The sequence below is a fragment of the Pristiophorus japonicus genome, chromosome 8, assembly GCF_044704955.1.
Source record: "Pristiophorus japonicus isolate sPriJap1 chromosome 8, sPriJap1.hap1, whole genome shotgun sequence".
Classification (NCBI taxonomy): Eukaryota; Metazoa; Chordata; class Chondrichthyes; family Pristiophoridae; genus Pristiophorus; species Pristiophorus japonicus.
The window spans coordinates 104,791,929-104,864,017 of NC_091984.1; the positions used below are offsets into that span (position 1 = coordinate 104,791,929).

The 72,089-nt window shown below is 42.6% G+C and overlaps 2 protein-coding genes across 6 annotated transcripts; one reads left to right on the forward strand and one right to left on the reverse strand.

The window, feature by feature from the left end:
* Positions 1-2,192: 2,192 nt before the first annotated feature.
* LOC139268136 (NADH-cytochrome b5 reductase-like) lies at positions 2,193-21,022 on the reverse strand. Of its 5 annotated transcripts, none has more exons than XM_070886166.1 (9): positions 20,893-21,022; positions 19,520-19,732; positions 19,258-19,321; positions 18,120-18,296; positions 13,272-13,429; positions 8,313-8,400; positions 7,960-8,064; positions 7,307-7,510; positions 2,193-6,117 (listed from the first exon to the last, which is right to left on the reverse strand). In XM_070886166.1, the coding sequence occupies exons 4-9, from the start codon at positions 18,291-18,293 to the stop codon at positions 5,914-5,916; spliced, it is 933 nt and encodes a 310-aa protein (XP_070742267.1). In that variant the 5' UTR covers positions 18,294-18,296; positions 19,258-19,321; positions 19,520-19,732; positions 20,893-21,022; the 3' UTR covers positions 2,193-5,913. The 5 variants fall into 5 exon arrangements, with proteins under 5 accessions (XP_070742267.1, XP_070742266.1, XP_070742265.1 ...); XM_070886165.1 differs by having other exon boundaries at positions 19,285-19,358; XM_070886164.1 differs by having other exon boundaries at positions 19,258-19,358.
* A 163-nt stretch (positions 21,023-21,185) lies between these two features.
* Positions 21,186-59,173, forward strand: mrpl37 (mitochondrial ribosomal protein L37). The gene is made up of 7 exons (XM_070887228.1): positions 21,186-21,615; positions 29,258-29,441; positions 38,443-38,558; positions 46,370-46,555; positions 46,998-47,152; positions 58,001-58,204; positions 58,822-59,173. The coding sequence occupies exons 1-7, from the start codon at positions 21,291-21,293 to the stop codon at positions 58,897-58,899; spliced, it is 1,248 nt and encodes a 415-aa protein (XP_070743329.1). The 5' UTR covers positions 21,186-21,290; the 3' UTR covers positions 58,900-59,173.
* The last annotated feature ends 12,916 nt before the right edge of the window (positions 59,174-72,089 follow it).

Here is a 72,089-nt window from a genome sequence, read left to right on the forward strand (position 1 = left end):
GCGAATCTGCAGCCTCTTTTACATCTCTCCCCATTTTTATTTTCATTGACTGCCTATTCGCTAACACCCATTTTACATTATCACAGAAAGTCAAATTTACCCCATATATCCTTTCCAGCAGCAGGCAATTAGGGGATCCTGACTTATTTTTCCCAACACATCCAACTGTTACCCTGGTTGAGAACAGCTAATTCAGTGCAGATTGATCCCATGACCTTCCTGGCCTGAATAATTAACTGAGCAATCCATTTGCCCACTAACTTTTGAATTCTTGTAACAGTGCTGGTTTCCTGCTCCATTTGATGAATATTTCCATGAATTACTCCAGTACATATGTCTGAGCTAAGAGATGATAATCACAAGTCGATTATGTATTAATGTTACGTACATATTAATTATACTGTTATTTTAAATTGATGTCATGTATCATTGCATCTTATAAGTGGAGCCCCATACTCAATCACATATTATTAAACAGGAGAAGGTAAGTGGAGAGGAATTTCTCTCAATATATAACAGTACCTGCCAGTTCACAATTTTGCTGGCTCCTATAGAGCTCTCGTAGCTGATACCACTTGAGTCGTTCCCTTTGGAGAGATGTGATGTTGAATGGAAAATAAAAAAAGAAAAAGAAACTTTAAGTAGCTTATCAAATGCTAAGGACAGCTTTTGAGTTGTTTGACATACACACCACACAATCGAACTTCTGGTTTAGCAAGAATATTGCTGTTTTAAAAGGAGCAATCTGCTTTCATTTAAGACACACAAAAAAAACAGCTTCCATTCCCCTACATTTTCTGATCCTGTCCCAGGACTCCATCTGATCCATATTCTCTACACTCTGCCAAATCATAAATCAACCAATTTCCTTTGAATGCTTCACTGGAGTCCATATTCAGTGGACAAAGGGGCAGTTTGTGCCACAAGCCAATGACTCAACAACTCCATTTATCTTGTGGAATTGTTTCCTGTGCAAGCAACATGTGCTGTTTAAAAGTTGCAAGTGTAACTTTAAAGCAGTTTGAATGTACACGGCAGAGTTGCTGAAATAGTTGCAACTTTATGTTAGGGTGGTGGACTTGACATTGGAGTAAAGTCTGTGCAGACCAACAACCCAAAAACTGTATTACTTATGTACAGGAGGAAAAATCAGAAGAATCCCTGAACAACAGTCTATGGGGCCGAAATTCAGCTCCCGAATAAGGCCCGTTACCTCCGGATTGCAACGTGCGGCGGAGTCGAGTGGCCGCCGATTTCTGGTCAAATGGCTACCACAAGCTAAATTCAGCTGTGTTTTTTTCTGGCGGTCCTCACTTTCGTCCCGCCACTGCCAAGCGGCCGTGAGTGCGTCATCAGTGCGCGCACCGCCGGGACACCCCACCTCCCTCGAAATTCAGCCCGAAAAATCTTATGCCCGTGACAGCTTTTTCTGTTGGTGCACCTTCCATTCCCTCTGTCAACCCTGGCAGTACGGCGGCCATTAAAGGCCCAATGCCGCGGCCACCATTTCATTTTTTTTGCCAGCCGACTTCCATGTCGGCCAGGCTATTGTGTCCCCTGGTTCGGCCAGGCCACCAACAGGCAGCCTGGCACCCCCTCTTGGTGGCCCAGTGGCCAATCCTAAATAATTGCCGATTCTCTCCCCTTTAAAGGAGGGAAGATTCGCGGTGACGCAGACACGCAAGGACGTCATCACCTCTCCGTTGCTAAGTGACAGTGGTGGAGAATCCATCCCGCCTCCACTTCCGCCCCTCACCAGCACTTACCGCCGCACTTCTGCCCCCATTATGACTGACTTCCTGGCCACTTAAAAAAAAACGACAAAGAGCTGAATTTCGCGAAAGAGGCGACCTCATCCAAAACGGCGATAAAAACTCTTTGAAAAAGGTAGGTGCGCCAGGTTTCCGGCGGGGCTGAATTTCGGCCCCTATATCCCTTAACTGTCAGGCCACAGCAACATTGGCGGAGTTACCTGGGGCAGAGGGGGAACTACTCAATTGTGAATGTGGCCATTTTACACAAAAGTAGCGTTTTACAACTAAAATAACCACCTACAAAAAATATAATTTAATGGCTGTAGTTGGAATACAATAATTGAGTTCACACATACACACATCAAAAGGAGATAAATTAAAAATGGTAAAATATGGTGGCAAAAACTCATATTGGATTAAGAGTAGTTTTGAGGTCACATTTTTTATTGTCTGCTTGTTGTTACAAGGTACCCATATGGTCTTCAAAACCAAATGATCATTTTCCTTCTGCCAAGACACAGTTGCTGATTGAGATGTACCCAGCAAACAAACTGTCAGAAATAACTTATGATTCGGAGAATTGTTCACACTTAATCAAGGAAATCACTGAAAATATAAAAAGTATCGTGAAGAAACTCACACCTCCTCGATATAAATTAATTTGCAATGCAACAACGGGAGGAAAGTGAGTGAGGATATGCTGGTCGCAAGCCGCTGCCTGTGGGATCAATACACTGATGATTTTGTCTCATTCACTTATCACTGTTTTCGCTTATCTATTATGAGCAATTCAAATTAATTTAACCTATTTCAAAACCAAATATTGTTTAAATTCACCAAATTAAATTTTTATGTGTGCGTTTGAAACAAATAGAGCGATTTGAAGAAATAGCAGTCAATAGTTTATTGGAATCCAGTTGGTCAATGCTTTTTCATTCATTTTTGGTTTTAAGAACGTTTATTTATCAAAATATATGGCAATGTGTTCATAATCATACATTAAAATATGGGGATTTCATGTATCTCAGATATGTAACTCAAGAGAGCAAGAACTTCCAAGAGTGACTTCTGTAAATATGATGATTTTGTTTGACTTGTGACAGGAAATGCTGGTGTGGAGTTGATCTGTGTGGAGTAAAATCTCTGCTTTAACCCCTGTTGTATGCTGAGTTTGCTGAACTCCATCAAAACAGAAGTTGGGATGCTACAATTAGCCACTGTGATTCTGTGCTAAGTAGGGGGACTACTCAAGTCACTTTTCCTGCTCTTGACTGCTATTACAGGGCTACCTATTATCCTAGCAAGAGGCAGCATTTTCAGGAGAGCTGAGAAAATTGGAACAAAAAGAAAAATAATTCATGATAAAGTCGACTGTATCATGGATTTTACATCTCCCATTTCAGATGGGGAGATATCTGCCCCTGATGGAATTCTTGAAAAACAAAACTCACCGAATAGATTGCATTCTATACAGCATTTTAGAAAATATACATCAGCAAAGATTTTTCTGAATGGATTTCATTTGATTTGATAAAATAATCTGTTTTGATCGTAGGTCTTGGATGTAAACGAGAACTGTAAAACATTGCACTTTATTCTGCGTGAATGGATTTTCTGCACATAAATTATTCACATTTGGAAAATGCACCATTAAAGTAGTGTAGGAAACCATCATTTTGTTTGTTTAGCTTTACTGTTAATCTGCAATAAACTAATGACTATGAACTACTGAGGTTTTATTAAAAGGAATTAATTCATATCAATCCTTTACATAATTTATTTAGCTACAGGGACTTGAGCTACACTCAACCTCAAAATCACTTGAACACAGCTTTCCCAGAAAGTGCCAGTAACAGGATGCATCCTCACATTAGTTTTTCAGTTAGTGATTTTCTTTGATGAAAGAAAGAACTTACATTTATAAAGCGCCTTTCATGACCTCCCACAGCCAATTAAGTACTATTTTTTTGTGTAGTCACTTTTGTAATATAGGAAATGCGGCAGCCAGTTTGCACACAGCAAGGCTCCAGAAATGCGATAATGACCAGATAATCTGTTTTAGTGATGCTGGTTGAGGGATAAATATTGGCCAGGACACCAGGAGAACTCCTCTGCTCTTCATCCATCTGAGAGGACAGACAGGACCTCAATTTAAGGTCTCATCCGAAAGACAGCACCTCCAACAGTGCATCATTCCCTCAGTACTGCACTGAAGTGTCAGGCTAAATTATGTGCTGAAGTCTTTGGAGAGGGACTTGAACCCATGACTTTCTGACTCAGAGGACCCAGGTAAAGGGTATATTCCTGTTATTGGCACTAATGGCAAAGGTCAAGATTTGGAAGTGGAGCTGAGTCCATGATCAGATCTTATTAAATGGCGGAGCAAGCTCGAGGAGCCAAATGGCCTACTCCTGCTCCTATTTCTTATGTTCTTATGAAGGAACAGGGAACTGCAGTGTGTTAGCACACTGATCTTTCACTTTGCTCGCTTTTGTGGTTTTACTCATGTTCAGTGGCAAAGACTGCTTCTGTAATGGATCCCTCATTCCCTACGAACAGCAGTGTATCTTTATGCACCTAATATCTGGTAGGAGGTGTGGACCCAGGCCAACAAGCATCCTCTATATTTTAAATCCTTGTGGCTGTTTGCCAGCCTCATGCAATTGAAAGAGATACATATTTTGATTCCCTTTGATTTGGTTAAACTTCAAAACAGGATAGAAATTATATCTCAGGGAACATACTGCCTTTTATTCGGAGGCCATTGAGATAGGAGCTGGAGACTGTGGGTGTAACAAAACCTCTTTCTAATGGACGTAAGGGGGTTTGTTATGTTATTCTGATTTAAGTTTCCTACTGGCATAATTGCACAGCATAAAGTGACCTTAAGTTGGCACAAGCTGGCTGAATCACTCAGAGGGCAAAAATGTCATTTAGATTTAAAACTGCAATTGCCACACTGGTGGCGTAGGGCACACTCCTCCGAAGCTGGGCTAAGATATATTGTTCTGGCGGCGTAGAGAACTTTACTCTGTATCTAACCCCTGACTCTGGGAGTGCTTGATGCAAACACTGAATGATAAAAAACAGAAGAATATCCTAATCTTCAGCAGTGACATCCTCATCTTGATTAGTTAAAATAATATATATTGAGCAAACTATGATTGAGAATTTTAGAGGAAGTTATAAAGTTTACAAATTTAGAAGTGTATTTCAATGAAATTCAGTATCTCTAAAAACAGCAGCAGATAAATCCCAAACCAATAACTGGAAACTAAAAGCTCCAGGCTTGTAGAGATTTGCCATTTCTCAGCATTGGAACAACTTGTTCTTGTTTCATGATCACATGCCACAACGACTCAAGCCCTTCTCCATAGAATTCATTCTCTCATGTCCTGTCTGTCATAACAACTACTGCTGCCTTCAGAGGTCTAGTGTGACAAATATCAGGAAACTGCGGTGAGCCAATGCAACAGTTTCAACTGCACAGCATCACAGCACCTCTATGGTACGAAAGAAGTGAACCTATTTCACTGCGTAAATGCATCGTCAGAGTTACACAGCCCACAGTTGACACTGGTTTGATCTCCGACCTATGCGGAGTTAGCTGATCTTAACCAGAGCAGTGGTGTGGGTGCTTCCAATAGCCTCAGATTGATTTAGGGGGATAAAAATGACAGGCCCGCATTCCTTCTTCAGATCACTATCCTGTAACTTCTGCTGGAAAGGAGTGGGCTTGATGATGAATAGCACATCAACATTTGCTGTCTCGGTTCACACATGAAAAATGGCAAATTGGCTGGGGTGACCGACACCTATGGAACCACATCCCGACATGAGTTGGTGGCCTCAGGAGAGGAGAACAGGGGAGAAAATTGGTGTGCGGTAAGGGGCAAGAACTGAATACCTGTAGACTTTGAAGAGGCTATAGCATAACCTTCACAAACCACTGGATCTTGGCTCTCACAGATTATGTTATCTGAATCCTTTGAATGTCCTGTAGCATTGATATTCGGTAATTAATAATTTCTAGATTCCAGCACTAATGAATTTTGTCACAGACAAGTCTTTGAAGTGGAGTCTTCCAAGATAACAGTAGTCTTTCTGTAGTTGTAGAAATGGTAGGTTTTACACCTGTAGATACCGAGCTTCTAATTGTTTAAAACATAAAACACAAATCTTCTGAGAAGCCTATGCGGTTGAGATAGTTGAGGACATCTTTGTTGAAAGTTATGGATCCACAAACCACAACGAATGGTTTCCGTCTGCATGAGTTTACAAAATCCTTCACCATATCTCCATTTACACGTCCACGGTAAGATTTTTCTCGATAACTCCAGGGAAGAGTTTCCAGGTCTTGCTCCTAAAATAATTTAGGTCATCAATAATTAATAGTAATGTAGGTGAAACTTGTGTTTAATAACTGGGTTATTTGTGGTGTTCTCATTACAGTGGCAGTTTTATTTCTCAGTCAGTAAGTTGGGTTTAATTGAACAAAATTCAGATAAATGGTATGGAAGTATATTGGTTCATATACATCACCCATTTGTTCAGTGAACTGAGTCACAAACCAGAAGCGAATTGGTGATATCTTTGTGTATGTTGACCTTTGTGAAACGAAGGAAGCTACCGTGGTTGACAGTCATTCATTGCCTCTTATTGAGAATGCTCTTTGTCAGTTGGACCAAAAAATTCTCTTAGTCTCTAATATTCCTGAATTAGAGATACTGGTACCACCAGTAAGTCTGCAACAAGTCTCTCTCTGTTCTCCTTTACTTATTTCCCTTTTCCCACTTCTGCTTTTTTCTATTTCTTACTTCACTTTTATTTCTATCCTCTACATTTATTTTGCTCTCTCCTTCACTTCTGTATTTTTCCCACTCCTTCACTTATTTCTCGTGTTCTCTCCTCCAATTTTGTTCCTATTTTTTCCTCTTCCTTCTTCTGCACTTGTTTCTCTCTATTCCCTGCTCTCCCCCACTCCGTTTCTCTTTCTATTCCACTCCTTTTTCACTTGTGTCTCTCTCTTCCTCTACTATTTCTTTCTCTCCCCTCTCTTCCTTCACTGTATTTATCTCAATCTCGCCTAGTTCACTTATTTCTCTCATTCTCCCACTCCTCATTCACTTCTGTTTCTCTCTCCCTACTTTACTTTTGTGTTTTTCTCTCTCTCTTGCTCCTCCTTCACTTGTTTCGCATTCTTCCCCTTTTCGCCTTCATAGCTGGTTCTTTCTCCCCACCCCTTCTTCTTATACAGTTCTGCTTCTCTTGGTTCTTTTCACTTTCTGTTGTGCTCCTTCCCTTTCTTGATCTGTTTTACTTTCTCTCCTGATTTCCCTGCAGAACCTCTGGTACTTTATGGGGAGGTGGTGGGAAGGGTGCAAGCATCGAACAAGTCTATAGAGCAAGAGCAAGTGAGCTTCTGCACTAATTGGACAGAAGAAGGGAGACTTTTACCCTTTGCATCCTTGGTTACAAACCCAGTGAAAAATGTGTGTTAATTTGTTGCTTCAGCCAGTCCTAATGTATTAATCTTCACTGTGTCATCTTACCTGGCTCAGAACAAACAACATTTTCACATTCCAGTAAGCAGCCAGTTCCTGAAGTCGAGGCTTCATGTAGATATCTTGGAAAGTCCGGAAGCAGCCCACCAGGGTAACAAATGTTTCATCCTCTTCATTTGCTATAATATATTGGAGCAGAGGCACCATTGGAGCTATACCAGTCCCTGAGGCAAACAGCAGCAGCTGCTCATTCTGCCAGATACAAAGCAAATGGTGTCAGCACACTGCCAACCCATGACCATTATATAAATAAACTGTAGAAATTTAGTACAATCCTTCTAATGTATTAGACTGTCGATGTTAAAAAGTGTCACTTCATTTTTAATGTAAGTGAAATCTTTCAGTCTCAGGTCAATGTTTGCAAACTAATAATCAGAGAGGCAATATTACTTTGATCCTTTGTAACAGTTCTATTTTGTATTGGGCCGAAACTAATTTGTCATAAGATTTTGTTAATTTCAATGACGTATTCTCTCACTAATGTTAACAAGTCTCACACAGACTGTTCAGGAGAGATAGGGCACAAAAATATTCATAGGGACTGTTTATTACTCTTTCTAATTGATCACTATAAATATTTGAATTATATCATTGTGAAATGCAGATTCTAATTTGCAAATTACTCTTACTGAGTGACTAACCTGATTCTGTTTGTATGAAAAGCCTCCAAAAGGGCCCCGCCAGCACACAGTATCCCACTCCTTCCAGGTCTTCACGTACTGAGACATTAATCCATCTTCATAGATCTATTATAGATAAAGTAGAAATTAAATATCTGCATTTATATAACGCCTTATCACATTGTCAAGACAGCTCAAACTGCTACACACAATGAATTACTTTTGGAGTGTTATCATGTGTTACGTATTAAACATGTTACGTTTTAAAATAGGACAATCACACTGTAGAATTATGTGTTGCCACAATAATTGCTCAATTAAATACAGTAACAGAAGTGTAACATCTTGATTACATCACTGCAATGACACAGTACCTTTATCAGAACTTCAAAGTAACCTTCTGCATCCACAGGACTCACTGGAGTATACGCTCTCTGAACTTCCAGACCGCTCACAATTCCCCTTTCAATTAAACAGACAGCTTGGAGTTATATCATGATCCTTGCTTGATAATCAGATTTATGTTCAATTAAATAATCAGAGAAATTCCATCACAAATTTACATCATTTTGTCCAACGCACCTGCACTAGCTCATTAACTGGAGCTATCTATTCTATACCTATTCCCCATATCTTTTTATGTTCTTTCTCAAATAATTATCAAATTTCCTTTTTAAGTGATGTTACAGCCATACTCACTTGTCTTCCCCCAGTCTCCCCCTTGAATTGCTCTACTCCTGTTTCAGTGCAAGCCAATGAAATTTTCAAGATTTCAAAGTCAAAATTTTATCCTCCCAGTCTCGCTTCTCACTTTTAGTTATCCTAGGACTATGGATCTGACTCTCTGTGGAGCTGTTCCCTTTATTGCCTTTTTGCTCCCCTGGCTCTTGTATGTAGATATCCACACCCGACGCAAATTTGCCCTCACCTCCAGACCCTGGATCTTCCTTGCACAAATGCTCCAGATGCCTTCACACCACACTCTGTAGTCTATAGGTGACTGACTTCTGCCATTTGCATTACTACTTTGAATGCTCCTTGACTTGGCTGGCTTTATTCCAGTTGTTGCTGACTCTGATTCCTTTTCTTTGCCAGGACCTTCTCACCACTGGGCTAGGTCTGATCCAACTGCGCCATCCTCTGTTCTTGCTGATCATCTTGTCCAGTGTCTTCTCAAAAGGTTAACATCCCCTCCCTCCACCTTGACGCCACTGTAGAAACAACAATACTTCCGCTCTCTGCATTTCCCTCCAGAATGTTCACTTGCTCATGGTGAATGATACCCTGAATTGGCAAAAACATGATTCCTTCCTCCTTACAGAAGCCTCCCTGCTTGGCTACAATTTCCAACACCTGCTCTGCCCAAACCATCATGGCAGTGCCATGACTCTCATTTTCAAGTCATACAGTGGCATCTCCCTACTTCTCTGGTTTTTCCTCCCTCTTCCATTACTCACAGCTGATTCAAAATCCTCATCATTTACTGCCCCTAAGCCCAACATTACCAAAGATATCCTGTGTTTTCTCTTCGCTTAGCTTCTGCACTGAGCAAGACTTCAGCCTTGCTGATTTCAACCATCAACTTATCTCTCCTAGTTCCCATTCTTTCCAATTCATCTCTCAATCGATAAACTCACCAGGCCATATCCTTGCTCATCTCTTGACCTCACAATCTCTCATGGCCCTCTTGTTTCAATCTTTGATAAGACTAGCTCTGACCAATTCCTTGTATCCCTTACCCCCTATCCTCCTCCAATTCCACTACTTTTACCATTTGTACGTGGAAGAAAGTCTCCTCTAGGTCGAACATCACAACACTGCCAGTGAAGCTGGGGTTGCCATCAGTCCATTAAAAGAGTCCATTAACATATTCTCAAAACTCTACAAATCAATTTAATTTGGACCAAACTAGTTCCAAATACCCCTCTATTTGAACACTTTCCATTTATAATTTGATTAAAATATTTTATGTAACTCTTCCTATTATAGACATTCCTGAGAACCAGTTTCCCATAATATATTTTAGCTTAATTATATCAGTGGATAGGTTAATAATAATACGTTAATAATTTGTTAGAAAAAGGTGTAGTGCCAGAGGACTGGCAGATAGCTAACATAATACTTATATTTAAGAAGGAGGATAGAACATGACCAGGGAATTATAGACCAATCAGCTTAACATCGGTGGTAGGAAAAATAATGGAATCCCTACTAAAGGAGAAAATAGAAGAACATCTAGAAACCAAAAATAAATAGTCAGCATGGATTTCAACAGGGAAAGTCTTGCTTGACCAACCACATTGAATTTTTTGAAGAGGTAACAGAGAGTAGACAATGATAATGCAGTAGATGTAATTTATCTAGATTTTTAAAAGGCCTTCGATAAGGTACCCCATAATAGACTGATGAACAAGGTCAGAGAATGCATAGTCAGGGGACAAGTAGCAGAATGGATAGCTAGCTGGCTTCAAGACAGAAAGCAGAGAGTCACAGTGGCAGAAGGTGGGTAGTGGTGTTCCACAAGGATTTGTGCTGGGACCACTGTTGTTCACAATTTATATTACCGATTTAGACGTTGGAATCCCAAACACAATTTCTAAATTTGTGGATGACACCAAATTGGTGGTGGGGGATAGTCAATACTGAGGACTGCAATAAATTACAGATAATATTAATAAACTTGCAGAATGGGCATATAATTGGCAAATAAAGTTCAACACAGATAAATGTGAGGTATTACATTTTGGGAGGAAGAATAGGGAGGTCACTTATTACTTGGAGGGTGCAAGTCTGGGTAGGCTAGAGGAACAAAGGGATTTCGGAGTACAAATAACCAAATTTCGAAAAGTTGCGACACAGGTTAGCAAAGCCATAAAAAAGCAAACCAAGCACTAAGGTTTATTTCTAGAGGTATAGAATTGAAAAGTAAGAAAGTTATGCTGAACCTGTATCGAACTTTAGTTAGACCACACTTCGAGTACTGCCTACAGTTCTGGTTGCCATATTATAAAAAGGATATAGAGGCACTAGAGAGGGTGCAGAGAAGATTTACAAGGATGATACCAACAGTGTGAGGGTATACATATTAGAAAAGGATGAACAGGCGGAGTCTATTTTCTATTGAAAAAAAGAAAGCTAAGGGGTGACCTAATAGAGGTCTTTAAAATTCTGAAAGGTTTTGATAGAGTAGATACAGAGAGAATTTTTCCACTTGTGGGGAAGAGCATAACTAGAGGCCATCAATATAAAATAGTTATCAAGAAATCCAAATAAGCAATTCAGAAGGAACTTCTTTACCCAAAGAGTGGTGAGAATGTGGAACTCGCCACCACAGGGAGTGGTTGATGCGAATAGTATAGATGCATTTAAGGGGAGGCTAGACAAGCACATGAGGGAAAAGGGAATGGAACGTTATGCTGATAGAATTAGATGAGCAAAGAGAGGAGGAGGCTTGAGTGCAGCATAAACGCTGGCATGGACTGGTTGGGTCGAATGACCTGTTTCTGTGCCATCTAGCCTAGGTATACAGTGTATACTGATCCCAAACAAGGTGGAAGATAAATAGTCTGCATTAGAAAGCAGTAGCTAATAACTCCTGAGTGAAACACATTCACGGACTTCATTTCAACAAAATAACATAATGGGCCCAAGTTTTGGGCCGTGCCTAAAACGGCGCAGCCTGGACCTGGACGCCAGTTTTTCGCGCCACAAAGTGCGCCTAAAAAAAACTCACCTATTCTCCGGCTCCCTGCAGGTCCTCTGGAGCTGGGCGCGCGCAGCACGAGCTGTGGGGGGCGGAGCCAGGTCCCTGCACTGAAAACAGTGCCGGGACCTCTGCACATGCGCGCTACAATGGGCGCGCATGTGCAGTAGCTCCAGGCGGCCAAAACTGTGGGAAGGGCCCGAAGCACGCAGCCCCTAGCCCCGGCCAAATGGCCTCACTGGGGCTGTGTGGATAAGGCTCCTCCCAACCGACCGGACCCGACCCGACCCCCCCCCACCCCCGCCCCCCGGACCTCCGCGACTCTCCCCGCCCACCCGGGACTCCCCCCCCACCCCCCCCGAGACCCGATGCCACCTACTTGTAAATCCAGCCCGAAGTCTTGGGCCCAGCCGTTCAGCCTCCTTCTCTCCCTTCCTTCCTCCCTCCCCCCCTCCCTCCTTCCCTCCCTCCCTCCTCTCTCCTTCCCTCCCTCCCTCCTCTCTCCTTTCTTCCCTTCCTCCCTCCTCTCTCCTTCCCTCCCTTCCTCCCTCCTCTCTCCTTCCCTCCCTCTCTCCCATCCTCCCTCCCTCTCCTTCACTCCCTCTCTCCCGCCATCTCTCTCCTTCCCTCCCTCCCTCCTCTCTCCTTCCCTCCCTCCTCTCTCCTTCCCTCCTTCTCCCCCTCTCCCACCCTTCTCCTCCCCCCTTCTCCTCCTCCTCCCCCACCCCCATTCTCCCCCTCACCCCACCCCCCTTCTCCCCCTCACCCCACCCCCCTTCTCCCCTCCTCCCCCCCACCCCTTCCACCTTCTCCCCTCCACCCCCCCTTCTCCCCCTCCCCTCGCTGTCAGAAACACAAACACTGACAGACAGAGAGTGAGAGACACACACACAGACAGACAGAGAGATAAAGACACTGACAGTGACACACTGGGGGGGGCCGTCCCAGCACGCTGTTGGAGGACTCCCGGTGCTGCAGTCGGTAAGTAGAAAATGTTTTATTTATTGATTTTTTTTTTTAAATTTATTTTTTATTAATTTTTTTGATTGATTTATTGGTTGACTTATTGATGAATTTATCATTTATTATTGATGATGGCTCTTTATTTGTAAAACTGAAGTGTTTAATGTTTGTAAACTTCCCTTTAAACCCTCCCCCCCGCATTCCCTACGCCTAATTTGTAACCTACGCCTGATTTTCTAAAGTGTAGACAAGGTTTTTTCGAACGTACAAAAATCTTCACTTACTCCATTCTAAGTTGGTTTGGAGTAAGTTTTCACTGTCTAAACTTTGAAAACAGGCGTAAGTGGCCGGACACGCCCCCTTTTGAAAAAAAAATTCTGTTCCAAAGTGAAACTGTTCTAACTGACTAGAACTGGAGCAAACTAAATGCCGAGAATTCAAATTTCTAAGATACTCCATTCTAAACCAGTTGCTCCAAAAAAACAGGAGCAACTCAGGCCGAAACTTGGCCCCTATATTTCTAAAATAGTTTTCTCGTTACAGCTACCTTTTAGTCTACTGAATAGGTAACTCAGGTTCTAACTATCTGAGGAAGTTTTCAAGTCCACAGAGTTGATCTGAATAATTAACACCTTGAATATCTGTAAATACTCTCCAGATCTCTTACCTCGCTACTATGTGCTGTCCTACAGTCAACCCCAGATGGCAGCCACTGGGCAGCTGGAATCTATACAGGCAAGTGTCAGCTGTCTGCTGTTCCACGCACTCTATCTGAAAAGCACTCCATTTCTCAGCTCCGATTAACTGCAAGTCATTCTGCTTTGACTGAAACAAGACATGAAATAAGATATTTTCCAATTAATAACGACCAATGTCATTGAGTTTCTGTTTCATTTGGGTAGCTCTACATTAACACAAGGAAGATTGAGATGCAAAAGCCCACAGCTTTCTTTTGTGTTGGCATCAAGATGGATTTCAGATAGTTACCATAAATAGTGTTTAGATTTCACCTTCAGTCATTCCTCACTGTCCAAGAAAACTTTCTTTTACACTAAAAAATGGTCCTGACGAAAAGCGGTGTATTCTATTGATATATGATCCTTGAAGTTAAAGCAGAATGTTTATTTTTAAATAGTATGGCCGTAGAATTGCTTTCTGTACAACTGACAGTTCGTTATGATTGCTGTGAAGGATTAATAGGCATGAAAACAGTTTATTTTCAGTTGATCATCCCAAATACTAAAACTATTACATAAACTGGCCCTTGTCAAGAATCTGTGCTGCATACACGTCTTGAACTTGTCCCAAGGTCAGCGATACATGCACTGGACCCAACTTGTCCAGGGTACAACTATACACGAGTCCCTGACCTGTTCTAGGATCATTATTTCTTAACACTGGTCTCAGATCTGTCCAACAAGCAGTGCTGCATACGGCAGCCACTAACCTGTCCCCTAACCCCATAAACTGGTCCTTGACCGAACCTTCAGTGAATTCTGGCACATGTTGATTTTAAAATTCTAACTAACCTGACAGATCCACATTCTCCAGTTTGCATCCAGATCATTTCTTGTGAAATGCTGTTTCTGTTGCAGCACGACTAGGGTAATCAGCTGTTTCTCACGTTATCAAGGGAATGACTTATGTTCAAGTGATATTTACTGAAGTTATTAACTGTACTGAGACAACACAATATGCAACTTATTTTATTATAGTTCATGGCAGCGTGGGTGGCTCTGCTGCACAGGAGGGCAGGAAAAAGAGTGGGAGAGCTATAGTGATAGGGGATTCGATTGTAAGGGGAATAGATAGGCGTTCCTGTGGCTGCAACCAAGACTCCAGGATGGTATATTGCCTCCCTGGTGCAAGGGTCAAGGATGTCTCAGAGCGGGTGCAGGACATTCTGAAAAGGGAGGGTGAACAGCCAGTTGTCGTGGTGCATATAGGGACCAATGATATAGGTAAAAAACGGGATGAGGTCCTACAAGACGAATTTAGGGAGCTAGGAGCTAAATTAAAAAGTAGGACCTCAAAAGGAGTCATCTCAGGATTGCTACCAGTGCCAGGTGCTAGTCAGAGTAGGAATCGCAGGATAGCTCAGATGAATACGTGGCTTGAGGAGTAGTGCAGAAGGGAGGGATTCAAATTCCTGGGACATTGGAACCGGTTCTGGGGGAGGTGGGACCAGTACAAACCGGACGGTCTGCTCCCGGGCAGGACCGGAACCAATGTCCTAGGGGAATTGTTTGCTAGTGCTGCTAGGAAGGAGTTAAACTAATATGGCAGGGGGAGCGGAACCTATGCAGGGAGACAGAGGGAAATAAAATGGAGGCAGAAGCAAAAGATAGAAAGGAGAATGGTAAAAGTGGAGGGCAGAGAAATCCAAGGCAAAAAACAAAAAGGGCCACATTACAGTAAAATTCTAAAGGGGCAAAGTGTATTAAAAAGATAAGCCTGAAGGCTCTGTGCCTCAATGCAAGGAGTATTCGTAATAAGGTGGACGAATTAACTGCGCAGATAGCAGTTAACGGATACAGCAGTTATTATGGGCGACTTTACTCTACATATTGATTGGGCTAACCAAACTGGTAGCAATGCAGTGGAGGAGGATTTCCTAAAGTGTATTAGGGATGGTTTTCTACACCAATATGTCGAGGAACCAACTAGAGGGCTGGTCATCCTAGACTGGGTGATGTGTAATGAGAAGGGACTAATTGGCAATGTTGTTGTACGAGGCCCCTTGGGGAAGAGTGACCATAATATGGTAGAATTCTTTATTAAGACGGAGAATGACACAGTTAATTCAGAAACCAGGGTCCTTAAGGAAAGGTAACTTCGACGGTATGAGGCATGAATTGACTAGAATAGACTGGCAAATGATACTTAAAGGGTTGACGGTGGATAGGCAATGGCAAATATTTAAAGATCACATGGATGAACTTCAACAATTGTAAATCCCTGACTGGAGTAAAAATAAAACGGGGAAGGTGGCTCAACCGTGGCTAACAAGGAAAATTAAGGATAATGTTAAATCCAAGGAAGAGGCATATAAATTGGCCAGACAAAGCAGCAAACCTGAGGACTGGGAGTAATTTAGAATTCAGCAGAGGAGGACTAAGGGTTTAATTAAGAGGGGGAAAATAGAATACGAGAGGAAGTTTGCCGGGAACATAAAAACTGACTGCAAAAGCTTCTATAGATATGTGAAGAGAAAAAGATTAGTGAAGACAAACATAGGTCCCTTGCAGTCGGATTCAGGTGAATTTATAATAGGGAACAAAGAAATGGCAGACCAATTGAACAAATACTTTGGTTCTGTCTTCACGAAGGAAGACACAAATAACCTTCCGGATGTACTAGGGGACCGAGGGTCTAGTGAGAAGGAGGAACTGAAGGATATCCTTATTAGGCGGGAAATTGTGTTAGGGAAACTGATGGGATTGAAGGCCGATAAATCCCCGGGGCCTGATAGTCTGCATCCCAGAGTACTTAAGGAAGTGGCCCTAGAAATAGTGGATGCATTGGTGATCATTTTCAAACAGTCTATTGACTCTGGATCAATTCCCATGGACTGGAGTGTAGCTAATATAACACCACTTTTTAAAAAAGGAGGGAGAGAAAATGGGTTATTATAGACCGGTTAGCCTGACATCAGTAGTGGGGAAAATGTTGGAATCAATTATTAAGGATGAAATAGCAGCGCATTTGGAAAGCAGTGACAGGATTGGTCCAAGTCAGCATGGATTTATGAAAGGGAAATCATGCTTGATGAATCTTCTGGAATTTTTTGAGGATGTAACTAGCAGAGTGGACAAGGGAGAACCAGTGTATGTGGTGTATTTGGACTTTCAAAAGGCTTTTGACAAGGTCCCACACAAGAGATTGGTGTGAAAATAAAAGCACATGGTATTGGGGGTAATGTACTGACGTGGATAGAGAACTGGTTGGCAGACAGGAAGCAGAGAGTCGGGATAAACAGGTCCTTTTCGGAATGGCAGGCGGTGACTAGTGGAGTGCCGAAGGGCTCAGTGCTGGGACCCCAGCTCTTTCAATATACATTAATGATTTGGATGAAATAATTGAGTGTAACACCTCCAAGTTTGCAGATGACACTAAACTGGGTGGCGACGTGAGCCGTGAGGAGGACGCTAAGAGGCTGCAGGATGACTTAAGATAGGTTAGGTGAGTGGGAAAATGCATGGCAGATGCAGTATAATGTGGATAAAAGTGAGGTTATCCACTTTTGGGGCAAAAACACGAATACAGAATGGCGGCAGATTAGCAAAAGGGGAGGTGCAACAAGACCTGGGTGTCATGATTCATCAGTCATTGAAAGTTGGCATGCAGGTACAGCAGGCGGCGAAGAAGGCAAATGATATGTTGGTCTTCATAACTAGGGGATTTGAGTATAGGAGCAGGGAGGTCTTACTGCAGTTGTACAGGGCCTTGGTGAGACCTCACCTGGAATATTGTGTTCAGTTTTGGTCTCCTAATCTGAGGAAGGACATTCTTGCTATTGAGGGAGTGCAGCGAAGGTTCACCAGACTGATTCCAGGGATGGTCGGACTGACATATGAGGAGAGAGTGGATCAACTGGGCCTTCATACACTGGAGTTTAGAAGGATGAGAGGGGATCTCATAGAAACGTATAAGATTCTGATGGGACTGGACAGGTTAGATGCGGGAAGAATGTTCCCGATGCTGGGAAAGTCCAGAACCAGGGGACACAGTCTTTGGATAAGGGGTAGGCCATTTAGGACTGAGATGAGGAGAAACTTCTTCACTCAGCGTTGTTAACCTGTGGAATTCCCTGCCGCAGAGAGTTGTTGATGACAGTTCGTTAGATATATTCAAGAGGGAGTTAGATATGGCCCTGACGGCTAAAGGGATCAAGGGGTACGGAGAGAAAGCAGGAAAGGGGTACTGAGGGAATGATCAGCCATGATCTTATTGAATGGTGGTGCAGGCTTGAAGGGCTGAATGGCCTACTCCTGCACCTATTTTCTATGTTTCTATAAAGAGCGCAGTGATGTAAATCTTTTTGTGCCAATTTTCTCCCTTTCTCTCCTGAAGAAGCAAACTTGCAGTGGAGTACAGTTCCACAAATTCTTACTGCCCTCTGGTACCCGAGCAGGAATTCTTTGCGTGTGGACCTAGACAATTAGCAGCAGGTTACTCCACTACAGGCGTATCAGAATCAAACCTGATCCGGACCGCACCAGACACACACTCCAGTAGGGTTCACAGCATTGTAATCAGGAGCAAGAAATCTGGCTGAATTTTGTCCTCCCCAACCCAGCATCACTGAGGCCAACTATGGCATTCAACGGATGTTCTGCATAAGATCAGGTAGCTCAGTACTGATCGAGGACTTTCTGTTAGCTCAATACCACAATATGGTGCATTTATCCATTCATCTATCGGGGGTGGGGGTGGGAAACTTCACATTCGTCCTTAACACTAACTGTTTTTGATTTACCAGACAGCTCTGGATGGGTTTCCAGTCTACACTTACCTCATTCCTTTGACTTAGAAGACTTTGATCTCCTTTAGCTTTTGCCCGTTTCCATCGCTTGAGCTCCCGCTCATAAATATCGAACACACATGGTTTACACCCACTACCACAACATTGGGTGAGCAGAGGTTCTTGTGGTCGAAGAGAAAGCCATACATCCTCAGTTTCAGCCATCACCTGCAAAACACAATAGGAATCCCAAAAAATAACTGACACTATAGAGCATTTATCCGTCAATCATTACAGCACTAAGATTTCAATCTGCATTGTAGATCTTACAAGTTATATTCTGATTTATATTTTTAACTGCAAAGAATTTTGGAAGATAGTTTTCAAGTCATGTTTAGTTTATGGTCAAAGTAAACATTAATTTACATTATTAAATATATTTTTATATAATGCAGCCATTTATTAATAATTTTTAAAGAGTACAAAAATATTGTAATCATTAAGTAACCTCAATAAACTGAAGAAATTAGTCACTTCTGGACAATATTCATTTTCAAAGAAAGAATTACAGTGCTATGAAACCTAGCTCACTCAGAGTTCAAGAAATACAGGCCAAATTTACAGTGAATATTTAAAAAAAAAACTAACTACTGATGGAGATACATAACACATAAATTTTCTTTGCACATGTTCCAAATTATTGTACAGGTATCAATGAGGCACATAGAGCTGACACAAAAATTAAATGCAACCTATCTCATTTCAGCCTGGCATTATAAAACTTCTCATCAACTAATTGTCATTCTATGTATTTTTCTGACAAAAAATTGCTACTGTGTTTCTTCAGTGGTCCTCTCTGCTACTTTGTTTCAGTATATTTCATACCCCATTCATACTGAGCTAATCTCTCAGACTGTATTGGATCTGTTTCAAAATTCAGAACCTTTCGGTATTGGATCCATTTCATATAGAATCAGTCGGCATTCCATCTATTTAATAAATTCGGATCAATCATACAGCAATCTGTGTATTAGTGCTACTAAGGGCATCCAGTCAATAAATGATCTAATCCATAACTAACTTTCAGATACAAAATCATTGGCATGAAGCTTAAACTGCAGGAACATTCATTTGATATCTAGATATTCTATAGCATTATATAAAGTAGAATATCATTTAAAATACAAACCTGTTAAAATTGTAATAATGAGCTCACCTATTCACTTCAATCACTTTGACTATCATTTTTTGGACTGAAAACACAAGTGATGGGTATCAACATTGGGTAGGCTTAGGACAAAAAAAATTGAAATTAATATTCCTAAACAATAGCTTCTACTAAATAATTTTAAACAAGAACTATTACCAAATAACAGTTACTAAAAATGAAAATTGCCAATGTAATTTTTATTAACTTTCAGAGATCGATGTTATTCATTTGGGCAACTTACTTTATTCTGTAGGAAAATGGCTTATCAGTAGATTTTATAGTCGTCTCATTCTGTGACACTTTCAATTCCTTGTAGCCATTATCACTTGAACTGTCTACTGCTTGCCCAGTGAAGACAGGATTGGTTTCTGTATACACCTCCTACTAACAGCACAACTTAGATCAGGGATTTGTTGAGTGGGGAACTGAGGGAAGGAAGCTGCATGCTTGTGCTCTGTAAGACAATGTAATGTACAGAAACAAACCATGTCACCCAAGGCTATTCAGACATTTCTGCTCATGCTGCACTTGGTTCCAATATTTAATCAGTGGCATACAGTGCTACTCGTGGACCAAGCTGACACTTGGAATGAAAAATGATGATTAATCATTTCTCATTCCAAGTGTCAGCTTGGTCCACTAGTAGTACTCTTACCTCTGAGTTAGAGGGTTGTGAGTTCAAGCCCTACTACAGGACTTAAGCATGTAATGTAGGCTGACACACCAGTACAGTACTGAGTGGTGCATTGTCAGATGAGGTGCATTGTTCTTTAGATGAGATATTAAAAACTAGGTATGGTAGTGTAGTGGTTACACTGGATTATGCCAGAGGAATTGTGTTTAAATCCCACCATGAAAATTTGAATTCAGTTTTTTAAAATGTGGAAATAAAAAAGTCATCAGTAAAAATGATCATTGTGCTATACCCGACTGGTTCACTAATGTCATTTAGTGAAGGAAACCCGAGGTCCTTACCTGGTCTCACCTATATGTGACTCCAGTCCCACCAATGTTATTGACTATTAACTGCCCTCTGAAGTGGTCTAGCAAACCACTCAGTTGTATCAAACAGCTACAAAGAACTACAGTGGTTCAAGAAGGCAGCCCACCATCACCTTCTCAAGAGCAACTAGGAATGGGCAATAAATGCCAGTCTTGCCAGCAACGCCTACACCCCAATGATAAAAAATAGGACCTGCCTGTTCAGGTGGACCTAAAAGATCAAAGAAAAGGGGAGTTCCCCTGATATCTTGGTCAACATTTATTCCTCAAAAAAGAAATGAATCGGTCATTTATTTCATTCCTGTTTGTGGGACCTTGCCGTGCACAACTTGACAGCGGTGTTCCCCTACAAATAAGTGTCTACACTTCAAAAGTAGTTCACTAGCTGTGAAGTGCATGGGATGTCTTGAGAATTAAAAGATTCTATACAATGCAAATTCATTGTTCTTTCAATTTCTCCCTATGAAAATTACAATGCAAAAAAATCTAAGTCCCACAGACCGAAGCTGGTGCTCCAATGTGTTGCGTAAACTTTCAGCCTAAATATTATAGATACAAAGCCCAGGGGATGCCTAAAAGGAAATCATATTTTAAAGCAAGATAGGCGCTCACGAAGTTATCTGGTCTCAGCTGGCATGGCACTTGGAGTAGCACAGCTGATCTTAACAGCCTGGTCTAGGCAGGGGAAAGAATCTGCCAGTATCCTTGCACCTGATGTCAGTATCCATTGTACAGAGGGTGTGGGCTGAGGACCGGGTCAAGCATCCACCATCAGTAACTCACTTTTCACTCCGCCCAGTACATGTTCTCTCCTCTGATTGGCGGGATGTGACATTATTCTAAATCTGTATGGTCAGTTCCAATGTCAATCAACCCCTGCCCGACAATCGGGTTCATAGTTCAACGCCGCCATGCCTTTCGGGACCTTGTTGCCAGAGTAACGCGGCAAGGCCTAGTTTTTCTCCCGAAGCCTCGGATTAACCGACGGGTTTTAAAGAAAAATTCCCGCGATGTGGAGCGGGGCTTTGTGTGTTGGAGCAGCACACTTGATGCCGGTGTTGTCAGGCCGCCGTCTCCTCAGTGTCACTGCCGGTCTGTTCACCCGGGCCCAGCGGCCGAAGATAAAGTCGGAGCCCGTGGAGATCCCCGGCCTGGAGCCCATCACATACTGGGACAGGATGCACTACGTGCCGGGACTGACCGACCCCAAGTACCCGGTCTGGGACAGAGGCTGGAAAGACCCGTTCCACCACCGGGGGCCCAAGTATGAGGAGATGTCGCTGTATAAGGAGAAGCCGTGTTATACATTCCACCAGAGAACCAAGGTGTTGGAGGGTAAGGACTGCACTGGGCTAGACTGGCCATCGCCGGACACACGGGAAGCTGGCCCGTTCCACTGAGGTACAGACGCTTCCCGCTGTCATTCGTCAGGAGGGACCCAGCTTTACGATGCAGTATTGAGGGGAAAGGGGCCAGCGGGGAGATTGAATGTGCTAAAGTTGTTTTATCTGCAACTGTGCAAAGCATTGGAAATATTATTTGGGAATTAGAGGCATTAATTAGAATTGAATGCCAGAAAGACCGATGGCATCCTTTTCAGCACCCCTGGCATAAAGTTTGTTCCCTTTGCCACGGGTTACAGCCCCCTCCCTGGCCACTTGCTCAAGCTGAACCAGATCGTGCAAAATTGTGGCACCCTGTTTGACCTCGGCCTGAAATTTAAACTCCACCTCTCCACAACACGACCCACCTCAGACCCATTGCTGTGGACACCTTTATCCATGCTTTTGTCACCTCTAGCTCAATTTCTTTAACATCCTCTTACTGGCTACCCATCCGCCACTCTCATTACCCGCCAACATTTGCAAAACTCAGTATTCTGTTCTACACTAAATTCTGCTCGCCCATCACCTCTATCCTCCCTTGCTTATATTGACTGTCCAATTCACAGTTAATAGCGTAGATTCAGGCTTGGGCTGATAAGTGGCAAGTAACAATCGTGCCACACCAGTCCCAGGCAATGACTATCTCCAACAAACGAGAGTTTAGCCACCTCTCCTTGACACTCCACAACATTATTATTACCGAATCCCCCACCATCTTCATCCTGGGGGTCACCATTGACCAGAAACTTAACAGGACCAGCCACATAAATACTGTGGCAATGAGAGTGGGTCAGAGGCTGCCCCTTGCAGTCAGAATCAGGTGAATTTATAATGGGGAACAAAGAAATGGCAGACCAATTGAACAAATATTTTGGTTCTGTCTTCACTAAGGAAGACACAAATAACCTTCCGGAAATACTAGGGATCCGAGGGTCTCGCGAGAAGGAGGAACTGAAGGGAATCCTTATTAGTCAGGAAATTGTGTTTGGGAAGTTGATGGGATTGAAGGCTGATAGGCTGCATCCCAGAGTACTTAAGGAAGCAGCCTTAGAAATAGTGGATACATTGGTGATAATTTTCCAACATTCTATTGACTCTGGAACAGTTCCTATGGACTGGAGGATAGCTAATGTAACACCACTTTTTTAAAAAAGGAGGGAGAGAGAAAACAGGGAATTAGCCTGAAAGATGAAACAGCAGCGCATTTGGAAAATAGTGACAGGATCAGTCCAAGTCAGCATGGATTTATGAAAGGGAAAATCATGCTTGACAAATCTAGAATTTTTGAGTATGTAACTAGTAGAGTGGACAAGGGAGAACCAGTGGATGTGGTGTATTTGGACTTTCAAAAGGCTTTTGACAAGGTCCCACACGAGATTAGTGTGAAAAATTAAAGCACATGGTAATGGGGGTAATGTATTGATGTGGATAAAAAACTGGTTGGCAGATGGGAAGAGTCGGAATAAATGGGTCCTTTTCAGAATGGCGGGCAGTGACTAGTGGGGTGCCACAAGGTTCAGTGCTGGGACCCCAGCTATTTACAATATACATTAATGATTTAGACAAAGGAATTGAATGTAATATCTCCAAGTTTGCAGATGACACTAAGCTGGGTGGCGGTGTGAGCTGTGAGGAGGATGCTAAGAAGCTGCAGGGTGACTTGGACAGGTTGGGTGAGTGGGCAAATGCATGGCAGATGCAGTATAATGTGGATAAATGTGAGGTTATCCACTTTGGTGGCAAAAACACGAAGGCAGAATATTATCTGGCGGCAGATTAGGAAAAGGGGAGGTGCAACGAGACCTGGGTGTCATGGTACATCAGTCATTGAAAGTTGGCATGCAGGTACAGCAGGCGGTGAAGAAGGAAAATGACATGTTGGCCTTCATCGCTAGAGGATTTGAGTATAAGAGCAGGGAGGTCTTACTGCAGTTGTACAGGGCCTTGGTGAGGCCACACCTGGAATATTGTGTTCAGTTTTGGTCTCCTAATCTGAGGAAGGATGCTCTTGCTATTGAGGGAGTGCAGCGAGGGTTCACCAGACTGATTCCCGGGATGGCAGGACTGACATATGAGGAGAGACTGGATCGACTGGGCTTATATTCACTGGAGTTTAGAAGAATGAAAGGGGATCTCATAGAAACATACAAAATTCTGCCGGAATTGGACAGGTTAGATGCAGGAAGAATGTTCCTCTATGCTGGGGAAGTCCAGAACCAGGGGTCACAGTCTATGGATAAGGGGTAAGCCATTTAGGACCGAGATGAGGAGAAACTTCTTCACTCAGAGAGTTGTTAACCTGTGGAATTCTCATCCGCAGAGAGTTGTTGATGCCAGTTCGTTGAATATATTCAAAAGGGAGTTTGATATGCCCCTTACGGCTAAAGGGATCAAGGGGTATGGAGAGAAAGTTGGAAAGGGGTACTGAGGTTGAATGATCAGCCATGATCTTATTGACTGGTGGTGCAGGCTCAGGGCCGAATGGACTACTCCTGCACCTATTTTCTATGTTCTATGTGTTCTGCAGCGAATGTCTCACCTGACTCCCCAAAGCCTTTCCACCATCTACAAGGCACAAGTCAGGAGTCTGATTGAATACTCTCCACTTGCCTGGATGAGTGCAGCTCCAACACACAAGAAGCTTAACACTATTCAGGACAAAGTAGCCTGCTTGATTGGCATCCCATCCACCACCTTATACTTTCACTCCCTCCATCACCTGCACACTGTGACTGCAGTGTGTACCATCTACAAGATGTGCTGCAACTCCTCCCAAAACTTGCAACCTCTACCACCTAGAAGGACAAGGGCAGCAGGCACATGGGAACACCCACTACCTGCAAATTCCCCACCAAGTCTCTTACCATCCTGACTTGGAAATATATTACTGTTCCTTCATCGTCGCTGGGTCAACATCCTGGAACTCCCTCTGTAACAGCACCGTGGGAGTACTGTCACCACACGGACTGCAGCGGTTCAAGGTGGTGGCTCACTGTCACCTTCTCGAGGGCAATTAGGGATGGGCAATAAATACTGGCCTTGCCAGTGACGCCCACATCCCAGGAACGAAAAAAAAAAAGATGGGAGCAGATTGTTGTAAAGGGACATTGATAAATTAAGTGAGGTAGGCAAAACTGTGCCCGATGGAGATCAATATGCGAAAGTGTAAGGTCATCCACTTTGGAAGTACGAAAGATAGATCAGAATATTTTCTAAATGGCGAGAAGCTAGGAACTGTGGATGACCAGAGAGATTTAGGGATCAAAGTACAGAAATCACAAAGCTAGTGGCTTTTACAAAAATTAATTTAAAAGGCTATACACTAAAGAAGGAGAAAAAGATACAATCTCAGCAAATAAATCATCATGGAGCTTGGAAGAGTAGTAGATGGCAAGAGGGTGATATGTTAAAATGAGGAGACCGTGACATAGGAATGGGGCCTAGATAGGAGCTGCCGATGACGGCTATGCTGCCACCACACCAGGTAGGGGGTAGGATGAAATGCGTAGTTAGAATGTTCGCTGGAAAAGGGAGTGAGGCCATTGAGGATGCTGCTGAGTGGCATATAGGAATCAAGGTTAGGACAAGAATGTAATCTTAAGGACATTTGATTATAAGCTACACATTGTAATTAGTTTGTAAAACTGCATTTGCTGCATCTTTGGTTATTTAAAGATGCACGTTGAGAAAAGGACATGGATACATTAGAGAATATTCAGAGAAGAGCAACAAGGATGATCCCAGGAGTTGGAGTTCCAAGTTAGAGAGAGAGAGAGAGAGAGACTTACAGGGTTGAACTTGTTTTCACTGAAAGAAAAACAGACCTCTGATCCAGGAATGTAAAATGTACAGAGGTTATTTTAAGTTATACTGTGATTGTAGAGCTAGAAGGCACGAGTGCAAAATAAGCCTAAAGTGCAACTAGAGACTCGAAGAATATCCCAAGTTTAGAATGACAAAATCTGTACCTGTACTGCTGGATGTTTTCACATTTCAACTGGATGTAAATTTCATATTTCTAACAGCTTTATTGAAATTCGAGAGATAACAGTGGTTATTGACACAATTTGCATGTCAGTCAGTTCAAACAGTTCCTGAACTGTATCCAAATGTTAAACTATGGTGCTCTCACTTACTGAAAGACATCGCAGCTGGAGGGAAAATGAAATATTTGCCGGTAGGCAAAAGTCTGGTTGAAGACAAGGATTTTGAAACTGGAGAGATAGAAGGAGTCAGTTTCAGAGAATGGGGATGGAGTGACTGAAAGAATGATACCTAAATGAAGTGGAACAGGGAACAAAGGCCTCAATTTTGGCCAGGAGTTGCTTCGTTTTTTTTAAAGAGTAACTTGGTTTTTCTGGCATAACTTTAAAATTCCCATTTTTCACAATCAATTTGCATCAGTGTTACGATTTTTTTTAGTTCAGTTTTTTTTCCTCAAAAGAGGGAGTTACCAGCCACCTATGCCAGTTTTGCCCATTTAGGCAACTTTGGCCAGCTAATAGTTACTCCAAATCTACTTAGGCCAGCATATGTGGCCACTTCAGAAAACCCTTGCAAGAGTTAAAGAAATCTGTGCAGATAGGTACGTCGGAGGACATTCGGCCTGGGATAGGGGAGGGAAGCAGAGAGGACCTGCCTGTACCTAAACCACCAAACTTTGCAAACAAAAAGTAATAAGAATACAATAAGAAATAAAAAGTTGAAGTAAGTCCTACCTTCATCTTCAAACTCGGCCCGGGAAAGCAGCGGGCCAGCTGGTGAGGGAGGCCACAATGTCTGGGCATGGGGCGGGCAGGAGAACTGATAGTGCTTCTGCCTGGATGATTACTATCAGTTCTCCTGCCCGCCCCATGCCCAGGCCAAGTGGCTTCCCGGTGCGATCGATCTCTTAGAAATCGTACCGGGAGGCCACTCAGCCTAGGCTAGGGGTGAGGAGTGATTCCAGTGGCCGGCATCGGGTCCCACAGGGCTGCTGCAGCAAGACACGGAGATGCTGGGGGCAAGGAGCTACTGTGCGGACACTCCACTGCGCATGTGTAGACGTCCCGGCAGTTTTCGGCGCAGGACGCTGGCTCCACCCCCAACACGACTGGCGACGCTGCGTGACCACAGGGAAGAGGCCGTCAGCGGCCAAAGTGGGAAGGAAATTTTTCGCCGCACTTCTGAACAGAGAAAAGCGGCGCCACTCCGGTAAGTGCGCTGAAAAACGGGCTGGTCCAAAATTGAGGCCAAAGTGTGGGTATTTTTGGGGACATTTACCTGGATGGGATGCCAAATAGAATGAGAATCTAACTTTGGTATAAAGAGCTCGTCATTTGGGTAGAGTAAAGATGCAACAGACTGCCAAGGATCAGGTGAAGCATGAAACTGGAGAAAGGTGAATGATTGATTGGGAATGGATGAGGAAACTAAAATTACTTGCAAACTATCCCTAGAAGTATTTGGTTTTAGATATAAGCATATCCTGTGCTCAATAGGCACAATTTTTTGCACCATGCTCAGAAAATGTTAATGTATTTGTATGTAGTATGTGATTACCCTGTACTAGACTGCAAATATTATGTATTGCAGTAGGGATGCCCAGCCAGAATCTCCTGAACCACCTGCAGCTTGTGTCTAAATATGGTTATTGAAAGTCTTTGTAACTTGCTCTCCAGTTCCCTGATGTCTCCTGATATTGCTACTATATTTAAAATTAAAATTAACGATCAGGTGTATTTCTGCTTGGAGGAATCAAAACTGAGTGGAAACATCACTTAAGTAGACTTCACTATATATTCATTTCAGGAGTTCATGAGGCTCTAATTTCTCTTGTTCCTTCTGTATTTAATTGGAATAACATTATTGTAAATGTTATGTCCTTAGATGCTCTAACAATGACTCCACGAGGCAATGTGTTGTACTTGAACTGTAGTGACCTTAGTCCTTTATTAGTTAACTCCAGAGTGAGGATCGCACCTGGTGGCCTGCCTTTTATACTAGGCCAGGCACACCTGTACAGGTAACCTACAAGTCTCCCACTGCTGTGCCCTCTGGTGGCACACCTTGTGATAGTACCAACAGTGGCCATGTAGCATACATGACAGTAAATTGGGAAAATTTTGCTATCAAATACATTTTAGGATATTCATTTCATTCCAGACCTTGCTATGATTTTAAATTAACCACTTTTTCTCATTTCAATGTAGCGCTTCTACCATATTTGGTGGAATGCATGTTTTTCTCACTGAAGATGTGCCTTTTGAGCAAACTAGACATTTCTTGGGAGCATTCCCTTCTTTTTCTAGACATCACAATGATAATGTAGAGTATACTGCCACAGTGTAAAGTGTAATGATATGTTCTTTGTTTTAGTCTGCATAATAAATGATTAATTTACCTGATCACTTTGTGAGTTGTAATCTCAAATTACTGTGCGAAGGTTGACACAGGATGCTTCCGATATGAAGTGAGAAATGCTCTATCACAGTAATTGTATTTGTCACTGCCTACCAACATTTTCACAGATGAATCAAAAATAATTAATACATTTTTGTACTTTGCAGCAATATTTTCTGATTTACAGTAATTAAAGTAGGGGTTGCTGGATTAAGTGACATGAATGCAGTATTTACTGCATGTTCTTACAAATTAATTTCATATAATGCCCATTATCATGGTGCACTTTTGTAATTTAAACACCATTCTCGAGTAGGTTGATAAAACATTGCGACAACTAGTCATCTTGGGAAGGAAATTCATCTAATGAAATGTGGACGATTGCTTGTTTTCCCCTCGTTAATGACTTGCCAACAATCATGGGTACACATACTTTGAAAAGTTGAATTATTAAGAATATGACCTTGTTAAGCTTTTCATTACAGAAGAAAATAAGCATTCTCCTTTATTTCATAGAGTAATTTCAATATTGTAAGGTAGGTTAGTGTGAGCAGTGGAATCCTTCTCTGCTGGTTACTTACTCCCAGGGATACCCGTCACTTCTGACCACCTGCCCCAGTTGGAATAGCCAATGAAAAGAAATGCTGATGCACAATGTCCCATTGTTTAGGGCCAGAGAAGGGTGGTACTAATACCAGAATCCCAGCTACATAGGTCACACTATGATGGTGGTGGAAATGTTCTGGCAGGCTATGCTGTTTATCAGCACTGAAAGAAGCTGTCCAGTAGCAAGGAATTCCATCAAGGAAATCCCCACTCAAATTTGGGAGTAAAACAGCGGAACAATATTATATATAACTGCATGTATGTATCATTAAACATGTTGTATAGGACACACTCTTCCTGTCCACAAACCTTATATCCTGTTGTAAAAAGTTATGGTCATTTTATGCTACTGCAACTTTTACAATTGTAGTTGCAGGCTCAGGCCACTATGTGGCTCTGTAAGCAATTTTTTGAAGCCTCTTTCCAAACTCCATTGCCATTTTGTGTATAAAAAGAAATGTATTCATTATCTGACTGTGGGCAATGCCACAGGCAATTTACTGGTATCTATATAAATTTTAAAAATTGTGATGAGCTTACTGTTCTACTACAGTAGTGTTGCCTTTCTTTAAATTTGCACACACAGGATTTATTTTTGTTTCCAGGTGTTAAACAAGCTCTTTGGCTGACCAAGTCTAAACTGATAGAGGGTCTTCCTAAGCAGATATTAAGCATAGCTGAGGATCCTGCAAATCGCATTGAAGACCAGGACGAGCGCGTTAAGGCAGCTATCAGTCATGCTCGTTTTTGGACCACCACTGAAATTCGTCCCAAAAGAGATCGGTTTTGGTGAGCAGATGTGCTGCTGTTAAACTTGTTAAAGTTAGGATTTTATTTTGTCTGTACTGTTCTTGAAAACTGCTGCATGGTAAATGGCAAAAGGATTTAATCTAACGTGAAAAATGATAGAACACCTTCCTAAGGAAAATGAAGAGATATTTCTATAGTATTAGAAGATGGACCAGCCTGAGAACCTTACTTCATCTCGAGTTAGAACCTTCAAGAGGGAGAAAACTTGGAAAGCAAACCCAAAGTAATACTCACTGTAATATGTTTGCAGTGCAAATTAATTATAACCTGAATGGTTTGATGGAAGTTTGGGTCATTTGTATAGATCATGTAAATTAAGAGAGAAACTAGGAGTTAATTACGTTATAAAGCTTAATATTGCATTAGGAATTCTTCTGCAGTTTCAATATTCCACTCAAATACCTGCATTTAGCCCATTATCAGTCTCAAATTGTAATATTAAACTCTAACAAGATTAGTATCTGATTGGACAATTAGAGGTTGCCAAATTTGTAGCAATTGGTCTATCAATTAAGCATGTTTTTTAATTATGTATAATACAGATTGTGAAACCTGAGTTAATGCATGACTATAGGTTGCACTTGTATTTAAAAATGTTAATTCCTTTTTTATGGCTCCTCACGCTACACTCTACCTCAGCCAAGAGAAACACAGATGGCTGATTATGGTGCCTATGTTCTTTATCATGCTGCTCATGGGGAATTGAGCTGCTCTTCTATTGTTATTGTGCCACTGGCAATATCGCTAAACTAACCTTATTGGATTTTTAAGACCAATGGCCAGGAAGACCTTTCACTGTGTTCAAATTTGGCCCACCCCTTTTTTCGGCGCACTCACCAGAGATGTGCTGACTTTGTGGGCTGAAAATGGCGCCTACAAAAATCTCCCCTGATTCTGGCTGCTATGTTGCCTCTCCCGGGGCTTGGCACGGAGTGGCCAATTGATTGGGCGTTTGCACATGCGCAGTAGCTCCTGCCGATGATGATGCGTGCTGCAGCGTGGGACCCAATGCATCCTACCCCTATGCCGGGCCGCGTGGCCTGCCGCACAAGCCGGCCCGCTGCCTTCCCAGGCTAAGGCTGCAACAGACAGGTTGGTGCGGGGGGGGGAAGAAAGAGTTTTGAGTTTTGATCGCAGGGTGGGGGGGGGGGCGGTGATGACTGTGTAGCCAGTAATTTTAATGAGCTTACTCGAGACTTTCCTTAACTCTGTTGATAATACTTTCCTACATAAGATGATAAGAATTACGAGCAGGAGGTACTTCTATATTTTATTTGGATATTTTGGAAAAATTATGTAAATATATTTTGTCTCTTTACTATTATTTTTGTAGTTTAAGCTTCCATTGTATAGTAAATTAACTTTGCGAAGTTTGTCATATGATGTCCTGTATTGCTGTTTGATCCTATTCACATTCTTTAGTCAAGTCATTAGTACCTACCTGCGCTGATTTCTTAACTCTCCGCAAGGGTTTTCTGTGCGGCCACAAGTGGCCACATACGTTGGCCTAAGTTAGTTTGGAGTAACTATTAGCTGTCCAAAGTGGACTAAATGGCCAAAATGGGCATAGGTGGCTGGTAACGTCCCCTTTTTTAAAAAAAAAATTCTAACTAACTCATTTACACTGGCGCAAATTGGGGATTTTTTATGCTACTCCAGAAAAATCAAGTTGCTCCCCAAAAAACTGAGCAGCTCCTGGGCAATTCTGAGCCCACTATTTCTTACTGGATCTTCTGGACAGCTTCATTTTTTCAGTAACTGCACTGTACTAATGACATCATTGTGATCCTGGTAGTTACAACTCGACTTCAATATTTATACAAGGCACTTTCCTTTTGTGATATCATGGCCTTAGTTGTTGCTGACAACGACCATCTGTGCACATGCAAAATGCTGGAATCAACTTTTGCAGCCAATCTGCAGCGAGACCAGCTAGACTTTTCAGACAGAAAAGTGTGGTACAGGTATGTGGTTTGCTCACCCAAGGAAGAAAGAAAGACTTGGATTGATGTAGTGCCTTTCATGAACACCAGACGTCTCAAAGTGCTTTACAGCCAATTAAGTATATTTTTGAAGTGTAGTCACTGTTGTAATGTAGGAAGACCCAATAACAATTTAAAGCAGCCTATAGGCCAAGTCTGGTGCCTTGCTGATAGATGGTACACAGCACTGCTGCACATCTTGGCTTGGATCTTTATGTTGTTACATAAAGGCATCAGTAAAGTAATTCACCTATTGGAATTCAGACTGTTTTAAAACTGTGCTTCTGATCATTTCTTTTGAATCTTAAATTAATGGACTTCTCAGCAAACACTTGACTTTAAATCGGGAGGTTTTTGCAGCTCACTATGAAGTAGTAGCAGTACATTGCTGCTGATCTTTTTGTTGTTGTGGTTTATAGTGTCTCAATACTTACTCAAGATCAGATTATATGTTCTTAAAAGACACTGGGCCCGAACTTGGTGAAGGCCTCTGCCCGCCCAAGTTCCGCCCAAAGGGCCGCCGAGGTCCCTGGCAGTTCTTTGGGCGGGATTTTCATCACCCAGGTCCCTCGAAGGTCGGCGGGCAGCACATCTGCGATGTACACCGCCAATCTGGGCAGCAGTCGTTGGGAGCACTCATTCTCAGTGGCAAAGGTGCTTGTCACCCAAGTGCCGCCGGGCCCAGGGAAAGTCGAAGAACTAAAAATAAAAAGCATCAAAAACAAAAAAAAGCATCTGACGACTTTCGGGGGACCCCATCCAAAAAAGAAATAATTTAAATAAACTTCACTAACCTCTTTAACAGCAACTTCACACTTACCGTTGAGGACAGAGCTGCCTGCACTCAGCGGTCCATTGGCGTTCTGCCGCCGATTCCAGCTGACTCCCGCCCGCATGAATATGGCATCTCGGCGGGCGGGAGTGTACTTGCGTGCATCGGCCATCTGCTGACGTCGGCAGGCACTGCCCGGCGGCTCTCCCCTCCAGGCCATGACGAAAGTGGCACTGGGCAGTTCGAGATGAATGTCGGCGGCAGTTCTCCAATTTCAGCCCCTCTGATTCTTAATAGATTTTACAGATTAACAAATGTATAAAAAGGATTTGAAAATACTGGAAGGCCCATTAAAGCACACACTATCCACTAGGTCAGGGTGGCTTACCTTTCAGAATTTAAGAGTGAAACAAAAATTCTATCTGGCAAACAGCCATAAATATTCAGGCCCTTTTTACATTACAGCTTGGGTTCTAGAGAACAACCATAAAAGTGGGTCTTGCTGCTATCGACTCTATAGCTATTGGGTCATTCGTGTTCACAGATACCACACATCTATAGTCTGTGGCACTTCAATATAATGGCCCAGAATTTGTGGTTGTATTGGTGCGAAACTGTCAGCGCTTGCCGTCATCACTGTAAAATTGACAGCAACTTCTGGCTTACACACATGTGCAGTTAAATGCAGAAATCTGGGAGTTGCTGTCAGTGATACCTGTTCCTCCACAGAGTGTGCTATTGCAGTCTTCAGATGCTCAAACCAGAATCAGTGAATTGACGTGAACTTCAACTTTTTAAGCACTATTCTCGCTGTCCAACCATTGAAAATGTTAAGCCTTGTTGACTGAGATGTAACTAAGTTAATATCATAATTACTGATGAACAACGCTCTAGCCTGAAAAACTAATTTTATGTATGGAGTTTCATTCCCTCAGAAGAACATATAAAAATTCCATGATTTTTAAAATACATTTTTATTTTATTTTTTAAGCTTTGATATTTCAGCTTCTACCTTTTATGTCCCAATCTTTATTTCACTGTCTGTAAAATGATTAAAATATAATTAATTTTTCCCCAGTGAGTTGCGCCGTTTTTTTTGGCCCTAAATTTTAAAAATCCAAGTTTCCCCAAAGATTGTGCGCCAGAGCAACTCCGTTACGATGTTTTTCGGGGTTTTTTTGCGTCATAATAACCTGATGTCTGCGCCAGTTTTTCACATTTATGCAAGTTTGGCCAACTTACATTTCTCAGAGAACAGCGTATGTGACCACTCCCAAAAAACCTTCTGAGCACTTAAGAAAAACCAGCACACATCAAAAAATCGGCACAGAAAGACACCATTGTTTTGGAGGGAATCAAGAACACATTACGAATATGCATCGTGAAGCTTCATTTTTTCAAACTTAAAATGCAGAAAATGAAAGTTTAATGCAATTCTTTGGTTTGATTTTTTTTCCAAAGTGCCACGTCACCACCGAACATCTCCAAACCGAGCTCGAGGGTTGGAGCGTTGGCCGGCAGAATCGGTCCCTCGCCCGGTCACGCAGACTCGGCTTCAAAAGAAGCCCGGGTGGGGGTGTGTGGAAGCCAAACTGAACTGATGAGAACCCTTACACTATGCAGCAGCAACAAAAGAAGCTCGGGGGAGTGGGGTGTGGGTGGAAGCCGAACTGGAAGGATGAGAACCCTTACACTATGCCGCATCATCAAAAGAAGCCTTGGGGCGGGGGGTTGCCGAGCCCATGTCCAGGTAAGGGAATGATTCTGCCGGCCCTCGAGCCCGGTAAGGAGACATTCAATCGGTGGTGGGGTGGTACTTTGAAAAAAATCTAAAATTAAAGAATTGCATTAGACTTTGTTGCCCCAAATGTCCTCATTTGAATGCCTAGCTTCCCATGCTGAGCAAACCTATTGCGCATGCGCAGACCTGGGTGTGGTCCATAGGGCGTCGACGTTGGGGAGAGAGAACAAAGAAGCTTGTCCTGCTGTTTTGAGCTGCTTGCAAAGATACAATTTAATCATGGGGGCAATACTGACAATGCCATAACTCGTGCAAGCCTTCTGCATGATGATGATGCTGCGGAGGAAACGATTGATTCGACGTGAAGAACCTCAGAGCACGTAGGATGATGGGCAGGAGGCCTTACCTACATCGGGTGTATGGAGACAGGCATTCATACCTGCACCTGAGTGATGCAGACTGTGAGAAGGTTGTGTTTCCGCAAAGAAGTTGTAACTGAGATCTGAGTTAGTAAAAGCAGACCTGCAACCAAGAAGCATCAGGAGGACTGCTTTGTCAGTTGAAGTGAAGGTTACAGCTGCACTTTCATTCTATGCATCTGATTGTTCCACGCCACAACTGGGGATGTGTGCGCCATTTCTCAACATGCAACACATATCTGCATTCAGCAGGTGACTGCTGCACTATATGCCCGGAGGAGTGACTACATAAAGTTCCTCATGACCGCCCAGGCAATGTGTGAAAGGGCTGTGGGCTTCTCCAGGATTGCTGGCTTCCCAAAGGTACAGGGCTGCATTGATTGTACCCACATCACCTTGTGAGCACCTTTTTAGAGAATTCCAAAATGTACAGGAACAGAGAAGGCTTCCACTCCGTTAATGTGCAGCTCGTGTGTGATGATATGCATTGCATCATGTCAGTTGATGCTAGAAACCCAGGGAGCACCCATGATGCGTTCATCCTACGCAAGAGCTCTATATCTACCATGTTTCAGCAGCAACCAGAAGGCAGAGCTGGCTACTAGGAGACAAAGGATGTGGCCTCGCCACCTGGCTCATGACGCCCCTCCGCGTAATCCAGACGGAAGCTGACCGGGAATACAACATGTTGCACATTGCGACGCGCAGCATAAGAGAGGGGACCATTGGCATCTTGAAACACTGTTTCCGATGCCTGGACCATTCCGGAGACTACTTGCAATACTCCCCTGAGATTGTCGGTCAGTTCACTGTTGTGTGCTGGCATAACTTAGCCATTATGACACACCAGCAGCAGAAGATCCACCTGAGGTGAGAGTGGCTGATGATGAGGAAAAAGATGCAGATGATGACTAGGAGGAGGAGGAAGCCATGCACCTACCTGAACCCGGAGCACGACAGCTCGAGCCTTGCACCAGCAGCTCATCCGTGAATGCTTTGCTGCCTGAAGGTTCAGCAGTAACTATTCTGAATGGACCAGGTTTACTGTTTGGACCTGTTCCGTAATGTGTTGTGTTAATGGAACAAATAATGGAAATGATTGTTATAATTTAAAATATATTTTATTCAAAAGTTTAACACTTGTTTGTACTTAAGTTTAATAAAAATATTTTTGTATCAAACTTTAAAGTTTTCAGTTAAGATCACTTACAAACTTACAAAAAACTTTTAATTTGAGAACAGTTACAACAATAATAACAGCGGCAAAGAAAGGCTGCACCCAGCTGTCCTCCACCTTATTCTAAGACTGCCCACTGTGCTTGGTCTTGTTGACTCCACCCCTATCCACAGTTGGTGGTGCAGCATTTCTCGGGTTGGTACCTAGTTTATTCTTTTGAAGGGGGGTGGGGGGCAGGCGGTAAGGTTGAAAGCCCGGCTTGGGCCTCTTAAGAGGCTGGTCTGGGGATTGGAGTGGGAGTTGGCAATTGATTCTGGGCGTGTTCCCTTATTGCAGCAGCTAACGCCAACATTCCCTCCCTCATGTTCACCAACGGTGTATCAACTACCTATGACATTCCCCCTCTCACGTTCACCAACAGTGTTTCAACTCCTGCAACGTTCCCTCCTTCATGTTCCCGGATAGTGTTCCTATTTCTCCCGACAGTCCCGATACCTCATCACCCAGCCCACTGATGATATCCAGGAGTGATCGTGTAAGGTCAATGCACTCCACACTCATTGCCATCATCTGAACCACATCTGTTAGATCCTGCACCTCAGGAGAGCACTGTCGAGCTCTCCTTCCCCTCCTCACCCTGGGTGTGGCTCACTGCATCCCATGGAATCCCCAGTCTTGGACAGTGGGAAACCATGGAATGTCCCACCAATCCTCTTGCCACTCGTGAAAGGGGCTGGCACCTCAGTGGGCAGCAGCTGCACTTCCTCCAGAGTGAGTACAACAGTAGGGGTTTCATCTATTACCTCCCTCTTCCCCCATGCTCTTGGTCTGCAAGGTGGGATTGGAAGATGTTCTCCTCTTCAGGTATGTCCGCGTCTGAATCATCTTCTGCATCGGCTTCAGCCTTGTCAGGGTTGGCCTCAAGTTCTGCAAAATAGAACAGACACATGCTTGGCAGCAGAGGGGTCAGGGTGGCATGAATAGGCTCACACAGCGCAGGCAGCATTCTGATTTGAAGGACCACAATGAATGATAACACATTGCATCAACCGAAGCGTAGCTGACGAAGGCATCCCCATGAACCGAAGCATAGCTAGCCCACGTAGTACTTAGCATTTAGCTAAGCCAGACTGTGGAATTTGCAGGACTTGCCCTCTCCCTTGACTGAGGGCCCAGCTTGTGCAGTGGTGGTTGCTTTTCTCCAGGCAGGACTCATCAAAGCAGCGATCCTCTCTTCCAGATGTGTCAGTGGGTGCAGATTTGCCGGGCCTCCTCCTGTTCGAGTTCTTTCCCTTTTGTTGTGTGCCACCTTCCTCTGAAAATACAACTTTTTAAGAGAGGGTGCCATTCTGCTGGGTGGGGCATACAGATGGTCACATTTACAATTGCAATTCCAGTGAATAAATGAAAATATTACTTGCACTAACTACTTGGCCAAAGTCCTGCCACCACTTTTTGCACTGGCCTCCGGACCTTGGGGTGGTCACCATTGCACAGTAATCTTCTGCAAGTTGGTTCCAGCGTTTCTTCTTTTCTTTTGGTGAAACTTTTATATGACCTCTGCTGGTGTCCAGCTCGTGCCATCTGACCTCAATTACAGTGCCATCCCTTCGCTGCTGACTGCAAAATCTGGGCCATTATGTCTTAAGTTAAAATACTACTAGATACTGTACACTGACAGAAGTAGGGCTTTGTCTTGGTTCAACTTAGAACATTTCTGTTCAATCATTTCATGTAAATTGTAGTGAGGGCAAGATTCTGGGATTTTTAAATGGACAGCATGGCTGCTGCTTCTATCATGTTTTCTTTTGTTTTTGGTTAAGAGTCTAGGCAAACCAAATATATTTATGTCTTGCTTCTCCCATCCAAGTCATTCCCTTCTTAAAATGTACCTCTTTGACCAAGCTTTTAGTCCCTCAACTTAATATCTCCTCCTTTGGATCGGTGTCAGTTTTCATTTGATTATGCTCCAGTGAGGTGCCAAGGGATGGTTTAAAAGTTAAAGACATTGTATAACTGCAAGTTTTTGTGTTATAGAAGCATTATATTTATTCATTCTTTCTTTCTCATACTTTTATAAAAATCTTGTGTGCATGTCCTGTCAACAAAGATTATTTCCCTTTGTCATGATTTTTGGTAACTTCTATGTCAGCACTTACATTTATAATAGCGATTCTGTATATAAACAGGTGAATGTCACTGTGGAATGAGTCATACCCTTCCCCATTTTCATTTTGCTTGAAGATTGTGTATTATTTCCTTGTTTATTGGGAGTTTAAAATTCAATTTCATGTTTTCCCTAATAAATGGGGAACTCAGCACCCCCTTTTTAGGGGAAGCCTGCAACTGCCTGACTTGAGGCTGGGGTCTACCAGTCCTGTTTGCTTTCCTTTGTGGCATAGTGCAAAGATGTGCAATTGGAGACGCATGGAAAAGCAGTGAGTGGGCTACTTATGTTAACACAATATAATACAAGCCCCACGCATAAAGTGACACACCACGTACATAAAAAGAAACACAAAATTAACAAAGATCCTGTCCTCCTTTCTGTCTCATCTACCTCTTTCTGCCCTCTTCCTCCCCCCCGCCCCAGTCTCAATCTAGTTGCTAGTAGGTGTGAACCCACAGCACAACACTGTCCTTAAATTGGCACAATAATTGTTAAACTCACCAAGAGGTTATAAGGCTAACTTATGTACAAAGTACAACATTTCACATTGATGTAGTTTGGGATGCTGTTCTGAGTTTGGGACAAAGTGAGAGAAGCTTTAATTCTTCAGCTGACTGGATATACTTGATTTTGGAGTGTATACTGACACTGAATGACAAAATGGAGGGGAAGAGAGTGACAGTATTCTTGTTAAATTTTGTGGTGTTTTTACTTTGCAGCCCTGTGCTGATGCAGGACCTCTTACACTTGTGCAGGATCCTGCAGCCTCGATTTCCCACACTTGGAAACAGGATGCTGGCTGAAAATTACCGTGTGACAGCAATATGGGAGAGAGGTTAGTCAGTGGGCTGTTTAAGTAGCAATGTGTAAAAAATACCTTTGCTCGTGGACCAGAAGCAATCCTTTTGTAGGATGTATTCTCGCCCACTGAAAATGCAACATTCATCAGCTTCATTTCTAACAAAAAAAATAATCTGGTGTTGTCCTTTCATGGAAACTGCCGACAACATATAGTCTTAGAATCTTACAGCACAGAAGAAGGCTATTTGACCCATTGTGCTTGTGCTGGCTCTTTGAAAGAGCTGTTCAATTTAGCCCCATACCCCAACCTTTTCCCTATAACCCTAAAAATGTGTCTTTTTACAGGTGCATGTCCAATTGCCTTTTGAGAATTCCTATGGAATCTGCCTCATCCACCCTTTGAGGTCGTGCGTTCCACGTCTTAACAATCCTCTGTGAAAAGTTTCCTCCTCATTTCCCCTCTAGCTCTTTAGCCAATTATTTTAAATGTAGGACTTCTGGTTACTGACCTACTTGTCTGAGGAAACTTGCTCTATCAAGGCCCCCACATCAATTTGAATATCTCTATTAGGCCACCCTTTAACCTTCTTTGCTCGAGAACAATCCCAGCTTCTCCAATCTCTCCTCATAACTGAAGTTCCTCATCCCTGGTATCATCCTGGTAAATCTCCCTGTACCCTCTCCAAGGCCTTGACATCCTTCCTAAAGTGTGGTGCCCAGAATTGTGTACACTATTTCAGCTGAGGCCTAACCAGTGATTAGTGATATTTGCAAAGTATCCCATTTGCTTCTTAACCGCATTATCAACTTGCCACAAATACATTTGCCTATATCAAAATAGTAATTGTACTTCAAAAGTAGTATTACTGGGAAGCTCAGACATTTAAATAAATACAAGAATATTATATGAACTAATTTTCTCATGAGATTAATATGCTAATGTGTTCATGCTGCTTATAAATTATTTCTATTTTTAATGCTAAAAAAAGCAACGAATCTCTAAGGAAAAGGCTGCTTTGGGCTTTATGTTTATTCCTTTGCAGTGCTCACAGTATTTAATAAAAACAGTTAGATCAGGCAGTTAGGAAGCCTTTATTTTCCGCTCAGGGTTCCTGGTTATGATCAACATAAGTCATTAGTTAATGCAACAGAGGGTACCAGGAACAGCCACCTAATGATCAAATATTATCTTTTATATCTTTTTTGAAAAAACAAGGTTGAACCAGAAACTAACAACTAGATTTGAGTGTACCCTATGTATTAACCCTTTGAAGGTTCCAAAAGCAGTTTTTTTCCCATCAAAATAATTGGATGGGAATTGGATATATATTTCAAAATGAACATTTTGCAGAGCTATGGGGCAAGAACTAGGGAGCGGAACTAATAGGATAGTTCTTTGAGAGCCGGCACATGCATGATGGGCCACATGGCCGCCTTCTGTGCACTATGAATCTGTGTTTTTGTTTTAAACTTTGAGCAAGAAGCATTCAGTGTGTTTATTGGCCAAAAAATAAATAAATATAGGTGCCCTCCTATTAAATTAACTATGGAGCTGTCAATAAGGCTTTAAACTAAAAAGGGTGAAAAGGCAGGTGAGTGGAAATTTAGTAATCTAAAGAGAAAAGTCAAGGCAATCGAACAGTGTACTGAATTGAGTAAAGATAAGCAGTGTGTGACAGGGAGGGACATGGGGCTCAAATTTCCCCCTGTTATCTGCGCTGTTTTATTGGCCCAAATTAAAATATCCAAGTTTCCCCAAAGATTGTGCGCCAGCGTAACTCAGTTACGATTTTTTTAGGTTAGTTTTTTTTGCATCATGGGGGCGTAACCTGATTTCTGCGCCAATTTTTTACATTTATGCAAGTTTGGCCAATTTAAATATTTCCTAGGACGCCGTATGTGGCCACTCCCAAAAAACCTTCTGGGCACTTAAGAAAAACCGGCACACATTAAAAAATCGGCACAGAAAGATGCCATTGTTTTTATGCAAAGTTTTGGAGGGAGTCAAGAACACGATAAATATGCACCATGAAAATTTTTTCAAACGTAAAATTCAGAAAATGGAGATCTAATGCAGTTCTTTAATTTTGGATTTTTTTCAAAGCGCCACGCCACCACCGAATGTCTCCAAACCGGGCTCGAGGGTTGGAGCGTCAGCCGGCAGAATCAGTCCCTCGTCCGGATACAGGGGCTCGGCTTCAAAAGAATCTTTGGGGGAGGTGGAAGCTTTCACTTTTGTTGTGTGCCACCTTCCTCTGCAAAGATGAAAATATAACTTTTTAAGAGAGGGTGTTTTTCTGCTGGGTGGGACATATACAGATGGTCACATTTACAATTGCAATTCCATTGAATAAATGAAAATATTGCTTGCACTAACTACTTGACCAAGGTCCTGCCAATTCCTTTTGCACTGGCGTCGAGACTGCGGAGTGGTCTCCATTGCACAGTAATCGTCTACAAATTGATTCCAGCGTTTCTTCTTTTCTTTTGGTGAAACTTTTACGTGACCTCTGCTGGTGTCCAGCTCGTGCCATCTGGCCTCAGTTACAGTAACCAGTGCCTCCACTTCATCCTGTAAGAAATTCTTGATCCTTGAGCCACGTTGCATCTTGTATTGCAGCTCCGATTTTGCCAATCAGAATTAAAGATCTCACGCACAACTGGCTCTTTAAAAATAGCCGAACACTGCATGCGCGCCCATAGCAGTCATGTCAAAAACGTCCTTTTCTTTTCGCGCATGCGCAGAAGAGGAGGGCATTGTTTTTTCGACGCAGACAATAGGCTTCACCCCCGAACCTAAAGGCTGCGCAGCGCCAATTTCAAAAAATAGAAGGGGGAAACTTGCTAGTTGTTTTTTTTTTTTAAAAAGAGTAGTCGGGGCCCAAAAAACGGCATTGGGGAAAATTGAGCCCATAATGTTTAATGATTATAGTGCATGCATCAGTGAATAAGGTGAAAGCAGGGAATGTTGGTAAAAAGTTAAAACTAATGGCTCTTTACTTGAATGCACAAAGCATTCCTAACAAAGATGAATTAATGGCACAAAAGATAAATGGGTATGACATAATAGTTGTCTCCGAGATGTAGCTGCAAGGTGACCAAGAATGGACAAGGAGCTGGGGATGGGGTAGCCCTGATAAATGATGACATAAGGACAGTGGTGAGATAGTAGAATCCGTATGGGTGGAGATAAGAAATAACAAGGGGCAGAAAATAGTGGTGGGCGTAGTTTATAGGCCTCTAACAGTAGCTATACCATTGGGCAGGGTATTAATCAAGAAATAATAAGTACTTGTTACAATGCAATAATCATGGGAAACTTTAATTTTAATATAGACTGGGCAAATCAAATTGGCATGGGTAGTCCGCAGGATGAGTTCATGGAATGTATTCATGGCAGTTTCCTAGAACAATACATCATGGAACCAACCAGGAAACAGGCTATTTTAGATCTTGTTTTGTGTAATGAGACGGTTAATTAGTAATCTCATAGTAAAGGATCCTCTGGGGAAGAGTGATCATAATATAGTAGACTTTGACATTGAGTTTGAGTGACATTCTTAAGTCCGAAACTAGAGCCTTAAACATAAATAAAGTCAATTACATAGGTATATGGGGAAAGTTGGCTAAGATAGATTGGGAAATTAGATTAAAAGGCATGACTTTTGATAAGCAGTGGCAAACATTTAACAATTCTCAACAAATATATATTCCACTGAGAAAATTAATAGGAAAAGTGATCCATCCATGGCTAACTAAAGAAGTTAGGTATAGTATTAAATTAAGAGGGGCTTTTTGGGCTGGATTTTCGGGATTTGGGGTGAAAATTGTAGCGATACGTGAAAATTGCCGTTTTCGCTGCGTTGCCGATTTTAGGCCGAACTTTAAGCCTTTGGCGTCTGCACCATCGGTAAGGGAGGCGTTGCACAATCATTCGCGCCGCAAATAGTGATCCGCCAACTTTAGTGCGGGGTTGTTTGCGCTGTGAGAGGGGCCTTGGGAGGGGGGAGAAAATGATAACAACATTACCAAGACCCTTAGCTGAAAAATTTTTTTTAAATAAAAACTTTAACACCTTTTTTGCAGGTTTTCTAACTTACCGCTGCTGTCAGGGCTGCACAGCTGTTGCTATTCTGGGCGCAGCGTATGGGTGCCGAAACTTGGACGATAACGCAATCTGTGTCGTTACAGGTCCAGCGCACCTCTACCTGACAATACTTCCCATTGCCGCCGCAAACAAGGAGCCGAGGATCCCGTCCAGGTCAAATCGCGTCGCAAACCCCTCGAAAATCCAGCCCATAATGTTGTGAAGAATAGTAATAAGCCCAAAGATTGGGAGAGCTTTAGAAACCAGCAAAGGATGACCAAAAACTGATGATAAGGGAGAAAATATAATACAAGAGTAAATTACAAGAAATATAAAAACATTGTAAGAGCTTCTGCAAGTATGTAAAAAGGAAGAGAGTAGCAAAAGTAAGCATTGGTCCCTTAGAAACAGGAGAAATTATATTGGGGAACAAGGAAATGGCAGACACTATAAACAAATGTATGTGTGTTCACAGTAGAAGACACAAAAAGCATACCAAAAATAGCAGGGAACTAATGAGAGTGAGGAACTTAAAGTAATTATAAGCAGTAGGGAAAAAGTACTTGAGAAACTAATGGGACTAAAAGCCGACAAATCCCCTGGACCTGATGGCCTACATCCAGGGGTTCTAAGAAGTGGTTGCAGAGCTAGTGGATGCATTGGTTGTGATCTTCCAAAATGCCCTAGATTCTGGAACAGACCCAGTGTATTGGAAGGTAGCATCCAAGGTATCCCTGCAAAGGGATATAGGCAGGTGAAGTGACTGGGTAATAAGGTGGCAGATGGAGTATAATGTGGGAAAATGTGAGGTTATTCACTTTTGTAGGAAGAGTAGAAAAACAGAATAATTTTTAAATGGTGAGAAACTATTAAATGTTGATGATCAGAGAGATTTAGGTGTCCTAATACAGGAAAAACAGAATTAGCATGCAGGAACAGCAAGCAGTTAGTCTTTATTGCAAGGAGGTTGGAGTACAAGAGTAAGGAAGTTTTGCTACAATTGTACAGAACTTTGGCGAGACCACACCTGGAGTACTGTGCACAGTTTTCGTATCCTTATCGAAGGAAGGATATACTTCCTTGTATCAATGGGCCCAAGTTTTGCGTCTGATTTTTAGGAGCAACTGGTGGAGAACGGACTATCTTAGAAATCGCAATTCTCCACATTTTTTTTTCTGCAGTTCTAGTCAGGTAGAACAGTTCTACTTTGGAACAGAATTTTTTCTTCAAAAGGGGGCGTGTCCGGCCACTGACGCCTGATTTCAAAGTTTCCACAGTGAAAACGTACTCCAAACTAAGTTAGAATGGAGCAAGTGAAGATTTTTGTAGAACTGAAAAAACCTGTTCTACACATTAAAAAATCAGGCGCAGGTTACAAATTAGGCGTCCAGAACGAGGTGGGGGGAAGGGAACTCATTAAATTCTACAATAAATCTTATTTATACTTCTACAAATATTATACAAATAAATCCAACCTGAATAAACATTTATTAGCAAAGAAAAGATTAAATAAACCATCTTCCTACCTGTGTGAAAGTGCTTCAGGCATGGAGAATACTGCAGGCGTTCGTTCCCATGGGCGGGGGGGGGGGAAGAAGGAAACAGCCATTCGTTCCCGTGGAGGGGAGGGGGGGAATTAAACAGCCGTTTCGTTCCTATGGGGGAGGGGGGGGAGGAGACAGTGAGAAGGCTGCAAGTGCTGATGTGCTGATGGCAATGTGCTTTTATTAAAAAATGTTCAAAAATTAAACAGCTACAAAGAACTACAAAAATGGCCGAGTGCCAATGTTTTTTTCACACTGAGCATGCGCGAACGCTCCAACGCGCACGCGCAGCGTTGCTGGCAGGAAAAAAACTAATTTAAATAGTACCCGCCCCCTCCCACTTACAAAATCGGTGCGAGTGTAGGCTCCGCCCCCCTGGGCGCCGCACAATGCAGACAAGGAGCTGCAGAATGCTCCAGAATCGCGAGTTTTTTTTTAGGCGCAAGAAACGGGCGCCCAGCTCGGAGGGGCGCCCGTTTTTTATTGTGTGGAAACTTGGGGCCCTATATATCTAGTGCAACAAAGGTTCACTAGATTGATTCCTGCGGTGAGAGGGTTGTCTTCTATGAGGAGAGATTGAGCCTCTACTCTCTGGAGTTTAGAAGAATGAGAGGTGATCTCATTGAAACATACAAGGTTCTGAGGGGGTTGATAGATGCTGAGAGGTAGTTCCCCCTGGCTGGAGAGTCTGGAACTAGGGAACATAGTCTCTTTTAATACTGAGATGAGGGGGAATTTCTTCACTGAGGGCTGTGAATCTTTGGAATTCTCTACCCCATAGGGCTGTGGATGCTCATTTATTTAGTATATTCGAGGCTGATAAATAGATTTTTGGACTCTAGGGGAATCAAGGGATATGGGGATCGGGCAGGAAAGTGGGGTTGAGATCAAAGATCAGCCATGATCTTATTGAATGGTGGAGCAGGCTCGAGGGGCTGTATGGCCTTTTCTTGTTCCTAGTTCTTATGTTATATTCTCCTGCTAGCTCTGTTAACAAATGCACTTTCTAATGTGGAGTTGAACCTGTGCTGAGTTAGTGGATTCTAATCTGTGCCAGACAAGCATTTTATTGGCCACAACACACTTGAAAAACAACAAAGGTTCCTGTCATTCAGTAATTCTAACTGGAATTTAAAAGTAAATAGAGGAGAGAGAAAAGCTAGGTTCAGTTCTGGCAAAGGGTTTATAACCAAAATTATGATCTCTCCTCTCTTTTCAGGTGCTGATGGACCTGCTGTGCTTCCAACATTTTTCAGTGTTTCATGATTTGCAGTGTTTACTTGTTAATCTGGACATGTATTGGAAAATACGTGTGTGGATAATGGATATAAGGTTACGTTTGGTTGCAGTGTTTCTGACAAGTCAAATGACATATATATTAGGGCATAGACAGGTGGATCATTATACAAGGTGCCTAAAGATGACTATCACCCGTGAAGCTGTACTCAGAAAAGAGTCAGCACCCTCAGGAGATGGACTCTGGATGAGGGAAAATTATAGGGCCGCTGATTGGACAAGACTGTAGCCCAGGTCCTTTACATAAGAACATAAGAATTAGGAACAGGAGTAGGCCATCTAGCCCCTCGAGCCTGTTCTGCAATTCAACAAGATCATGGCTGATCTGGCCGTGGACTCAGCTCCACTTACCTGCCCGCTCCCCATAACCCTTAATTCCCTTATTGGTTAAAAATCTATCTATCTATCTGTGATTTGAATACATTCAATGAGCTAGCCTCAACTGCTTCCTTGGGCAGAGAATTCCACAGATTCACAACCCTCTGGGAGAAGAAATTCCTTCTCAACTCAGTTTTAAATTGGCTCCCCCGTATTTTGAGGCTGTGCCCCCTAGTTCTAGTCTCCCCGACCAGTGGAAACAACCTCTCTGCCTCTATCTTGTCTATCCCTTTCATTATTTTAAATGTTTCTATAAGATCACCCCTCATTCTTCTGAACTCCAACCATTAAAGACCCAGTCTACTCAATCTATCATCATAAGGTAACCCCCTCATCTCCGGAATCAGCCTAGTGAATCGTCTCTGTACCCCCTCCAAAGCTAGTATATCCTTCCTTAAGAAAGGTGACCAAAACTGCACGCAGTACTCCAGGTGCGGCCTCACCAATACCCTATACAGTTGCAGCAGGACCTCCCTGCTTTTGTACTCCATCCCTCTCGCAATGAATGAAGTTTAATGAATACTTTTATTTTCTTTGCAGAGTCTGATGTATTCCGGGTTTGTGGTTTGAATGGAATCCTCTTGAGTAGTAAGCAGCCTTTACCAACAGTAGCAGGAAAAGAAGAAATATTAAGCACTGAAAGCCAGGCCCTCCCGACCTTCTATCCCATCTCTCCTAATATTGATCTGCAGCAAACACATGTCTATGAAGAACGCAATGACACAGGTGGGTTTTTTGATTGGTTCTTTGGTACAAATCCTGTAGTGGGACTGGCAGGACTCAGTTTCTTATCCATGATTCACCAATCAATGGGGAAGGTGAGAAAAAAAGCAGTAGTCTTATCAGCACTGTACATGCAACTTGGCACCCATTTAGAGTTAAACTGGCGGAATCCTGTGCACACCTTGCTTGCTGTGCTGTTAATGAGGTGGTTAAAGGGCTGAAGGAAATAAATATCTCAAATGGTGTAGAAAAGGGATAAATATCATCTGAAAAATTATTTTGAAAATTCAGTTTAATGGAATGTTATGTGATGTGTATTTTAATTTTGGGACATCAAGCACCCCCAAATCAATGGGGTTTACCTGCAGTATTCTTTATGTAATTAGCAATTCTACTTTTATGATACTCTCACCCATTTACAAATTTCTTAATTATTTCTACACAGGTTTCCGTGATGGGTACCCTTTTCCTCATGCGCACACACTGTATATTACAGACTCCGCTGTTAACATGGCAAGGTTCAGACCAGAACCACTGAGGGCCAAGATGATCATGTTCACATTTGCAAATGCCCTTGCAAGGGCCAAGCTGCTATATGGTGTAAGTTTCGGTGTCTCTGATGTGCATCTGTTGAAGTTGAAATTCCACCTACACTTAATGGCCCAGAAATTCCTGCCTCCTGAGTCCGTACGGACCCGGGCAGGCATTGAAAAAGCCGGTTTTCAGCGCGCAATGCGCATGAGCTGAAAATCGGCTTTTCCAATTTGTCAAGTTTCTGGCTTGACAGATCTCCTGCATTTCGGGAGCGAGGACATTTGCATGGGCAAGATTGCGGTATTTACGCATATCTTGCCCGTGCAAATGTCCTCAAAACTCTTGCGCCTGATAAAAGCAGGCACATAGCATACTTTTACAGGCATAAGAGTTTAAAAACATACAAATATAAATAAATTAAAGTAAAAAAAACATTTTTAAAAACCCTGCCCAATAAGTTACATTTTTTAACCATAATTAAAACTTTAAAAAAAAATCTGCAGATTTTTATCTTTAAAAAAACATTTCTAAACTTTAATTTTTATTAGTGTATTTATGTGAGGTTATTTTAATGTTTTATGTAGTGTTTGTGTGTTTGGGGGTGTTTCTTGTTCATAGTAATAGGAATTTCAGATTTACAAAACTCCTATTACTATGAATGAGAAAATACTTACCCATGATTGGGTGTCCACACCTACGTGACTCCTGCGGACGTCCCAACGTGAACACGCTCCGTTGCGCAAGAAGAGGAGGCATCGAGTCCTGGATCTCGGGCGGGCATTCGACCAAAAGATAAGTGTGCATCTTTTCTCTTACTTTTAGTTGAACGCCCGCGGGAAGAAGAAACAGGAATTTCTGGGCCAATATGTTTGTGGTTAAATGTATTTGAATTTGGGAGTGCAATGGCACTCGGCTTTAGCTCAATAATGTTTAGTGGTATGGGAGTGAGAAAAATCAGAAGGGAAAGTCAAATAGTGGGAAGGAGATAGAGGAGCAGATGTGCAAAGAAATTACTGAGGTGCAAGAACCATAGAGTAGTAGTAATGGGAGATTTTAACTACCTCAATATTGAATGGGGCAGTGATTGTTAAGGGCAGAGACGGGGAGGAATTTCTGAAGTGTGCTCGGGAGAATTTTCTTGATCAGTATGTTTCCTACCCAATGAGGAAAGGGGCATTGCTGCATCTAGTCCTGGGGAATGAAGTGAGTCAAGTGAAGAATGTCACTGTCTGGGAGCATTTCTGGAATAGTTATCATAATATCGTAAGGTTTAGATTAATTATGGAGAAGGACAAGGAGCGATCTAGAATAAAAATACTTAACTGGAGGAGGGTTAATCTCAGTGACTTCAAGAGGGATCTGGCCTGGGTAAATTGGGCAGAAATGTAATGGAGCAATGGGCGGCCTTTAAAGAGGAGATGGTTCAGGTACAGTCTAAGTACATTCCCACAAGGGGGAAACCAAAAGTTCTCTGGATGACAAAGGAGTTAGAGTAGGATGAAGCAGAAAAAGGCGGTATATGATAGATATCAGCTTGATAATACAAGGGAGAATCAAGTTGAATATAAAAAATACAGAGAAATGAAAAAGGAATGTCTGGCAAAGAGACAGTAGAAGAATAGATTGGCAGCTAACATAAAAGTCAGTTGAAAGGTCTTCTATAGGTATACTAACAGTAAAAGGGTTATCATAGGAGTGGTGGGGCTGATTAGCAACCAAAATGGAGATCTATTGGTGGAGGCTGAATCATACAAATTTACAGCACAGGAGGCGGCCATTTGGCTCATCGTGTCTGCGCTGGCCAAAAAAGAGTTATCCAGCCTAATCCCACTTTCCAGCTCTTGGTTGGTAGCCTTGTAGGTCACAGCACTTCAAGTGCATATCCAAGTACTTTTAAAATATGATGAGTGTTTCTGTCTCTACCACCCTTTCAGGCAGTGAGTTCCAGACCCCACCACCCTCTGGGTGAAAACAATTTTCAACTGCCCTCTAATGCTTCTATCAATTACTTTAAAATTATGCCTCTTGGTTATTGACCTCTGAAGTACTAAATGAGTACTTTGCATCGGTGTGTACCAAGGACGAGGACTTTGCCAAACTTTGGTAAACGAGGAGGTTGCTAGGATACCGGATGAGATAAAAATAGATTAAAGAGGAGGTACTAGAAAGACTGGCATTACTTAAAGTGGATAAGTTACCTAGTCCGGGTGGGATGGGTCCTAGATTGCTGAGGGAAATAATGGTAGAAATTGCAGAGGTGCTGGCCAGATTCTTCCAATCCTCCTTAAATACAGGGGTGATGCCAAAGGACTGAAAGATTGCAAATGTTACACCCTTGTTCAAAAAATGGGAGAAGGATAAACCTGGCAATTACAGGCCAGTTAGTTTAATGTTGGTAATGAGGGGGAAGCTTTTAGAAACAATAACCTGGGAGAAAATGAACAGCCACTTGGGCGAGCATGGACTAATAAAGGAGAATCAGCATAGATTTGTTAGTGTTTGACTAACTTGATTGAGTTTTTTGATGAGGTAACAGAGAGGATGGATGAGGGCAGTCCAGTTAATGTGTATACGGACTTTCAAAAGGCATTTGATAAGTGCCACATATTAGGCTTGTTAGCAAAATTGAAGCCAGTCTGCGTTTGGCCTCCCGATTGTGGAAGAGATCACATCGTGAGCAGCGAATACAGTATGCTAAATTGCAAGAAATTCAAGTAAATCGCTGTTTCACCTGGAAGGAGTGTTTGGGGCCCTGGATAGTGGGGAGGGAGGAGGTAAAAGGGCAGGTGTTACATTTCCTGCGCTTGCCAGAGGGGAGGGGCTGATTGAGGAGTGGACCAGGGTGTCGCGGAGGGAGCGGTCCCTTAGGAATGCTGGGAGGGGAGGGGAAGACATGTTTGATGGTGGGATCACGCTGGAGGTGGTGGAAATGGTGGAGGATGATCTGTTGAATGTGGAGGTTGGTGGGATGAAAGGTGAGGACAAGGGGAACTCTATCGTGATTCTGAGAGGGAGGGGAAGGGTAAGAGCAGAAGTGCGGGAAATGGGACGGACACGGTCAAGGGCCATGTCAGCCGCAGTAGAGGGGAATCCTTGGTTGATGAAAAAGAAAGACATATTGGAAGCACTAGTGTGGAAGGTGGCATTGTCAGAACAGATGCAGCGAAGATGGAGAAACTGGGAGAATGGAATAGAGTCCTTACAGGAAGCGGGGTGGGAGACAGTGGGGCTTATAATAGATGTTTCTAGATAGCCGATCCCCAAAAATGGAGACCGAGAAGGTGAGATAGGGGAATATCACAGATGGATGATGTGAAGGTGAGGGAAGGATGGAAATTAGAAGCTGTAAGGCCGGATTTTTGGCAGGTTTGCGACCGGGTTCTCGCTGCGATTTGTCCCGCTGCGGTGAAAACCCGGTCGCAAAGCCAGGTCAGGATCCTCGGGTACCTGTTTGTGGCGGCGCTTCCAAGTACTGCCGGGGAGAGGCGTGCCGACGAGCAACGACTTGGATTGTGTTTGCGTCCGAGTTTTGGCTCTTTCCCAACCCGTACGCCATGCCCAGAATAGCTGTCGGTGCAGCCCTGCCTGCAGCAATTAGATAGTTACGGGTCTTGTAAATGTTTTTTGGAATCCCCCCCCCCCCCCCCTCCCCCGGACTAAAGTTGCCAAAACTCTCATTTTGCACCTCAAATGCTTGTGCAACATCTCCTTTACCACCCTGATACAGGCATAAAGGATGAAATTTCAGCTTAAAAACGGTAGTGCAGCGAAAATGGTAAGTTTCACGCCGAAAATCCGACCCAAATTGAAGAAATTTTCTAGTTCTGGGTGAGAGCAGAAAACGGCACCAATACAGTCATCAAAGTACCAGAAAGAGGGAGGGGACCTGAGTAGGTCCTGAACAAAGAATGTTCCACATATCCCACAAAAAGGCAGGCATAGCTAGGGCCTGTGCAAGTCGCCATATTTGGAGGAAGTGAGTGGAGTCAAAGGAGCAGTTGTTCAATGTGAGAATAAGTTCAGCCAGGTGGTGGCAGTGGATGGGGACTGGTTAGGCCTCTATTCAAGGAAGAAGCAGTGAGTTTGCCACGGTTCAATTCTAGGACCATTGCTGTTTTTGATGCACATTAATGACTTGGGGTTACAGGGCACAATTTTGAAATTTGCAGATGACACGAAACTTGGAAGTGTAGTAAACAGTGAGGAAGGTAAAAATGGACTTCAAGAGGACAATGACAGGCCTGTGGAAAGGGTGGACACGTGGCAGATGAAATGCAACACAGGAAAGTATACGGTAATACATTTTGGTAGGAAGAATAAGAGACGAGACAATACACGCTAAATTATACAATTTTAAATAGGTTGCAAGAGAGAGGAAGACCTGGGAGTGTTTGTTCAAAAATCTTTGAACACAATAACATAAGAAATAGGAGCAGGAGTAGGCCATTCAGCCCCTCGAGCCTGCTCCACCATTTAATAAGATCTTGGCTGATCTGATCTTAGGCTCATCTCCACTTCCCTGCCTGCTCCCCATAACCCTTTGCTCCCTTATCGTTCAAAAATCTGTCTATCTCCACCTTAAATATATTCAATGACCCAGTCTCCACAGCTCTCTGGGGCAGAGAATTCCACAGAATTTACAACCCTCATTTCAGTCTAAATGGGTGACCCCTTATTCCTAAACTATGCCCCCTAGTTCTAGATTTTCCCCACTAGTGGAGACATCCTCTCTGCATCTACCCTGTTGAGCCCCCACAGTATCTTATATGTTTCACTATCACCTCTCATTCTTCTAAACTCCAATGAATATAGGCTCAACCTTTCTTCATAAGTCAACCCCTTCATCTCAGGAATCAACCTAGTGAACCTTCTCTGAACTGCCTCCAATGCAAGTATATCCCCCCTCAAATAAGGAGACCAAAACTGTATGCAGTATTCTAGGTGTGGCCTCAATAATACCCTGTACAGTTGTAGCAGGACTACCCTGCTTTTATACTCTCTCCCCCTTGCAATAAAGGCCAACATTCCATTTGCCTTTCTGATTACTTGCTATATCTGCATGCTAACTTTTTGTGTTTTATGCACAAGGACTCCCTGGTCCCTCTGTATTGCAGCATTTTGTAATCTCCATTTAAATAATAATCTGCTTTTTTACTTTTCCTGCCAAAGTGGCTAACCTCACACTTTCCCACATTATACTCCATCTGCCAAATTTTTGCCCACTTAGCCTGTCTATATCATTTTGCAGATTATTTTGTGTCCTCCTCACAACTTGCTTTCCCACCCATTTTTCTATCATCAGCAAACTTGGCTACATTACACTCAGTCCCTTCATCCAAGTCATTAATATAGATTGTAAATAGTTGAGGCCTCAGCACCAATCCCGATGGCATCCCACTCGTTACAGTTTGCCAACCGGAAAATGACCCATTTATCCCGACCCTCTCTTTTCTGTTAGTTAGCCAATCCTCTATCCATGCTAATATATTACCCCCAACCCAGTGGGCTCTTACCTTGTGCAGTAACCTCTTATGTGGCACCTTATCGAATGTCTTCTGGAAATCCACTGGTTCCCCCTTATCCATCCTGCTTGTTACATTCTCAAAGAACTCCAGCAAATTTATCACAATGATTTCCCTTTCATAAAACCATGTTGACTCTGCTTGACTACATTATGCATTTCCAAATGTCCTGCTACTGCTTCCTTAATAATGGACTCCAGCATTTCCCAACGACAGATGTTAATCTTACTGGTCTATAGTTTTCTGCTTTCTGTCTCCCTTTTTTAAATAGGTGCGTTACATTTACAGTTTTCCAATTCGCTGGGACCTCTCCAGAATTCAGGGAATTTTGGTAGATTACAACCAATGCATCCATTATCTCTGCAGCCACTTATTTTAAGATTCTAGGTTGCAGGCTATCAGGTCCAAGGGACTTGTCCACCGTTATTTTACCGAGTACTTTTTCTTTAGTGATAGTGATTGTTTTAAGTTCCTCCCTCTGCATGGCCCCTTGATTATCCATTATTGGGATGTTTTTAGTGTCTTCTACTGTGAAGACCGATACAAAATATTTGTTCAAAATCTCTGCCATTTCCCTGTTCCCCATTATTAATTCCCCAGTTTCATCCTCTAAGGGACCAACATTTACTTTAGCTACTCGCTTCCTTTTTATATACCTGTAGAAGCTCTTACTATCTTACTTTATATTTTTTGCTAGTTTACTTTCATAATCTATCTTTTTTTAGTTGTCCTTTGCTGTTTTTTTTTTAAATTTCCCAATCCTCTGGTCTCCCACTAATCTTGCCAACTTTGTATACCTTTGTTTTCAATTTGATTCCATCCTTTACTTCCTTAGTTAGGCACAGATGGTTCTCCCTTTTAAAGTCTTTCCTTCTCACTGGAATATATTTTTGTTGAGAGTTATGAAATATCTCCTTAAATGTCTGCCACTGCTTATCAACCATTTCACACTTTAATCTATTTTCCTAGTCCACTTTAGCTAATTCTACCTTCATACCTTTTGTAATCGCCTTTATTTAAGATCAGGGCACTGGTTTGTGATCCAACTTTCTCACCCTCCAGCTGATTTTGAAATTCAACCATGCTACGATCACTCTTCCCTAGAGTGATCCTTTACTATGAGATCATTTATTAATCGTGTCTCATTACACTGTACCAGATCCAAGATAGCCTGATCCCTGGTTGGTACCGCAACGTACTGTTCAAGGAAACCATCCTGACCGGATACACACTATGAACTCTTCATCAATACTACCTTGGCCAATTTGATTTGTCCAATCAATATGAAAATTAAAGTCGCCCATGATTATTGCTGTCCCCTTCTTACAAGCCTCCATTATTTCTTGATTTATACTCTTAACCGTGTAGCTACTGTTAGGGGGCCTGTAGACAATGCCCACCAGTGACATCTTCCTCATTTTATTTCTTATCTCCACCCAAACTGATTCTACATCTTGATCTTCAGCACCAATATCATTTCTGACTACTGCACTGATCTCATCCTTAATTAACAGGGCTACCCCACCTCCTTTTCCTTTCTGTCTATCCTTCCGAATTGTCAGAAACCCCTGAATATTCAGTTCCTAGCCTTGGTCACCTTGCAACCACGTCTCTGTAATGGCCATCAGATCATACCCATTTATAATCTATTTGTGCCGTCAACTCATCTATCTATCTGAATACATGCAGCATTCAGAGAGCTTTTAATTTTGTCTTTTTACCATTTTGAAGGTGGCAGGATAGGTTAATAAAGCAATTAGTAAATAATATGGACCACATGGACTGCAGGAGTTCAAAAAGGCAGCTCACCACCACTTTCTCAAGGGCAGTTGGGGATGGGCAATAGAAAATAGACATAGAAACATAGAAAATAGGTGCAGGAGTAGGCCATTCGGCCCTTCTAGCCTGCACCGCCATTCAATGAGTTCATGGCTGAACATTCAACTTCAGTACCCCATTCCTGCTTTCTCGCCATACCCCTTGATCCCCCTAGCAGTAAGGACCTCATCTAACTCCTTTTTGAATATATTTAGTGAATTGGCCTCAACAACTTTCTGTGGTAGAGAATTCCACAGGTTCACCACTCTCTGGGTGAAGAAGTTCCTCCGCATCTCGGTCCTAAATGGCTTACCCCTTATCCTTAGACTGTGACCCCTGGTTCTGGACTTCCCCAACATTGGGAACATTCTTCCTGCATCTAACCTGTCTAACCCCGTCAGAATTTTATATGTTTCTATGAGGTCCCCTCTCATTCTTCTGAACTCCAGTGAATACAAGCCCAGTTGATCCAGTCTTTCTTGATAGGTCAGTCCCGCCATCCCGGGAATCAGTCTGGTGAACCTTCGCTGCACTCCCTCAATAGCAAGAATGTCCTTCCTCAGGTTAGGAGACCAAAACTGTACACAATACTCCAGGTGTGGCCTCACCAATGCCCTGTACAACTGTAGCAACACCTCCCTGCCCCTGTACTCAAATCCCCTTGCTATGAAGGCCAACATGCCATTTGCTTTCTTAACCGCCTGCTGCACCTGCATGCCAACCTTCAATGACTGATGTACCATGACACCCAGGTCTCTTTGCACCTCCCCTTTTCCTAATCTGTCACCATTCAGATAATAGTCTGTCTCTCTGTTTTTACCACCAAAGTGGATAACCTCACATTTATCCACATTATACTTCATCTGCCATGCATTTGCCCACTCACCTAACCTATCCAAGTCGCTCTGCAGCCTCACAGCATCCTCCTCGCAGCTCACACTGCCACCCAACTTAGTGTCATCCGCAAACTTGGAGATACTACACTCAATCCCCTCATCTAAATCATTAATGTACAGTGTAAACAGCTGGGGCCCCAGCACAGAACCCTGCGGTACCCCACTAGTCACTGCCTGCCATTCTGAAAAGTACCCATTTACTCCTACTCTTTGCTTCCTGTCTGACAACCAGTTCTCAATCCATGTCAGTACACTACCCCCAATCCCATGTGCTCTAACTTTGCACATCAATCTCTTGTGTGGGACCTTGTCGAACGCCTTCTGAAAGTCCAAATATACCACATCAACTGGTTCTCCCTTATCCACTCTACTGGAAACATCCTCAAAAAATTCCAGAAGATTTGTCAAGCATGATTTCCCTTTCACAAATCCATGCTGACTTGGACCTATCATGTCACCTCTTTCCAAATGCACTGCTATGACATCCTTAATAATTGATTCCATCATTTTACCCACTACCGATGTCAGGCTGACCGGTCTATAATTCCCTGTTTTCTCTCTCCCTCCTTTTTTAAAAAGTGGGGTTACATTGGCTACCCTCCACTCCATAGGAACTGATCCAGAGTCAATGGAATGTTGGAAAATGACTGTCAACGCATCCACTATTTCCAAGGCCACCTCCTTAAGTACTCTGGGATGCAGTCCATCAGGCCCTGGGGATTTATCGGCCTTCAATCCCATCAATTTCCCCAACACAATTTCCCGGCTAATAAGGATTTCCCTCAGTTCCTCCTCCTTACTAGACCCCCCGACCCCTTTTATAACCGGAAGGTTGTTCGTGTCCTCCTTCGTGAATACCGAACCAAAGTACTTGTTCAATTGGTCCGCCATTTCTTTGTTCCCCGTTATGACTTCCCCTGATTCTGACTGCAGGGGACCTACGTTTGTCTTTACTAACCTTTTTCTCTTTACATATCTATAGAAGGTTTTGCAATCCGTCTTAATGTTCCCTGCAAGCTTCTTCTCATACTCCATTTTCCCTGCCCTAATCAAACCCTTTGTCCTCCTCTGCTGAGTTCTAAATTTCTCCCAGTCCCCAGGTTCGCTGCTATTTCTGGCCAATTTGTATGCCACTTCCTTGGCTTTAATACTATCCCTGATTTCCCTTGATAGCCACGGTTGAGCCACCTTCCCTTTTTTATTTCTATGCCAGACAGGAATGTACAATTGTTGTAGTTCATCCATGCGGTCTCTAAATGTCTGCCATTGCCCATCCACAGTCAACCCCTTAAGTATCATTCGCCAATCCATCTCAGCCAATTCACGCCTCATACCTTCAAAGTTAGCCTTCTTTAAGTTCTGGACCATGGTCTCTGAATTAACTGTTTCATTCTCCATCCTAATGCAGAATTCCACCATATTATGGTCACTCTTCCCCAAGGGGCCTCGCACAACGAGATTGCTAATTAATCCTTTCTCATTACATAACACCCAGTCTAAGATGGCCTCCCCCCTAGTTGGTTCCTCGACATATTGGTCTAAAAAAAAATAAATGCTGGCCTTGTCAATGACGCCCATAATCCCAGGAATGAATAAAACAAACATTCTGGGCTGTATAAATAGAGGCATAGAGTACAAAAGACAGGAAGTTATGCTGAACTTATATAAAATATTAGTTCGGCCCCAGCTGGAGTTTTGTAACCAATTCTGGGTACCACACTTAGGAAGGGCGTGAAGGCTTTGGAGAGGCTACAGAAGAGATTTACTAGAATGGTTCCAGGGATGAGGGATTACAGTTACTTAGATAGACTGCAGAAGCTGGGGTTGTTCTCCTTAGAGCAGAGAAGGCTTAAAGGAGATTTGATAGATGGTTAAAATCATGAATGGATAAGATCAAATAAATAAAGATAAACCGTTTCCAATAGTTGGAAGCTCAATAACCAGAGGGCACAGATTTAAGGTGATTGGCAAAAGAACCAGAGGTGACACGAGGAAAAACTTTTTTATGCAACGAGTGGTTAGGATTTGGAATGCACTGCCTGATAGTGTGGTGGATATTGATTCAATAGTAGCCTTCAAGAGGGAATTGCATAAATACTTGAAGGAGCAAAGATTGCAGGGATATGGGGAAAGAGCAGGGGAATAGGACTAACTATTGCTCTTCAAAAGAGTCGTGCAGACTCGATGGGCCGAATGGCCTCCTTCAGCGCTATGATTCAGGCATTCCAGGCATCTGTTCGCAAATGATTGCAGGAAGCATGCTGCAACTTGTGAGCAAACTGTGGTGACAAACCCTTTACCTGTGGGTTGTTAAACCTGATGGATAAAGAGGAAAGCATTTACTCAAAGACCAGTTCCATGGGGGCAAAGAGAAAATTCTAATTTCCTAAAACCACAAACTATATCTATAACCTTACAGGGTTTTAATGTACTGGACAGCTAAAACATTATGTATAACTATATTCAATTGTTTATAGTGTTGTATTACAGGAAACCGGAGTCTAATGTCTGGCTTCTCTTTTCACATAATTGAATGTAGCTGAAATGATCTAGAATCTTGTCTATTGTTCTGATTGTTTCATCTGGAATATATGGAATAGAATAAAGCATTGTTTTGCAATAGCTGAGGAGAACAGATTTCAAGTGAACCTGATTATTTACTGTTTTCCATTTCACAGGAAGAGCCAAAGGTTTTGGACAATCCTGTTACAGTACAATGCATTGCCATGAATGGAAGGATGTTCCAATTCCTGGTGTTGCAGCTAAATACCACAGATCTACAATCAAATGATGGTGTGAAAAACCTAATTTGGCTGGATCAAGATCAGCTGCTGTACGACTATGCAAAGTGCCTCCCAATAATCAGAAAGAAAACGGTTCAGGTAAGTACAAGTTGAACTGTTGGGGAAGCGATACTTAAGAACATGCATCAGAAAAACATTTCACAGCGATTGCTATCAATGGTTTCCCACCTTGCACGCTGATGTCGGCAGCCTTCCATTACCTCGCCCAAGTGGATGTGTCTTCTTGAAGCTATTTGGTGAATGTCAACAGGCTAGTTCCTATGTGGAGGTATCGCATCCTGTCACACTTTACAACATGGCCCGCTGAACGGCAGTCCAGAGTAGGAACATTGGCTGATTTTTTTTTTTCCCTCACTCACTCTCCTCCTATCCCACTGGTGTAGAAACAAATATTGTCTCACCATCACAATGACCGAGTTCAGCCTACTCAACTGAGACCAAGGCTGAACTTGCTGTGCATTTAACTGAGCAATTTGATCAGTTTTAATGACCTAGTAAATGTGTACCTTGGCATAAAAAACTTTCTTCAAGACCAGCACCATATGTGAAAATGTTGTGCTGTAGATGAGTCCCACAGTAAATTAATTGGATTGTTTGAAAATATTGGATAAAGTATCTGAAGAAGAGTATTTATTTTTTTAAATACTTATAACTTACCTGCTTGTGTTCAGAGATTGATGGTTTCTTCTCCCTAGGTTCCTGCTGGGCTGTCTGGATATTGTCCAGAGACATTCAGTAAGTTCCTTGCCTTGTACCTGCACGGAGCTGTATAGAATCGCATGGACAAGTGTTAACTTTTACCATAAAGAACTGTTACTCACCTGGAAACGCCAGGGAAACAAAGGATCTTGGTTCGATACCAGAAAAAATATGGACTAAACTGATTTAAAGTACAAACAGTGTAGACATACACAATCAATGTTGATTCGAATTTTATGAAGACTGGAGTGGAGAGATAAGTATTATATTCAAAACTATCATTCAAGATGGAGATTTTTTGAATTATTTATTTGGATAATGCTACTTTATTAAATATTTTGTTCACAATCTGTAATGTTCATTTGTACCATTTAATGCTCAGTTTCAGCCCTACAAGCTCTGTACTACAGAAACAATGCACTAACTAAAACAAGTGCCAAGATTAATGTACTCCTTTTATACATTGCAAGTAAAAATCCATCTCTAATATTTTAAAGTTCAGTTGCTGAACAAACTATAACTTAGTTCAGGTTGTATAAAACTCAAGCCCTTCATATAATGTCATATCTCATCATAGGCAGTCCCTCGAAATCGAGGAGGACTTGCTTCCGCTTTAAAAGTGAGTTCTCAGGTGACTGCACAGTCCAGTACAGGAATTACAGTCTCTGTCACAGGTGGGACAGACAGTCATTGAAGGAAAACATAGAAACATAGAAAATAGGTGCAGGAGTAGGCCATTCAATGAGTTCATGGTGAACATGCAACTTCAGTACCCCATTCCTGCTTTCTCACCATACCCCTTAATCCCCCTAGTAGTAAGGACTACATCTAACTCCTTTTTGAATATATTTAGTGAATTGGCCTCAACAACTTTCTGTGGTGGAGAATTCCACAGGTTCACCACTCTGGGTGAAGAAGTTTCTCCTCATCTCGGTCCTAAATGGCTGACCCCTGGTTCTGGACTTCCCCAACATTGGGAACATTCTTCCTGCATCTAACCTGTCTAAAAGGGTGGGTGGGGAGTCTGGTTTGCCGCACGCTCCTTCCACTGCCTGCGCTTGCTTTCTGCATGCTCTCAGCAACGAAACTCGAGATGCTCAGCGCCCTCCCCCATGCTCTTCCTCTACTTAGGCCAGTCTTTGGCCAGGGACTCCCAGATGACGGTGGGAATGTTGCATTTTATCAAGGTCATATCTATAATAAAATTCATGTGTAGGCCATGTGCTCCATTGATTTGCCTTTTAATACTAAAGTTTTTACCTGAAGACCTCAACCTCTCCCAAAAGCCTATTGTACCTTTGCAGCAGCTCATGATCACTCTGCAGGGCAAACAATAACTGTTCCAAAGGTAGATGATGATGATGTAGAGCTATTGTGAGGCCAGGAGGGAGCAGAACATAACACAATGCTGAGTTGGCATCCAATCCAATAAGCCGTTGTAAGACCCAGTTGCACAGAGATTAGAAAAATTGGTGGAGTGTACTGTACAAATGGATGTCTTAACTAGTTTGATGGAAGGAAGTGGGCTCTGCACGGTGTTGCCTAATGGTATTTAAATTAAAACAGAAAATGCCAGAAATACTCAGCAGGTCAGGCAGCATTTGTGGAGAGATAGTTATTTCAGGTCGATGACTCTTTCTCCACAGATGCTGTCTGACCTGAGTATTTCTAGTATTTTCTGTTTTTATTTCAGATTCCAGCATCTGCAGTATTTTGCTTTGGTATTTAAATTAAGATGCTGTAGGCAAAAGCAAATGTCTTGGATAGCACCACCAGGAGCCACCAACCCACATTGGAATGCCCTTCAGAGGCTCAATAAGACTCTGGATTTCGAAGAGTATATATGTCGCAAACAAAGCGTCGTCGTGCTTTCATTCCATTGGGCTGAAAATGACCATGGAATATCTCTGATGCAAGATAGGTCTTTGAGTTATGACACATTGCTGATAACTTAGCAGGCTCCAAATTATCATAACTTTCTGGATTTCAATTGAGGAATTCGTAAGGCAGGTGGTGACTTTATACAAGATCATTGGGTTGCAGAGTAAGCAGCTATAGAAACTCCACATTTCTAACTGGTAGAATCACCATTTGATAAAGTGGTATGTGCAGATACTGTGGTTGGGAGGCTGCTGGCAATATATTTACATATTTTATGATGAGTTGTGCTACTTACTCTGCTGGTTATGAGGAGTGCCGGGTATCTGCCATCAGAACACACAACGATATTTGTCAGTTGTCTAATGACAAACTAGAGCCATCTTTATGGGGAAAGATAGGGTCCAGGATGATGTACCTAACAATGGAAGGTCAGAACCAAGTCTACTTCTGTTGGAATTGCAAGTCCAATACCTGAACCAGGCAGTACTCCAGGGTTCTGATCATCGACCAGCCAACCTGGAAGGTAGACCCCTCACTGGGGGTCAGGATTCCACCTACTTTGCTCTGCTGGAAAAACTAATCAGTAATCTTTTACTCAAAATCAGCTCTCTGGATTTAGTTAAATGGAGTCACCCTCTGGGGGAATTGTGTTTGTAATGTGTACTCAGCAGACTCTCAAATTCTACATGTATATTTCTAAGTAGCTTGATTTCAAAACTCAAAACAGGAGGCTAGATTTCTAAATCCATGCTGTCTCTACTACCTATTTATAAAAAAACTTAGCAAATTTACTAAATCTTGTCAAATTTATTAAATAACCACCAGAGTTAATCAGATCAATGATGTCCTAGAATTGAAGAATAAGGTTTGTTTTCCTTTCTCCACCCACTCTCTTCTCTTCCCCCCGCAAATGTCTCATCTTCCCCCTGAAGGCACTGACTCTGAGATATGGTTCCATGGGTGCTAGTAACCCTAGTACCCCAACCAAATGGCAATTCTTTGTTCTTACTGTGTAAGCTCAAACATAATCAATTGCTATGTTACCACCACTGCCCCATCTGAGGTCAACTAACCCAGCAGACCAGAGAATGAACATGGGTCATCCCTCGTCAGTGTAGCTTACCACATTTATCCAAGGGAACAGAAGAGGTGCTACATTATACTAATTCTGCTAAAGAGGGTTTTCAGACACAGAATAAAGTATTTTGCATCAGAATTTGAAGAGAGATTTATAGGAGAGGCACCATGTTAATCCAAAGTGAATAGTATAGAAATATTCCCAAGTTTGTCTTTGAGAACTAAAGCTACCTTGGTGCATGGTAACCGTTTCATCAAAGCTGCAAAGGAACTTTTGCAAGTCTTGCTGGTGCCATCTGATGTTTGCTGCAGGATACTACATGGTACAGTATGCAACCTGCGGCTTTATTCAGCTCCTTTCCTCTTGTCCCATTACACACTGTATTCTCTTCAGTTACTGTCACATTCTGCACCTTTATCCTCTCCAGGTATGGCTAACATCAATCACTTTGTACAGGAGAGAGAGTGAACTGCTGTGCATTTCCAGCATTTATTAACATCTGAAAAAAAGTTGGTTAATATTAATGTTCAGAAATGAATGGAAGTAAGAGTTTTAAATGTATATTATAGACATACAACAACTTTTAGTTACATAGTACCTTTAACGTAGTGAAACTTCCCAAGGCGCTTCACAGGAGTATTAAGAGATAAAAAATTTGACACCGAACCGCATAAGTAGAAATTAGCGCAGGTGACCAAAAGCTTGGTCAGAGGTATGTTTTAAGGAGTGTCTTGAAGGAAGAAAGAGGTTTAGGCAGGGAGTTCCAGAGCTTGGGGCCTAGTCAACAGAATGCACGGCCACCAATGGTTGAGCGATTATAATCAGGGATGCTCAAAAGGGAAGAATTAGAGGAGCGCAGACATCTGTGGGAGTTGTGGGGCTGGAGGAGATAGGGAGGGGCGAGGCCATGGAGGGATTTGAAAATAAGGATGAGAATTTTGAAATCTAGGCATTGCTTATCTGGAAGCCAATGTAGGCCAGCGAGCACAGGGGTGATGGGTGAGCAGCACTTCGCTGCCCGTGTCCTAACTTACACCAAGTTTTGGATCACTCTAGTTTACGTAGGATAGAATGTGGCAGGCCAACCAGGACTGTGTTGGAATAGTCAAGTCTAGAGGTAACAAAGGCATGGATGAGGGCTTCAGCTGCAATCGAGCTGAGGCAAGGGCGGAGACGAGCGATGTTACAGAGGTGGAAATAGGCGGTTTTAGTTACATATGTGGTCGAAATCTCATTTCAGGGTCAAATAGGTCACCAAGGTTGCAAACAGTCTGGTTCAGACTCGGACAGAAGTTGGGCAGAGGGATGGAGTCAGTGGCTAGGGAACGGAGTTTGGGCGGGGACCAAAAACAATGGCTTCGGTCTTCCCAATATTCAATTGGAGAAAATTTCTGCTCATCCAAAATTGGATGTTAGACAAGCAGTCTGACAATTTAGTGACCATGAGGGGTCGAGAGAAGTGGTCGTGAGGTAGAGCTGGGTGTCATCAGCGTACATGTGGAAACTGACGCTGTGTTTCCAGATGATGTCGCCAAGAGGCAATGCGTAGATGAGAAATAGGACAAGGCCCAGGATAGATCCTTGGGGGACACCAGAGGTAACGATGAGGGGATGGAAAGCGATGCCGTTGCAGGTGATTCTCTGGCTATGATTAGATAGATAAGAATGGACCCAGGCGAGTGCAGTCCCACCCAGCTGGACGATGGTGGAGAGGTGTTGGAGAAGGATGTTGTGGTCAATCATGTCAAAGGCTGCAGACAAGTCAAGAAGGACAAGGAGGGATAGTTTGCCTTTATCACAGTCACAAAGGATGTCATTTGTGACCTTGATGAGGGCCGTTTCGGTACTGTGGTAGGCGCGGAAACCGGATTGGAGGGATTCAAACATGGAATTATGGGAAAGATGGGCACGGATTTGCGAGAAGACAACACATTCAAGGACTTGAGGCGGTAGTTTGCAAGGACTGAGGGTCGAGAGTTGGTTTTTTGAGGAGGGGGTGATGATGGCAGATTTGAGGGAGAAGGGGACAGTACCTGAGGAGAGAGAACAGTCATCAATGTCCGCTAACATGGGAGCCAGAAAAGAAAGTTAGGTGGGCAGCAGTTTGGCAAGAGTAGGAAGTGGGTTTCATGGACAGGATGAGCTCAAAGGTCATGAGGGGAGATCGGCGAGAAACTGTAGAAAATTGGGAGGTCAGGGCTAGGACAGGGAGCTTCCTTATTGGAGGTTTGGCCCGGTGGGCTAGGGGAAGGAAGGGAAGAGGCAGAGCTGGCCAAATGGATGATCTCAATCTTCGAGACAAAGAAATCCATGATTTGCAGCAGAGAATAGAAGCTGGGGTTTATCTTTACATTTCAGAATGATTTTGGCAGACAAGAGCAGGACCCGATAGTGCTTTATATGGTCCAGCCAGATCTGGCGGTGAATGGCTAAACCAGTTGTCCACCATATCCGTTGAAGTCTGTGTCCCTTGGACTTAAGGGAGCGAAGATCAGGGGGAATGGCCAGGGTGAGAGAGAGTAATTGTCTTAACAGGGACTCGGGCATCAAAGGTGTTGGTGAGGGTGTGATTGAGCAGATTGATAGCTGCAGAAATGTCACGGTGAATGGAGGCCAAAGGCTGGACAGTTGGGAGTTGATAAGTGCAGTTGTAAGAGTCGGGAGAGAGCTTTTTGTCCGGGGGTGGACACAGGAGGTGGTAGAGTGGGGGGGAAGTGGGGAGGATGATATGGGTAGAATACAATACAAGGAAGTGGTCAGAGATGGCCATGTCTGCGATTGACACAATGGGAGTAGTGAGGCCACAGGAGATGGCAAGGTCGAGGGGCTGGCCATGAATATGGGTTGGGGAGTTTACATGGAGGGAGAGATTAAGGGAGGATAAGAGGCTAGTGAACTCCGAGGAGAGAGAGCATGATGAATTGAGATGGAGGTTGAAATCATGGAGGATGAAAAGTCGTTCGGTGCAGAGGGAGAAAAGTAGTGAAGAAATACATACACATATATATATATATATATATATATTATATAATATATATATATATAATTATAGAGAGAAAAAATAAAATGGGAGAAGGGACAAAGCCAATGGCAGGATATCGGTTGGAAAGTAAAAACAAAGAGATAAAGAGGAAGCATTGATGAGGTGATGTCAAGCTTGTTTTTAAAAACAATGATTCTAGGACGAAGGAAAGGGAGGGCCACCAGGAAAGAATAAGTTACAGTAGAATACTCTTGATTTCAACACAATAAAGTAGGAGAGTCAAAAACAGTGTAGCTGATGATCAAGATGGAACCAAAGTGTTGAGTTCACAGAATCAAATTTTCACTGTACTATCCCAGGACATGAAAGTCAAGAGGGTAGTAATTCAACATTGTTTTGGAGGATGAAAACGGTGAGAAGTTGGTGAATGCAGAGTAAACGTCATCAAAAAATGGATAGAGCTAGATGATGTGCTGAGAAAACTTTGATGTGAAGCATGAAGAGTAAGAGCGGGAGCAAAGCCTTGCAGAACTCAAGAGTTAAAGCAACAAGAGCTAAATGATAGGAATCTAATAGTCATGACTATAACTAGTGCTGGCTAGGCCATATGATGCTAATGAAGTGGATGGTGTCAGACTCATCAAATCACAGACAAGAACACTAGCTGCATGGTGAAAACAGTAGTGGTGATCTTTGATTACACCAGAACATTCAATGTGATGAGTAATTGAAAGTTATTCTCACAGTCTGAAGGGAAAGAGGAATCACTTGGAAATAAGGGAACATGAACATATTTCCAAGAATGAAAGGTGGACCAGCAGTAAGAGATGGCATAGCATAGGTCAATGATAAGTTCAGAAGCACAGATGTTGAAGATAATGGGGGTGAGGATACAATTAGGATTGGAGAGTTCCTAGAATTGAAAAAGCAGAGGATCTGATTGACTTGTCAGTGATAAAACAATATTTATCCTAATAGCAGAACAGAATGGAGCAATGCAGAGTTTTTTTTAAAATCAAGATTTGTTTTTCTTTCAAATACCAATTGAGTTAATTATTTCCTCACCACTTGGAGCAGAATAAATGCAGTTTTACTCCTCCGCTAACCTCTGCTTTGCTTGATCTGGGAGTGCATAAAGCTGCCATTGAATGCAAAGTGTTCCAGCACAGGCAACAATACACTGAATTCAAGACCATTGGGCCCAAGCTGAAATTGGAGCTTTGATTGGTGCCTAAAAATGTATTTGGCCTTCATTTCCAGAGATTCACCACGTCAGATGACTATCACCTGGAGCGCTCCATTTTTGGGAAATTGGCTGAAGGGAAGAGATATTAAAAAATTAACTGCAAAGTTCTGCCTTGTGGATGTCAAATTTTTTGCTGATTTAACAGCTGTAGGGAGTCACAGCCCTGCTTGCCCATCGGCTGTAACAAAAGGAGAAAATACTGTGACAAGGCAACAATGAAGAATGAAAGAGAAAGCTGGTTGAGGGGAATAGCATAGATGTATTTAAGGGGAAGCTAGATAAACACGAGGAGAAAGGAATAGAAAGTTATGCTGATAGATTACAGTTAGGAGGAGGGGTGAGAGGTGGCTCATGTGGAGCATAAGCACAGCACAGAACAGTTGGATCGAATGGCCTGTTTCTCTGTTATATATTCTAGGTAATACTATGTAAAATGTATTGAGCATTCAGAGATTAAACAGTAAATTACACACCATTGTCTTGACATAACAATTCACGTGAAAATTAGAGGTTGCACAAGATTAGATTTACCCGAGTAGGACCTTTTCTTTTCCTTTAGCAATTTTTGACTCTTATGAAGGCATTGCCTAGTACTGGGGCAAAGTTTCACAGGCACCAGTAACCCATCTAGTGCCTCACCCAAGTAGCTATTCTTCATGAGCAAATCTGGACACCAAGTGATTCAAATATATGGCAACACAAGGGTCCCTGGTCTAGAGAGGTGAAAAATCAGGCAGGGTCTTTGCTCCTGAGCTAGACATTGCCCTCATCTGACATCTACACAAACTACTGCCAGAATAGTGACCATGAACAAAGACCCGACCCATTTTTCACTGGTTAAGGGAACCCTGTGCTGCCATAGGTGAAGAGGACACAAAGAATTTGCAAAAGTTACAGATAGCTTACATGGGTGGACAAAAATCTGGCAGATGGGGAAGTCATAACGGGGAACAAAGAAATGGCAGACCAATTGAACAAGTACTTTGGTTCGGTATTCACTAAGGAGGATACAAACAACCTTCCGGATATAAAAGGGGTCAGAGGGTCTAGTAAGGAGGGGGAACTGAGGGAAATCTTTATTAGTCGGGAAATTGTGTTGGGAAAATTGATGGAATCGAAAGCCGATAAATCCCCAGGGCCTGATGGACTGCATCCCAGAGTACTTAAGGAGGTGGCCTTGGAAATAGCGGATGCATTGACAGTCATTTTCCAACATTCCATTGACTCGATCAGTTCCTATGGAGTGGAGGGTAGCCAATGTAACCCCACTTTTTAAAAAAGGAGGGAGAGAGAAAACAGGGAATTATAGACCGGTCAGCCTGACCTCAGTAGTGGGTAAAATGATGGAATCAATTATTAAGGATGTCATAGCAGTGCATCTGGAAAATGGTGACATGATAGGTCCAAGTCAGCATGGATTTGTGAAAGGGAAATCATGCTTGACAAATCTTCTGGAATTTTTTGAGGATGTTTCCAGTAAAGTGGACAAAGGAGAACCAGTTGATGTGGTATATTTGGACTTTCAGAAGGCTTTCGACAAGGTCCCACACAAGAGATTAATGTGCAAAGTTAAAGCACATGGGATTGGGGGTAGTGTGCTGACGTGGATTGAGAACTGGTTGTCAGACAGGAAGCAAAGAGTAGGAGTAAACGGGTACTTTTCAGAATGGCAGGCAGTGACTAGTGGGGTGCCGCAAGGTTCTGTGCTGGGGCCCCAGCTGTTTACATTGTACATTAATGATTTAGACGAGGGGATTAAATGCAGTATCTCCAAATTTGCGGATGACACTAAGTTGGGTGGCAGTGTGAGCTGCGAGGAGGATGCTATTAGGCTGCAGAGTGACTTGGATAGGTTAGGTGAGTGGGCAAATGCATGGCAGATGAAGTATAATGTGGATAAATGTGAGGTTATCCACTTTGGTGGTAAAAACAGAGAGACAGACTATTATCTGAATGGTGACAGATTAGGAAAAGGGAAGGTGCAACGAGACCTGGGTGTCATGGTACATCAGTCATTGAAGGTTAGCATGCAGGTACAGCAGGCGGTTAAGAAAGCAAATGGCATGTTGGCCTTCATAGCGAGGGGATTTGAATACAGGGGCAGGGAGGTGTTGCTACAGTTGTACAGGGCCTTGGTGAGGCCACACCTGGAGTATTGTGTACAGTTTTGGTCTCCTAACTTGAGGAAGGACATTCTTGCTATTGAGGGAGTGCAGCGAAGATTCACCAGACTGATTCCCGGGATGGCGGGACTGACCTATCAAGAAAGACTGGATCAACTGGGCTTATATTCACTGGAGTTCAGAAGAATGAGAGGGGACCTCATAGAAACGTTTAAAATTCTGACGGGTTTAGACAGGTTAGATGCAGGAAGAATGTTCCCAATGTTGGGGAAGTCCAGAACCAGGGGTCACAGTCTGAGGATAAGGGGTAAGCCATTTAGGACCGAGATGAGGAGAAACTTCTTCACCCAGAGAGTGGTGAACCTGTGGAATTCTCTACCACAGAAAGTAGTTGAGGCCAATTCACTAAATATATTCAAAAGGGAGTTAAATGAAGTCCTTACTACTCGGGGGATCAAGGGTTATGGCGAGAAAGCAGGAAGGGGGTACTGAAGTTTCATGTTCAGCCATGAACTCATTGAATGGCGGTGCAGGCTAGAAGGGCTGAATGGCCTGCTCCTGCACCTATTTTCTATGTTTCTATGGAGTATAATGTGAGAAAATGTGAGGTTATCCACTTTGGTAGGAAGAATAAAAAAGCAAATTATTAATTAAATGGAGACTACAAAATGCTGCGATAGAGGGATCTGGGGATCCGTGTACATGAAACACAAAAAGTGAGTATGCAGGTACAGCAAGCAATCAGGAAGGCAAATGGAATGTTGGCCTTTATTGCAAGGGGGATGGAGTAGGGAAGTCTTACTCCAACTGCACAGGGCGTTGGTGAGACCACACCTGGAGTACTGCTTACAGTTTTGGTCTCCTTGTTGAAGGAGGGATATACTTGCATTGGAGGCAGTTCAGAGAAGGTTCACTAGGTTGATTCCTGAGATGAAGGAGTTGTCTTTTGAAGAAAGGTTGAGCCTATATTCATAGGAGTTTAGAAGAATGAGAAGTGATCGTATTGAAACATAACATTCTGAGGGGACTTGACCAGGTAGATGCAGAGAGTATGTTTCCCCTTGTGGGGGAATTTAGAACTAGGAGCCATAGTTTCAGAATAAGGGATTGCCCATTTAAAACGGAGATGAGGAGGAATTTCTTCTCAGAATTCTCTACCCCAGAGAGCTATGGAGGCTGGGTCATTGAATATGTTGAAGGTGGAGATGCAGATTTTTGAACGATAGGGGAGTCAAGGGTTATGGGGAGCGTGCAGGAAAGAGAAGCTGAGGCCAAGATCAGATCAACCATGATCTTATTGAATGGCGGAGAAGGCCCGAGGGGCCAAATGGCCTACTTGTGCTCCTATTTCTTATGTTAACAGATGAACTACATGAGATTAGCTAACTCAGCAGAGACTGGGGTTGGGATATTCCTGCAACATATGGATCAGTGCCACACAAGATGGTACTTTTCCCTACAAAGTCATTGGGCTGCAAGAGTACTGTAGTTTCTTAAAACAGGAATTTTCACTCTTACCTGTGCTCAGAGTGCAAAACTTTCAAACCATGGAGAACTTAATGGGTGTATCGACTAGACAGAAATGGTAAAACTACCGTTCTTAGTGATTTTAAATGGAATCCCTCCTCTCTTTCCATCGCTCAATAAACTGACAAACAAATGTTCCTAATATAGGATAGAAAATGCTAATATCTTTTTGTTTCCTTATAAACAGATTGCACATTTTAAGCATGTAAATTCACTTCAATGTAACATATTAAAACTTTTCTAGACAATTCAGTACTCTGTTCAGTTCAAAAAGCAACTCTTAAGTGTTACATAAAGACTTTGACTCACCCCAGCTTAGAGCATTAATTACACAACTGCAGCGCGCAGTTTAAAATGTCGGTCATCAGTATGCAGCAACTTACTTTACACTGACATTTGAAAGCAAATGTTGGGAGTAGAATTAGGTGGATAATACTTTAAGTATCACAAATCCACCTGCATTAAATTTTTATTAAGGAAGCTTTATTCACATTTAAAGTGATATGAAAAGCAGATTTAATCAGTGACTGCAATTTAATATTGAAATTATATGCTACTAATAACCTTAAAACAGCAGTGTAAAAATAACTGCAGTCAGTAGAGAAGAAATTGACAGCGAAAGTCAATAGATTTTTTTTTACATCATATCATCTCAGCAGTATTTCTCAAAAATCACACATTTATCCAATTTGGATGCAATTGATCCCATTATGTTTGATAGCAAATATTGTGAAGTTAAAGCATAATGAGCCTACTATCCGATACATATCTTTAGATGCACCTGTAATTAGCTGTCTGCATCACCATAAACAGCCCTCTTTTTTCATCTGTGGCACTCACACATTCCTAGGTTATTATTTTTAATTTATCTTGCAGTCTTGTAATAGATTCCATTTTTACAGTTGGATTCTACAAACCAATCAATATCAGTCCAACTTCCAAACTGGTTTCCGGATATATTGCTACAATTGAATATCATAAAAATGCAAGAATTTTCAACAAGATTCCAGTGGACCCAATAAGCCTGATGGGTGGAAGCTCGTGTGGAGCCCTTTGACCAGTCTTTGCGCCCTACTCAATTCCTTCTCTCCAGAAATGTATTTAATTATCTATTGAACAAATTTACACTGTCCCCTTCAGTGTCTTTCACTGGTAATGTATCCTACAACTATCTCTCTTTGGATAAATAAGAAACATAATAGGAGCAGGCCATTTGGCCCCTCGAGCCTGCTCTGCCATTCAATAAGATCATGGCTGATCTGATCATGAACTCAGTTCCACTTCCCTGCCCGATCCCCATAACCCTTTACTCCCTTATCGCTCAAAAATCTATCTCTGCCTTAAATACATTCAATGACCCAGCCTCCTCGGCTCTCTGTTGCAGAGAATTCCATAGATTTACAACCCTCAGAAGAAATTTCTCCTCACCTGTTTTAAATGGGTGGCCCTTTATTCTGAGACTATGTCCCCTAGTTTTAGTTTCCCCTGAGTGGAAATATCCTCTCTGCATCTACCTTGTCGAGCCCCCTCATTATCTTATATGTTTCAATAAGATTACCTCTCATTCTTCTGAACTTCAATGTGTATAGGCCCAACCTAATCAACCTTTCTTCATAAGTCAACCTCCTCATTTCCGGATCAACCTCGTGAACCTTCTCTAACCAGCCTCCAATACAAGTATATCCTTCCTTAAATATGGAGACCAAAACTGTATGCAGTATTCCAGGTGTGGCCTCACCAATACCCTGTACAATTGTAGCAGGACTTCTCTGCTTTTATACTCTATCCCCCTTGCAATAAAGGCCAACATTCCATTTGCCTTCCTGATTACTTGCTGTACCTGCATACTAACTTTGTGTGTTTCAAGCACAAGGACCCGCAGGTCCCTCTGTACTGCAGCACTTTACAATTTTTCTCAATTTAAACTAATTTGCTTTTCTCTTTTTTCTGCCAAAGTGGATAACCTCACATTTTCCCACATTATACTCCATCTACCAAATTTTTGTCCACTATATCCCTTTGCAGATTTTGTGTGCTCTTCACAATTTGCTTTTCCACCCATCTTTGTATCAGCAGCAAACTTGGCTACATTACACTCAGTCCCTTCAAAGTCATTAATATAGATTGTAAATAGTTGAAGACCCAATACCGATCCCTGCAGCACTCCACTAGTCACTGTTTGCTAACTGGAAAATGACCCATTTATCCCGACTCTCAATCCTCTATCCATGCTAATATATTACCCCTAATCCCATGAACTTTTATCTTGTGCAGTGAACTTTTATCTTGTGCAGTGAACTTTTATCTTATGCAGTAACCTTTTATGTGGCATCTTATCGAATACCTTCTGAAAGTCCAAATACATATCCACTGGTTCCCCCTTATCCACCCTGCTCGTTACATCCTCAAAGAACTCCAGCAAATTT

Bases quoted from the DNA above. Each gene is read 5' to 3' on its own strand.
- LOC139268136 (XM_070886168.1), bottom strand. From the start codon at position 18,293: ATGGCTGAAACTGAGGATGTATGGCTTTCTCTTCGACCACAAGAACCT. The intron at 13,430-18,119 runs GTAAGTGTAGAC...GTCTTGTTTCAG, and splicing joins TTCTAAGTCAAAGGAATGAG to TCAAAGCAGAATGACTTGCA. The intron at 7,511-7,959 runs GTTAGTCACTCA...TGTATCTGGCAG, and splicing joins TTTCATACAAACAGAATCAG to AATGAGCAGCTGCTGCTGTT.
- mrpl37 (XM_070887228.1), top strand. From the start codon at position 21,291: ATGTGGAGCGGGGCTTTGTGTGTTGGAGCAGCACACTTGATGCCGGTG. The intron at 38,559-46,369 runs GTTAGTCAGTGG...TTTTCTTTGCAG, and splicing joins GACAGCAATATGGGAGAGAG to AGTCTGATGTATTCCGGGTT. The intron at 46,556-46,997 runs GTGGGTTTTTTG...ATTTCTACACAG, and splicing joins TGAAGAACGCAATGACACAG to GTTTCCGTGATGGGTACCCT.